General features: G+C 36.6%; 2 protein-coding genes across 2 annotated transcripts; both read left to right on the forward strand.

Annotated features, from left to right (window-relative positions):
• Nucleotides 1–36,063: 36,063 nt before the first annotated feature.
• On the forward strand, nucleotides 36,064–47,466 carry LOC149921083 (carbonic anhydrase 9-like). Its single transcript, XM_090163881.1, has 5 exons — nucleotides 36,064–36,151; nucleotides 36,563–36,616; nucleotides 38,920–39,090; nucleotides 47,251–47,403; nucleotides 47,456–47,466. Exons 1-5 carry the CDS (start codon nucleotides 36,082–36,084, stop codon nucleotides 47,464–47,466), a joined length of 459 nt encoding a protein of 152 aa, XP_090020007.1. The 5' UTR covers nucleotides 36,064–36,081.
• Nucleotides 47,467–48,205: 739 nt separating this feature from the next.
• On the forward strand, nucleotides 48,206–50,682 carry LOC149921084 (putative carbonic anhydrase). The gene is made up of 3 exons (XM_090162909.1): nucleotides 48,206–48,294; nucleotides 49,541–49,780; nucleotides 50,548–50,682. Exons 2-3 carry the CDS (start codon nucleotides 49,592–49,594, stop codon nucleotides 50,653–50,655), a joined length of 297 nt encoding a protein of 98 aa, XP_090019035.1. The 5' UTR covers nucleotides 48,206–48,294; nucleotides 49,541–49,591; the 3' UTR covers nucleotides 50,656–50,682.
• The last annotated feature ends 10,266 nt before the right edge of the window (nucleotides 50,683–60,948 follow it).

The following is a 60,948-nucleotide window of genomic DNA, read 5'->3' on the forward strand; positions in this document are numbered from 1 at the left end:
AGTTCTTTCCAGAGTCAGAATTCTCCTTTTTGGGGCTCTGTCTCTTGGTTTTGTTCCAGGGATTCCAGGGCGGAGTTGAAAATAAAAAAGCGATTGGTGACCTCCCATTTTATTTGGGTCATTGGTGCACTTAAGACTCGTGTCCTGTCATGGGATGTATGACGTTGTCCGACCCGCGAAAGGTCCCTTGGGCTTGGTTCCACGTGATTGCGGGGGTCTCAGTGTTTGTGGGGGAGAAGATGCCAGGAAATCACGAGGTTATATTTATTTTGTTGTCAAGCGAAAATGTCCAGGCACACTTTTGACCTATAACCTGGCCTTGGAAAATGTGCGCTTTTTGTTAGATTCGGGTTACCTGATAGTGGGCTAAACGCCCGCTAACATGACAAAGGTTCCATGGGATCGCTGTGAGTTGAGGGAATGTTACTGGTTTAGTTCGGCAAAGTTTCTGAGAAAAATGCGGGTGGGGTTGGTTCCGAGAGTATTGTAACACGGTAATAAACGAGGAAAAAGACACCAATTATCTCCTGATGCCAAGGGCTCTTAATTTTAACATTGCTGAAGGCAGGGATTTAGTTTATAATATATATTAAGTACCCTGTTTAATTAATTCTCTCAATTTTATATTTTATAGTGGGGGTTCATTGAGTTCTATCAGATTTATAAACTATATTTAATTTATATGTATGGTTCAAAAGTTATTTAAGTTTTTAATTTATCATTAATTTTAATTTATATTTAACACTGTGATTAGTTTTATTAAATAGAGCTCGGTATACTTAACAATTACTATAGATGGCCGAGAGTGGAGGGAATAATGTAATAGCAAAAGTAAATAAACAAAAAAAAATAAAAAAATAAGTATACGGGGGAAAATGAACCTGAAGGGTTACAAAAGATAAACACGAAGTACATTTTAACGCCAAAAGGTATTTTTTCACGTTTTGATAGATTAAATATGATATACTAAATATCAGTTGATAGTTTTTATTGAACTAAAAACCAAAATTAAAAATTACTGAAATATAAAGCGCAAAAGATTATGTAACAATATCAACCGCATTAGATTGCCATTTTGAAATTTTAAGATCACGTGGTACAAACGACCTTGCAAGACTCCCTCGGAGGCTCTCGGGCTGATTGATACGCGGGGAGAAATAAAATGCACTGTGGAAGGGTATCGAAAACCTGTCCTCTTAATTTACTGTCCATGCGCCAATAATCTCATTTAATTTTTAACGAACAAGGAGACTACCCGTGGTGGTTTTCACCGATTTTGTTGAAACTCGGGGGTTAGGGAGACCTAATGGAAGTATGAAAATAACCAAAGGAAAAAGTTGCAATTGGCTTAAGTTTTCCTATGGCAACCATCAAAAGTTTTAAAAAAATTTGAAAACTAATTTTTTTAACGCTTACCCAAAATGATAAATTTTGGGTAAAATTTAACAAAGATTTGGAAAAATAATTTTTTTTAACGCTTACCCAAAATTTAATTTTGGGTATATTTTAACAAAATTTGTCCAAATTGGGTAAACCTAATAAAATTTGTTAAAAATTAAGTAAATGTGATTAAATTTCTATAAATAATAATAATAATAATCAGCTAGGCTAATACCCAAGGCACCACCTTAGGCCTAAGTCATCAAGCGACTTTTGAAAAAATTAATTCAGGTGGCCGGGTTACAATGCGTAGGAGGGTGGTGGCAAGCCCTGCATGCCACGAGATCGAGCCAACAGCTCCCTACACTAACTAAAATTAGAAAAAAACGCAGAAAATTGGGTAAACACAAAAACATTCGTTAAAAATTGGGTAAACACAAAAACATTCGTTAAAAATTGGGTAAATGTGACTAAATTTCGATAAAATTGGATAAAGGTGATGAATTTCGTAAATAATTGGGTAAATGTGATAAAATTCGATGAAAAAAGGGTAATCGTTAATAAATTGAACGAATTTTAGTAACAGAGGCGAGTTGATAAGAACGGAGACTCGCGTATAATTATGTCATACTTATTTTAAGTTAGCTCCGCTGTATAAGTTTCTCAATTTGTTGGTTACGAAGACTAAAATGTGTATAATTTCAAATAAATAATTTACTTTCTATTCTAATCTTTAATCTGATTTGATAACTTGGTGTATCAACCCCGAGATGTAAAGTTAGTGCACGGAAAAAATTCAGACAATTTAATTTTCATTGTAAAACCCCTTGACACGATTTCATTTTGCAGGACCCTCGCTTACCCGATCTTAGGCGTTAAAGGAACTATATCTCCGAAAAAAAATATTGTACCGTCTTCTTTCTAAAACCATTGCTGTTTATTTAGGTTCGGTACTAGGGTCGACGTCTCAACGTTATAACATTTTATCGCACCGCTGCTTTTATATTGAACAAACTTCGTGAAGATCAAGATACCAGTGTTGAGATCCAAAGAAAAAAACCGTATACAGCAGTAGTAGAAATGATAATAAGTGACAATAAATGTTCTGAGGTAAATACCGGAGAAGAAACCTACCTACGCCTCATCACTTGAAATTGGAGATATCTTAGAAAACGCAAAATATTTTCCTGAGTGTTTCCAGATGTTTTTAAGATTTTTATTAACTAGTAAAGAAATTGAAATAAAAATTACATCTTTAGATCAAATGATTATGCAAGCTGTCAGACCTCGAATTTTAATTGCTTGGTATTTTAACTCAAAAACAAATTAGCTTTGAGATTGATTGTTGATGTATTGCACGTTATGGGATTCTCTCGCTCCTACGATAAAGTTCAACGGTTTGAAAAGTGTGCTGCTATAGAATCTCGAAGCAACATTGGTGAATTTACATCTGATTATTTTGTCCAGTATATGGTGGATATCGTTGACCATAATATGTGCGCAATAGATCCGAATGGGAATTCTATCTGCATTAACACCAGCGATAACCATCATAACGGAGGCCATGATAAAAAGTGTTGAGATCCTGACTACATTACAACGGCTAACAGGCAGCTATCAGGAAGTCCGGCAAATGAAAAAGTGGGAACGCCGAAAAAGATGCCGGAAGGAAGAAACTGAAGAAATAACTTGGGAAGTACGTAAAATCTTCCCACCACGAAGCCCGAGTGGAGATGGCCAGTCGTTTTTGATGACCTGGAAGGCTTCTCGCGATGTTGTGGTTTGAGCGTAGATAGCCCGGACGAAAGGAGATCTATGCCGTTATATACCTATCTAATATACATTTTCAATAATTACGATTGCGCAAAGGGTTTATAAGAAAATCTTTGGGGAAACCGTCTTGAGAAAAACGTTCACGCGCTGTTATTTCTACCTCCCATTTTATTAAATTATATAATTTAAAAATTTTGAGTAGATTGCAATCAATAAATAAATATTTATTTTTCTTGAAAAAAGTGTGCATTTTTTTACTTAGAAAATTTAGATAAGCAAGAATATTGGTTTCCTCATAAGTGGCATAATTACCCTAAGTGTGCCAATAAGAGCCTTTCTTATAGAAAATCTTCATAGGGATTGCGCTATTCAGACCAAAGAAACGTATGTCTCGCGAATTCCGTTACAGTACCCTATATGGTCTTTGTAATGTCTCCCGCCGCAGATGCCACTTCGCGAACACAGCCATGACGTAAATTTCATCACTGAAAAAAGTGCCGTCATTTCCGTTAAACAAGGTGCCATTGTAAAATTTATCATATTGACACTCTTAAGGTAATCATGCCACTTATGATAGGGTCAACTAATAATATAAAATCATTTTATTTTCCGGCCGACGTCAGTGACTGATGAAAAGTGTATTTTTTATATATGTATTTATACTTGTGTTTCCCAGTGTCATTTTCAAGCTAAGCCTAAGTTAGCGAGCGAATTCCTAATTCAGGGAAATATTTTGGTTACTCATGTCCCGCTGCGACGAGGAGTCCGGTCGGACAGGGGTACACACGCTTCAGTGTAGCGCGCGTGCGGCACCGCATATCTAAGGTCATCTGTCGACGCTTTGGTCAGTGAGCCAACGAGTATTAGAAACCCCAAATATAGACTGGCATTTTTTTTTTGTCAAGCGAGTCCGAGAGAATCGATTCGTTTCAGTGACGCGCTATTACTATTCCCAAACAAAAAATACTAACACATTCTGTTATGCATTATTATAGTCGCGTCTAGATTAGCTACAATGAGGGGGAAATGACCAAGTAATAGATTTAGATAGGGCATTTGGAAGGTTGAAGTGACCACTCACTTCAACCTCCGCCCGCCCACCAAATCCCCCCTAAAAGTTCATTCTGGCGTGATCGAGAAAAAAACGTTGCTTGTGAGAGGGTGGCGTAACAATTTTATTCTAAGTCAAAGGGCCGCTACACTGTTTAAGGGAATCATTGCAGTAGAAGAAGGGCAACGGTTAAGCTCAATTTTCTTAATACACACCACTAACGTCGTAAGTGCTGTCATTTAATCGACGACTATCAGGTGTTTAAAGTTTTGGCAGGCGTAAAAATGATGGAACCAGATTAATACGAATTGACTTATATTTATTTCGGCGATTACAAAATATATAATGTACATAAAAAAAGTGAATCAAGCGGAGAGGCTTTAGCTTGGGTGTCCCTCTTCGTGGACAACGAGAGAGATCTAGGGCTAGCTTTTCAGCCTAATACTTCCCAGATCGCTCGCTCTTGGTAGGCTTGCATTTTCAGCCTTAATAATTCCCAGCAAGCGCTCCGACGAGAAAACTGAATCCCTCGGACTAGCGTTCGGTCCTTTTATACCGGCGAGCGTCTGACGGAGTTTTTTATTTTCCGTTGATTCCCGATATTCAAAGGCGCGGGGCTTCGATGTCCCTTCTGCCTCTTTCTCGTCCTATGCTGCGGCGTTTCTATGTCTGTCCCTGGATGCGACAGCTCCCCTTCCGAAAAAGAGCCGTCTCGGCAATCCATTGTGTCTGATGAAAATAGTTCGTTTATGTAGTCGACCTGATCTGTGATGAAAGTGTCGTCGATCAAAGTGGTAGAAGATTCCAATGGCTTGGGGGAAGATAAAGCGAACAGTTGGCGTTCTTGACGGCGTTGATCCCGTCGGTGGCGTTTATTAACATGGCCTAGAACTCCGGTGTTGAGCGATGCGTTCGATATTAGTTGTTTGATATGGGCATTAATACGTTGCCGACGGCGCTGGACGGATGGTTTCATTGCGTTGGTGGACAATGGATTGGGTAGAGAAGTTGACCGTTGTCCGTCAAACGGGGCGTATACCGTGGATGTATGAAACAAAGTTATGTATTTGTACCCCGCCGTTCCGCTAGGCACTACGGCGGCCCACAACAACTATAAGGTTATGTATTTGTACCCCGCCGTTCCGCTGGGCACTACGGCGGCACACAAGACAAAGAGTCATGCCGGACAAAAATGCACTTTGCGAAACAAACGTTCGGCCAGTGAGACAGCCATAAAGACAGGCTCACATATGGCAAACAAACGCCCTCATCAAGGCCCAACAAAAGGCGACACCATGGGCTGCCCTAATTCCCACCCTCGCACAGCTGAGGACTAGAGTGACTTTCTCTTCCACCACAACTATCCTCCCCAGTAGGATATTGAATGCCGAGTATGGAACACCCCCGAGGTCCCAGTCACCCAGCGCCCCGAGCACGTGACACCCCAAGGACTCCAGTGACCCAGCAAACCGGGTGTGGACCGCCCCCAAGAGCCCCGCGACTCCGAACGCCGGGTGTGGAGCCCCTCAAGAGCTCCAGTGACCCCATCAAACCACTGGATAGGAACAGTGTACCTGTGCAAATAAGCCGCAGGTTATTAGCCATACGTTGCCCGGCTCTCGCCACGAGGAGGCTTTGCAGTCAGGATTTAAGAGAGCCAGGCCCACAACGACTGGTGAAATATGGAATGGAAAAAAACCTGTTATGGTAGACCGAGGAGTTGACCAACGAATTTCCCCCTGGAAAGGGAATAGTGTGGGGCCAGTGGAAGCGCTCTTGTGTCCCATTGCGAAGGTCGACTCTTATTGGAGTTCACGTACGATATAGGGGTTGAATACGGGGTGAACGGGTGGTGGAAATTTGAGAACCAATCGATGCAGAAACCTCGGTGAAGTATTCGGTAATTTACGGAGATACCTGGAAACGAACTCGGCGCTTGTCCTCCTCGAAGCTTTTCCGATTGACGTATGGTTTCAAACGTTCAACGGAAACTATATCGGTCTTTTTCGCCTTTAACGAACGTCCCTCGTAGTTATTTTCTGCTGTTTGACGAGTTACTTGGAATGACCCGGCGTATTGATTTGAGAGTTTTCCTGATGGGCCTGGAACCCGACGGGGGTTTTAAGGAACACCAGATAATCCTCCTGATAGGGGACTTCACGACGGTGGAGATCAGTTCGTTCCTTATCCTTACTCTGGACGAAAGCGTGGCGGTCGGCTGCCAGGGTGCGGGCACGATGAGCAAATACAATATTTTCAAAGCCGAATTGGGTCTGCAGTGATGACGAAGTTAGGTTCATTGAAGCGTCTAGTCGTAAATCGGCGTCGTAGCCATGCAATAAGAAAAATGGGGTGTATCCGGTAACAGCATGTAGGGAAGTATTACACGCAAATACGATGAAAGATGAAAATCGATCCCAAACCCTGTGGTTGCTCGATACGTACGCAGCCAACTTGACCGCTAGGATTATATTAAACCACTCAGTGAGCGCATTTGTCCGCGGATGATAAGCTGTGGGACGTTTATGCTTGGAGGAGGGAAGTATTCTGGAGTGGAAAATCCCATAGCGGTAATAAGAACGTCCTTTCCCGCCTATTGCTGTTAGAATTACCCAGACTACCCCGGTTTTTGGTCAGACGTCAGCTTTATCTGCCATCATTCTGGCTTGATGACGTCCGACCCAAAAGGGCATGATGGGAATTTTACAAAGCCGCAGGTGGCGCCCGACTTTTCCACTCCAGAATACTTCCCTCCTCCAAGGTTTATGGTGGACGGAAAAGAGTTTATTTACTTCTGCCATGAGGTGATTCAAGTTTTCCGATGCACGATCCATGATTAATTCTTTAAGTGCACCGTAATAAAGCATGACATTCTGCATGGAGAATTTGGCAAATTTTTCGACGGTCCCTCAAGGAATGGCTTTGGCGACGACCCTACGAGTGAAATAATCGTTACACACAACGATGTGGACATTACCATCATTTGAGGGAACTGGCTGAGTAGGTGGTATCGGCTGGAGTAGATCACCTGGCTTTCTTGGGTAGAGTTGGTGACACGGCACGCAGGATTGAACTTTATTAGTAACTTGAGCCAGCAGTTTGGGCCAGAAAAAACGGCTGCGGATGCGCTGCCAAGTCCGGTTGAGGCCGAGCTGACCGGCGGTAAGGTCGTCGTATAGGGTGAACAAAATGACATTCCGTTTCTCCTTGGGTGCTACTTAAAAAGACTAAATTCGGTCGTCGGTTCGGACACGGCGAAAGAGGAGACCGTTGATCAGTTCGAAACAGCGAGCTGATTTAATAAGTTGTCTCACGGCAGTCAGAGGTATATTTTCTATCCTTTCGCTGCAGAGCAGGAATGTCGAATTCGGACAGGTCAAGAGTATGTTTATCGGTAGTGGTGGTAAGCAAGAGTTCGTGAGAAGCTGAAGCTTGTTCGAACGGAGTTCCGCATCCAAATATTGGCGGCCGTTTTTATACTGGATCGTGAGATAATATTCTTGGAGCGCCAGAGACCAATAAGCCAAACGCCCATTATGGTTTTTCACCGGAATAGCCAACATAAGCCATGGTGGTCGGTAACAACGGTAAGTGGACGACCGTAAACATAGGGACGGAATTTACTAGCTCCTAAGATAATGGCGAGACATTCTCGCTCAGTGGAGCTGTAATTAATCTCGGCGGAATTTAAGAGGCGGCTGGAGTAGGCGATGACGCGTTCTTGGTTATTGATTTTTTGTTTTAATATAACAGCTACCCCTTAGGCTAAGGTGTCAGTATGCAATTCAAAGGGCTCGTCCCATTGAGGATGATGGACTATAGGTGTGCATGGACACGAGACAATCACGAAGGTGGTCAAATGCTTGTTCCGCGGATTTGTCCCATACGAAAGGGTTGCTCTTTTTGGTAAGATCCGTCCAGGGTTTAGCAATATCAGCAAAGTTTTTAATGAACTGCCGGTATTATCGGGCCAATCCCAAAAAAACGTTGTCCTTGCTTGACTGTCTTCGACGTTACCATTTTGGCCACTGCTTCTAGATTACGAGGATCAGGAGAAATAACCTGACCGTCGATGACGTGGCCTAGATAGCGGATGCAAGGTTTTGCAAATGAGCACTTGCTTGGCTTGATTTTCAAATTGGTCTTACCCAGGCATGCTAACACTAGGTCGAGGTGATATAAATACGAATCGAAGGAACGGTAAAATAAGACGATGTCATCGAGGTATGCCATTGGGATTTGCTACATCAGACTACACAGAGTTTTAGACATCAACCGCTGAAACGTTGGCGGGGCGTTACAAAGGCCCATCCCTCAAACTGGCCATCTGGCGTTACGAAGGCGGTTATTCTTTAGCGGATTCATCAAGCTCAACTATGAAGTAGCCAGAGGCCGAGTCCAAAGGTGGTGAAGAGTGTAGATCCCGCAAGACGGTCCAAGGTGTCGTCATTCTTGGTAGCGATTATGAGGTCTACGTTGGTTTGGTTGATGGTTTCGGGTAATGAGATTTGTTTGTTGGATGGACCAAGGAGGAGAGGGTAGGGAGTGTGGACGGTGTGGTGCCTCCTTCTACCACCATCGATCCCCATGTCCAGAGGTGTTACTTCTGTATCCATTAAGGTGCGGAGAAGAACTGTGGCCCCGCCGCCAGTTGGATGAATTAGGGTTTCGTTCAAATGGTGAAGCACTTCTGTTCCGTTTGTGGTACTCAGTGGCAGGCCGGAAAGATGTCCGTCCCTGGTATGGTAAAGATCCGCGGTTCCCTGAGTGGGAGCGGTCATTATGGGGCTGTAAAGTTTCCCGGCGGTAGGACGCGCAGTGATCCTTATTCCCAAATTTGTAACAGGATATGGTTGAGGGGCTAGGATCTCGTCGACGGGGCGATGATCGAAGACTATCCATGTCACGGCACATTTCCTTGATTTCCCGGCGGAGAGAATCAAGCACACCTCCGTCGTTGGATTGATATTAGTGCCGAAGCAACTGTCTGGGGTATAGGAACGCTGGATTTTTCGGCTAGTAGAGTAAGGAGTTCGATAATATTTTAATCGGTGCTGCTGGTGGTCGGTGGAGTTAATGTCGGTGCGGAGTTCAGCAGGTGTAATTTGCTTAGGAATTCCAGCGGCGTAGTTGGACATATAAAAACCAGCTTATCCCGAAGTTCGAGAAGAAGTCCTCCGTTGAGAAAATTAATATTATCGGAGTCAGCCATAATGGAATTTTCCAGAGAACACAAAGTCCTGGTGTCTCGATAATACTTGCGGCGAGTGGGCGGGTCGAAGCCATTGAATTCCGGTGCTAGGTTGAGTGTTCGGCAGGAGAGCCCAGGTGGAAGTTCGATTAATTCCGAGGTTTCAGAGAACGTCAACTACGTAGTAAATCTCGGTGTCAGCCGGAAAAGCAGGAGCGTGCGGTGCAGGGTGGAGGTTGTGGCTCGTAAGCGCGGTACGATCAATCCCGGCGCCTCCATAAGTGGTCAGGCGTAGAAATGACTAGTTGTTTAAATAAATAATTGGGAAACTAACATTTTTAAATCAAAAAACAGTATTGGGTTAAAAATTCATGAAATAAAAAAACCTAAAAAGATAATATATTGGGGGAGAGTTTAGTTAGAGTTGTGGAGAGAAAAACCCCCAGATAAACGAATCAGACCATGTTTTGTAATTTTTTTCAAAACCTGACTTTATTGAAAAACACAAGTAGGGTTGGGTCAGGTTGGGGTGCATAAACAAGGGATCCCAACTTTACAGATCGCTGTTCCGGTATGATCTCAAGTTTACACCGAGCTCCGAAGACAGTGGGTGCCAGTCTAGAGTTTGGGTTGCCAATTTGCTAGTGCATGGTGTTGAACCCTAATCTCATATCCGCTTAATTAACTGCAATAAAATCATTCCCAATCAACTCAATCATTAATAGTTAACTAAGAGGTGCAGCTATGCTCTTCTCAGCTCATTCCAAATTTTGCGGCTTAATTTGATTCTAAATGCTCCAACCCGTAAAAAATTTAGAGGAGCATCAAAATAAAAAAGTTATCACGCAAGGTGCTCATTGGGACCTCTGCTTATAAGTATCATGATTCAGATTTATAACAGTATTCTACTTGCTACTAAACATATTTAAAATCACGTTCCAAATTTTTTTATCTTTTGATTAGTTAAAATGCAATTTGAGAATAAATATTTCTGACCAGAAATACCACTTGTTATTGAGAAAGCCATTTTAATTTTAAATTAATTGTTTTCGTAAAAAATCTGTTGGGAGTTAATTTTACCTAGCATTAATTGAATTAAAATACACATTTCTGAACAAGTTTCCCCCCTAGTTGGCAGACAAAAATTACAAATGTGATTTGTCTGATCTATTGTATTTAAATACAGAAAGGAGGAGTGACTCAATTTTCAACCAATTGTTTTTAACACCGGTTGGGCCCTTTAAGTGAATAACAAACCCAGCAATTTTGTTCTTAAGTTTTTTGCTTGGAATTACTGCAATTTCTTCGTATATGCTTTTGTTGGTGTGAAAATTATACATTAATTGGCCTGCGGTGTAGTATTTTACAATGATAACAGTTTTTGTTCTAACACGACGCATGTTGAGTGTCTAAAACAGTGCCTTTTGTCAAACTTTTCATTTGAAAATTAATGTTAAGAAAGGATATTAATAAAAAATGATGATGTAATGTAAAAAAATATTGTAATCCATGTATTTGATTTAATGCATGTTAAAATTAACTCTACTTGGCAGTGGAATGAATCTTCACTAAAGCAAACAACTAAATGAATTAGAATAAATATTTCTGATCAGAAACTGCACTTCTTTATTGAGAAAACTAGTTCCATTATCATTTTAAATTAATTTATTTCTTAACACTCTGTTTCAGAAAATTGTAAGTGTAGACATTAAGACATTGCTTTTAAACAAATGACTTCAGCTAGAATTAAGTTAATTATAGAAATGAAACATTAATTAAAAGCATATTATACATGTGTAAAATTTCTCACCTTTCAAATCTTCAGTTTCATCACCCTTTTTGAAGTTCAGTGGAGTACTTGTATCTTCAATATTGAGATCCATTAAAATTTTCTTAGGAACATTATTGACAGAAAAAGGTTCATTTTCTTCAATTGATCTCTTTGAAGGAGACTGTCTTGGTTTACTTTTTTCATTATCATTACAAGCAGCATCAACTTGAGGAGTTGACTTATTTGTTACTAAGAGTAAAAAAAGTTCAGTTATTTTCGATAAAAACCTTTCTTATAAATAAGTTACCTAGCTTTTCATGTTTAGTTGGAGCACAAAGGCAGTAAAGGCATTTAAAATCATCACGTGTTGAAGGACTCATGTACTCCTCACACTCTCCTACACATTCTTTGCATTTTTCCCTGTTACACCCTCTGTTGTCTAACATTTTCTAATTTTCTTTACAAGGCTGAATCAAATGTATTTAACAAATGTTTCTTTTAAAAAAATTACTACGCAGTCAATTAGTTAATAGGGCAAATATAAATTTCAATTAAGCATTCAAGTGTTTGATTTTGGAAAGCTTATATTTCCCGTTCAAATCTTTAAATAACCCCCCACAGCCATACATACAGTGGACAATTTTTTTAAATAAATAGTCTACTTGTATATTGTCATTTTAAACTACTTATTGAATTAAAATTTGTTTTTAAAGGATAAATTAAAAGGATTTGATAATTTTTTCACTGTGTTTTACGGTTACCAAATATTTAAGTTTCCAACCCTGCTATGAGAGAAGTTTAAAGTGGGAAATCACTAGTGACCAATTTTAAGCAAAAATAAGCATGTAAGAAGAGCTTTCGCTGCGAATAACATTTAGTCCAAAATACGCTTTTTCGAGATATACTAAAGGTAGACAACAGTGTCTTGACAATGAAACACTTGCATCATATACTTGGGAGGACCCCTGGCTAGGTCATACAATTCGCAGCTAAAACGGTGGTTCTTCCATCCTCATTGTTAGCACTTCTAGGCAGCATACCAGAAGCCAAAATGTTCTAACTAAATTTAAATTGCACTGGTTCATAAGCTTGAATTAATAAAACCGGAATATTTGGGTGTAACATAATTTTTCTCATGAAATGTACTAATAGTTCTTTCTATAAATTTTTTATGCTTGCCCAACTTGTTAGACAAGGGTCCCGCCACGTCACGAAAACGTCATTTACTGGGGGAGTTAGGTATTTTTTTTAACCTAGGGCAATGTTCGGGTTAGAGAGCTTCACGTCGTATCTGATTACCAAATATTAATTAAAAGTAAGTCAGTCGATTATTTTACTTTTCTATTATTACATAATAATTAATAATATAATTTTTGTAGAAATCCCTCTCTTATAGCACGATGAAGATAAATTAATGCCCAGATTTTGACCTTGTTGGCTAAGCCTAGGTCAAAACAAATGCAGTTTATAATAGTATTAATCTAGTCTACATGAGTACCGGAGCTGTGTGCTAACAATTTTTTATTATCCTTGGTATTGTGATAATGAACTCGACAATTTCGAAGTAAGTTAACCCTTTTATAAATATATATACATATAAAACGTTTTCAATAACCATGATGTTGGTAATTTTAGCCGAAAGAAGTGCGATAAAGCTAAAGCTATAAACATTGCCAGTATAAATTTGGACCAAACAGCTAAAGATAGTGGCACAGATTTTCTAAAAAAAATCTATTACTAAACATCACGCTCCATTGTAAATTCAACTGCTACTACAAGCATATTCATTAAAAGCAAAGTTGAAGGTTCATTCCACTGCATTCTAAATACGACCTTGCTGTTAAATCAAGTACGCAAACTGTGTTAGTTGAATTAGTTTTGTGGGGCTGTAAACCCGGAGTAAGCGGTTATTGTAAGCACGTTGGAGCTGTACTCTGGTATATTTTAGATTGCAATGCCAAGATAAAGCCTTTGTACCTGATGACCAAGTGTGTACAGAAAAGACCCGAACATGGAGCGCAACCAAAACACAAGGAAGTCTATCTAAAAAATCGTTCGACACACTCCTGAAAAATCCTGCGATACTCTTAAAGAAAGAGCTATCTGTCGCTAAAATTACAGTAGTGATTTAGAAATAAAAACGTTAAATTCAATAAAAAATAAGTACTTTGATTAACATTTTTAATCTATTCATTTATCTTAGGATTACTAAGCCTTTGCTAAGTTTTGAATAAATTCATTTTTACACACCTTTATAGCACAAAAATTTATGAAGAACCTCATTTGTATATAAAGATATTGAATTTTGCCACTTAACACAATATTCAAAAAGATTTCACTTGGTTATTTACATAAAAATATCATACAACATATTTTTAGTCTGTTTTATGTAATTCATTACTTTGTATGCTATTTGATATTGTATAAAAATATTTATATTTTGATGCTCAAAATTAGCCCAAGTTGTGGCTTTTTGAGCAGTTTGTTTTGTTTTATTAATAAATAAAACTTCTCGACTATAACAGGCAAAAAATCAAAAAAACCGCTAAGCCGCTTAAAAAGTTTTTAAGAATTTCGTCAAATTTCGTCGAGCTTTAAAAATTTTCTTGCAAACGCGGCTGATGACGTCGTTCATGAAGCGTCGGGAACATGCTTTCTCTCACCCCATTTTCTTGCCCCCCGATTTTATAGAAAGAACTATTGGTACGGGCCAGGTATTGTCAAGCACATCAAAATCAACAGCAACTTTTAAATCTGCAAATTCTACTTCATAAGAATTTAAAAAAGGAACATAGGTCGAAACTTCAGCCTTGAGCACAACAAAAATTTTATTTCCAGAAAAATATAAAATACAATCAATTGTTGCAAAAATTGGCAACTCGCAGTGAACTTTAGCTAAATTAATACACGTTGACCCAGGTCTTTAAACATGGCCATGTAATGTTAATTCTTTAAGAAAGCATACAGTGTGAACATTTGCGATTATATTTTCATCAAAGAAAGGAGAACCAAGATTATTTAGATTATCATCTAAATCACAAATGCGAACTTCTTTTGAAATATTAGTTTCATCAAAACCATAGAGAAAATTTTCATTTGGTTTCCCAAAACAATTGTTTTGAAAAAAGCAACTAAGAAGCAAGTGATAACGGCAAATGCTTAAAGCAATGTTTTTAAAAGAACCCCATTTTCTTCCTTTAAAACAATAAATGTTGCTTCAAAACGCATGCGCCATTGGTGTCTTAAAGGCCCAAATAACAAAAGTTGTCGGGGAAAATGAATTAAGTAATGGAATTTTGGGATTAAATTTACCTTTGGGTATTCAATTAAAATTTTATCATGGTGAGTTTTAATAGCTTCGCCTAATTGGTTGGCACTTTTGTCTACGGCAAATGGGGATGTACAGTCCCGGACAAAAGTTCCGGGCCGTTTAATTTTTGTTGCCATTTTTGTGCAGTTCTAGCTAGAAATGTCAGTGATAGCTTTTTGGAAAGAACAACATCGTGAGCATACAAATCTTTAAATATATTTGCGGTCACGAATATTGCGCCAAAACGAAACCAGAAGTGGTCTTACCCCTCGAAGTCAACTTCTCATAACTCCACAGCTATTCGAACAACCAGGTAAATGTCGAAGCAAGTGTAAGAACTGTTAGACGGGTGTTAGTCGAACATGGTCTTCTTGGTCGTATATCGTGCTTGAAAGAAAGGCTATCTACAAGGGTGGCATTATACGCGCCTTGTTACACTGAATCCAAATATCTTTACAGATTTAAAATCGCTGAAGTATTTCGAAAGATATTAAACAAACAATTCAGCTTATAAACAAAATTTTAACCCTAAGTTAATACGGGTAAAACAATACTGTTCACTACCACAACATGTTTAACCTAACCTTTGTTTTTTTTATGTCGTACGTTATGAAATTTCGTTTTTGTTATTATCAAATCACAGAACTGTACGGTTTTAGTAAATACGAATTTAGATCATTGGTGACCGAGACTACAATTATTTTTCAACTCAAAGCCATAGTCCGTGGACAACACCTTGAGAATAATTTCCTATTTGGTTCTAAATTTGCAGAATGTTTCACTTAAAAATTCGGTAAAACTCTTTTCGTCGTCGTGTGTCCATTAAATGTCTTCTCTAATGTAGGCGTTCAATATTAAAAATGGGGGGAGGGGGTGAAAAACGCGTTAAGAAATATGTCGATAAATAGTGCTTTTATAGGTATGGAATTTCGTATTTTTCGTAAATGAATATACAGAATAGCGTCACAGTCGAACCTTGCCGCGCACAAATAATGCTGTCGTAACTACTTTATTGTAGAACTAAACTGGATTTTACCAGGGGTTTATAATGGTTGCAAGCATCCAACTCTCATTACCACTCATGCTTAACACGAGTAACGTTGTTTTTATGACCATACGGTGTTAAATGGGTTCACGTGATAGGCTGAACTAGAAAGGCTTAATTTGTTTTGTTCGTAATAAAGGTAGAACGCAAACTCGAACAAACCCTTAAAGGGTTTTTTTTTTAATTTTACTAACGACGTAAGTCATTTCGTTGAAAATAATTGATCAATAGTGAGACCAATATCCGCCCTTATCATAAACCTCTCTCATTCTACTTGGCATGGATTCGTGATAAGAGCGCCATAATACGTTATTCCGTTTCAACTCTTGCCAGGCATTGGCAACGGCTTGGAAAAGTTCGTCCGGGTTGGAAACATTCGCATGATCGACCATTCGTACCATCTCGGCCCAGACATTTTCGATGGGATTCATATCACACCCTTTCGAACACCATTCCATTGTCTTAAAATAATAATCCCAATGTTACACATTAAAAGATAAGTGAAGAATATAAATGGTGTATTTACGTCGAAACCATGAATCTGTCTAAGTCTTAGTAAAGCCCCAGTAGCAACTCTAGATGTGTGAATAGGTGATCTATCATGCATGAACGTAAAGTTTCCGAGAGGGAATCTGGCCATCACGCTCGGAATAAAATCATTCTCAAGAAGTTGAACGTAACGCTGACCGGTGTGTCTTCCTTCTATTCGAATAAGGCATCCGGAATTTTCAGCGGACATCCATCCCCACACGATGACGGTGTATCGTCCACTTCTTTGGACTTCGCTAATATACGGTTCGCCAAATCTGGTCCCTATCGGTCGTCTTACCCAGATCTAAAATGTAGTAAATGTAGTTAAACAAACTTCCCTAGATTGTAAATTTTGTAGAAAATACCTGTCCGTTATGGCCAATCACAAAACATTTTTCATCGGTGAAAACGACATTTCTCCATTGATCAGGAGTCCAATTAAGATGTTCTGTAGCGAATTGAAGCCGTGCACGACGGTTGGCTTCTGATAGCCTTTCTTTCAAGCACGATATACGACCAAGAAGACCATGTTCGACTAACACCCGTCTAACAGTTCTTACACTTGCTTCGACATTTACCTGGTTGTTCGAATAGCTGTGGAGTTATGAGAAGTTGACTTCGAGGGGTAAGACCACTTCCGGTTTCGTTTTGGCGCAATATTCGTGACCGCAAATATATTTAAAGATTTGTATGCTCACGATGTTGTTCTTTCCAAAAAGCTATCACTGACATTTCTAGCTAGAACTGCACAAAAATGGCCACAAAAACTAAACGGCCCGGAACTTTTGTCCGGGACTGTACTTAAAAACGTAATTTCAATATGAAGATTAAAAACTGACAACTTCACATGGTCTTCGGGAACTTTTTGAGCCAAAATAAAAGGGAAAATGCTCAAAATGTTTAAACATGAAGGAAACAAGTTGGGAATTTAACCATAGCATTGCAAAATACTTTTCAGCATGGATAAAATTGTGCAACATTGCTTTTAGTTCTACTAAAATGACTCTTTCTAACAACACATGCATAGGATCATGCACAGCTAAATCAAACGAAATATCTTCGATCAAGAATAAAGGGCTCAAATTAATAATGCCAAATTTTGAGCTCCATTCCTTTTTAGCTGATTTAGAAGTTTTTTCTTCCAAAATCTGACAATTTTCGAGATGATTATCTGTTGTACGCAAAATATAATCTGATTAACTAGAATTTTCAAAGATTTGAGGCCTCTCGCCATCGCAGGTGCTACACGGTTTCTTGCAAATGCTACCCCCTCTTTTGGGCTGAGGCTGGTGTATCAGCTGGTGTACCGATTAACAAACCCGTAAATATTCTACCATCATTTAGAAGATCAAATCCAATTTTTAAGCTATTTAGAGCTTCAATAAACTCGGTTAAAATTGGTTTCATAACATAAAGCTTTATATCGGCAGACTTCACAATGGATAAAAGTTGTTTTACATGTAAACGTGATCGAAACTGGGGTAGAATGTTTGCCAATTCATATGAGTAAACAGTTAATTTATGAATTTTCCTATTAACACCAATAGGATTCACTGTTTCGATGTCGTCAACATAAAGAACAGTTTGAAGGCATAATGGTGATGTGATTCGCTGTTCCTTATAAAACGCCCCACCACACCAATCTCTGACCACCAAATCTTCACTAACATGAGAATTTGACATCCAAAAATACAATTGGTGTCTTGATGAGCGCTTTTAAATGATCTAAAAATGAGTAGCAATAATGGGACTTTTGAAATAATTTACCTTTCACTGTTTTTAGTTTTTTACCCATGTAAATTGGATTGGCTTCCAAAAGATTGAAATTGTTTTTAAAAAACTTCACTCGCTTCTTGTCATTAAGGAAGTCATTAGTTAATGATGTAAGACTAAATAAAGAGTCATAACACTCATCGTTAATATTAATTTCAGATGAGCTATTAGCTTTAATTGCAGCGTTTATATCCTTTCTTATTAATTAACTGCCCAACCTCATTCAATAAATATTGAATTTCTAATTCAATGTTATTTATTAGATTTTTGCTTAAGCCATGTTTTGCTTCCAATTTTAACCATAACTGTCCTTAGGACCGTTTGAGAGAACCTTGGTTTTCTTCGCCTTCTTCATCCAAATTATTATCATTATTATCACATTGTGAAAAATTATAAAATTACCCTCACTAGAAACATCTGGAGATTCTTATAAGTTCGGAGCATCTTGTGGCTGAGCTATAGTTTCGGGATTTCTAACACTGCTTCCTAAAAGCATCAGAACTAGTGCTTTTATAGGGGAAAATGTTGCACTACACTGAAAATGCACCCTCATTTCTATGCATCGATTGAATGTGCTTATTAAAAAGTGCAATGTTAGGCACAATAAAACTGCACATTTCACAGCGAAATAGACCTTGGTCTTCCATTTAGATTTTACTAAACTAGGTTATTAATTTAACAGATATTTAAGTGGCAAACCACGACAACAAGGTTAATTAACTGTAGTGTACAAATTATAATTATAATGGTAAATTAAACTTATATAAATATAATTGTGAAATGCATAGGCTCACTAATGTCAGTATTAAAAAATCGCCTTAACCCTTGGTTGGTTTACTGTTCGTTAACAATTAAAACAAATCCGAAAATGACAACAAACTCTGAAAGAAACAATGGAAATAGAAACATTATCAATTTATTTCTGACAGTAGGTAAATGCAAAGTTATTAATAGTAACTTATTAAATTAAATTAAAGAGGCAATCCCGGTGGCACTCGGTCATTTGCGCGCGAAGCTACGATAGCAAACAGTGTTGCCACACGGTGTGACAGCTTTTTAATAATATTAATAAATGGGGGATAAAAAATTAATACGTAGTCTAGGGAATATTTAATTAGCATTATAGCTTAGTTTAATGAAAGCGTCGACATTAAGATATAATAAAAGGTTTATTTACACACTCATAATAAAACATATTCAAACATTAAAAATCCTATTTAAAACTCATTTAACCAAAGCAGTCAGCTAACTTACAAACTAAAAACTAAAATCCTGGTATTGGCTGGTTCCCCAAGTTACGTAAATGTTTATACGGTAGCGTATTTTAGTTCAGCGATCTGGCGAATCTGGATTCCAGCGAAATAATTCGGTCCTTGGCAGAAAGACACATCAGCGTCTCTTGGCTGTTAAATTTTTCAGCGTATCACTCGTAACACGTTTCTTCGTTTCACTCACGCATTACTTTTTAACGAGGACTTCGCTTCATTTTTAAGAGAGAACGTAGCTTGACTAAGTTAGTTGGTGACCAGCTCTGCACTGCCTGACCCCCTCTTCTTTCTCTGGGTCTTTTCTGTCTTTTTTTTCTCCCGACCTCCTGTGGTGCTCCGAGGATGACCATCCCCTCGCCAGGAACACATTTTCGGGGAAAATTCCATGACGTCGGTCGGGCGTTCGAATTCATTCTCGAGGTGGATGCGATGTGTATTTTTAGAACGTTTAAAGAGAACCAGCGTTTAGGGGAGAACCAGCCATTTTATGAATAAAAACCGTTACAACGGGTAGGTTGAATTCTGGTAAAAAAATATGGTTTTGTATAGAAACGCTGGGTCACGTTTTAATTTTATATTCAAAAGGATAATACGCAATTATTTAACCAAGACTAAAGTTCGTACTTCCCATAAACCTAATATAGTGAAACGGAAGAGCATAAACAAATGTAATCCAGTCGTTCCTTAAACGAACCGTGCATGCGACATAAATGTTCTGTGTTCAACAAACGTCTCGAGAACAATAAAAGTACACTTTGGAAAACAAAGAGTACACATAAGACATCAGTATGACATTTGATATTGTGTTAATAGCACCGAAGTCACTTATAGAGAACATCCGTACTACATCAGACGGATTATGTGTTCATCAGATGAAGTTAGATGTTAGTTAGGTGCCATGAAGGTTTGCTGTGATCAAATAACTTTTATATGATAATTCGAAGGACAAATCAAAGGATGCATTCATATTTTGAACATTTCCGCTGCGATTCCATAAGCAACTTTCAAATTAGTTGCCATTTCGAATTAAATTAATGTTTTTAATATATTTGCGATATAATAACACGAGCTCTGAGAAAACAACTACTGTTTTCGTCCCAATTTAAAAATTAGATATAATGCTTGGTCAAGCTAATGTTAAAATTTAATTGGGTTTTATTGTTTATGGTATCTTTTTTAAATACACATCTTGAGGCTTATGTACAATCCATTATAATTTAAGAATTTAATAAAGAAAATGATATATTTTAATCGAATTTAATATTGTGTTATTGCCACTTATTTTTGGTGTCCAATTGAAGGGTTTGGTGTTACGGGAATGTTGCGGCCCACTTTGGATAGCTGAAATAACAGTAATTTCAAAATAAACAACAGAAGTGGCTCAAATTTCTCCGATGCATTAAAACAATAATATTGAAATATCGTGCCAGAGGCTACCTAACATTTATTTTTCGTCTGTATAATGTAATTTGTTTCAATAACTGAGGGCGGTATTTTAAAGGCGAATGGAAATTATACTGTACAAAGCCTAGATCGAATCTATTTTCTTGTGTTTACGTAACACGACCAGATAAATTTGGTCCTCGAAGATTTGTTATAGAAGTTAAATTGGAATTTAATAATATACGCAATTTTTATTATGATAACCTACATTATTATTTTTAGGACAGTGCCTTAGTAATCAATGTGATCAATAAAAGCTTGACAATCAATGTAAAATTTTATCTGGCTTAAAGCTATTGTTTTACTTGTTTTGGGACAATGTTTAGTAAGCTTAATACAAAAACTATTTTGTTTATACTTAAATCGACGATTGAGTTTAACATAGCAGGTTTCATTTGAAGTACGTCAATATTGAACCATTATTTGTTCTTTTCAAAATATATTTATCGCCAGATTCTGCAACAATAAAACCAATTCTTTCACAGAATAAGGTTTCTTATTAACGTCTGTATAAATTCAGTCACGCAAATCGAAATAAACCGTAGACACTAGTCGTTCTTTAAAGGTCTAGGATTCAGCGAAGTCATGAGTGGCCGCGATGGCTTCATATTGGACGTCGTACAAAAATTCGGACTTTTCCCGACTCACACGGAAGTTGTATCCTACAAACTAGTTAGAAACTGGAGACACCTTTTACTTATGCTAGTTACTCACGCGCACACCGTCAACGCCGTGGTGTACACCTTCAATATCACGGCGAAAGGTGGTAAACTATCCGTTTTATTTTTCTATGTGGAGGCTCTGGTACGCTTATTGACCTCGTGTTACATACTGCACAGAATGTGGTACTGGCATCACAGCCTAGTGATGTACCACTCAAAAGTAAAACAAATGAAAGATAGCGTCAGGAGACAAAACATGAACGTTAATGAGAAGCACGTGGACGTTTTCCGTGTCATTTCTTACATTTTGGTGGCGGCTTCGTTCGTCGGCAATATTGCCTTACATATTTGGTGGGTCTTATTAGTGAACGAGAATGAGAAGAGAGAGTACGTGGAATCTTATTTCTACGGATCCAAATGGCTGCCGATAACGTTGTCTCAATTGTTAGTGGCCGATATTGCTTTCGATATAAAGGAAGTACTAATTCAGGTGATTGAATTGTTAAAGGATCGCGGGAAAGACTCTACGCTCAAGGCTCACACGCATCTAATGGAGATCGTTGACTATTTTAATCGCGTGTTTAGTCCGTTGTATTTGTTGTGGTTGCTGGTCTGGTTGGCCAGTATCTTATTTGATATACCGACCACCTTGAGTTACTTCAACAAGGAAAAATGTAAGTCTTTTAGACTTAGGGTAGAAAATTAATTTAAAATATTTATTAAGATAGGATCTATCTTATGTGAGGTTAATAAATTAAACAGGTATATATTTAATTTAAGGTGGAAGAACCTAGAAGCTGGCTGAACTCAAATCAAAATTAATAAGGGATTAATATTGCAGGGGCGTCTAGAGAAACTGTTTTCAACCTGATAGCCATTGTGATGAACATAACCATTTCGTTCTTGATCACATTCGTGATGGCCAACATCAAAAACCATCATGATGAACTTTTAAGGGAAACTCACTCTCAACTAGCCAAGACACGAGCGAACGCTGATTACTTGGAAGACAGTCAGAATTGGTACCGACTGACCAAAATATCGACTGGAAGAGTGGTGGTACAAGTGTTAGTGTTCGAGAATTTTCCAATAACGAAATCTCTCATTGTTAGTCTTTACTTTCTGTTAACGAGCTTCGTGATTTTCTTCGCGCAGGAGTTGACCAAAGAGTCATTCTAGAGAATTCCAATCATATAATAGTCGCTGTAAGACAAAGCACCTGACGACATCCCCGGCACTCTTTAAAGAAGTTGGTCATAGCGTAACACCTTATTGTGCAAAGACTCATCATACTGAGGGTAAACTTTTAATAGTAGCATCCGTTATTTATCAAGGCCAGTGTTCGATTCGCATTTCCCCCTCCGATTAAGAGCGCCACCTAACGGGAGAAACTGGAAACTTCAAACAGGGGGGGAAGAACTCGTATTCCTGTATTCTAGGTACAGCTATCACGGGCCTTGATAAATAACGGAGGCTACGTTTTAATTAAATTTTTATACCCATATGTAGCATTCAAAATTGCACATCAAAATAGTATTGAACTTTAAATGTCTTGGCTGGAAAACTTAATCGCTTTATCGTGCAAAGGCCAACGCTATGGAGCACATATTTGAATATTAGGTTGAAGTTATTTATTTAAGAAAATGTTTTATAAAATTCCAGTTAAATGACAAAAGTCATATTTCTTTCATTATCTAACGTCAGCAAAAAACACACACTAAAACGATGTTTACAGCTTCGTTGCCCCATATACGCCTATTAAAATAATTACTCATTTAAGGAAGATATCGAATATGGACTATACAAATCAATAGTGACTCCAGCCGTTGTTCTTTGCGTGGGGGCGCCACTTTTAATTGACCTCTTAAAAAACATTTTTTAAAAGCTTATTAAAATTCTAAGGATAAATTAGGGTGCTGGAATGGTTCGGAATATAGCACACAATTTGTTTATAAAATTGCGTAGTCAATCTGAATGTCACTGTTTGAACGCTAAAGTGTATTACTATTAACGCGAGTCTTAAAATTTTAAAAGTCTTAATAAGTGTGGCAACTTTGCTCGCTTTGTGTAAGGTATAGTTTGGTTTCATTTTTGTTTGTATTAAAAATAAATTGAATGAATAAATTCTAACATTGTAAAAGCGATAAATTCGTACGTTTTGCATTTACCAAAAACTCAATTGAGAATCTTTCTTGTTAAATTGAATATAATCATTTTTCCGAACGAAGCTGCACCAAAGAAGAAGACTAATTGCAATATTGCTTTGAAGACGCCTAACAAAGTGAAGTTTAGCAATTCTCTACTGAACAATCACAAAAGTGTGATTTTTACGTTTGACTTTAATTTGGGAAAATTTTCATAACACACTGCTAATAAAAAGTGCAAATTCGGCCGACTTTCAGGGACAAAGTACGTAAAAAATGGTTTTTGACAGTCACGGTGCACGTTTGTACTTTATGTATTTGCTCTATACGGCATATCTCCAATTGGGCATGTATGTTTTAATTTTTTGCACTGTTGAATATGTAGGTAAAGCTTTAATTGACAAAAATAACACACTTTTACTAAACGCTGGCGAAATTTTAAGTATCTTTAAACAAAACATTTCGTTTATCACACTTTCATTTCATTTTTTAAGTCTTGAGTCTTTATTTATACAAATATTATTTCACGTTGTGGAGGTCGGTAACCACCAACTAAGAAGAAATGAAAGACTTTATCGAAAGTTACTTCTATGATCTGTACCAAACTCTAAATTGCAAACGATAATTTTCTGCTTAAATATTTTAAAATTTTCTAATTATATGTTCTGGTTGAACGGTCAAATTTAAATGAATGTGCAAATTAATTAGCCTATGGTAGAAACTTTGCTAAAAGTATCGAAAAATCTGCGCGGTTTCAGAGTTATAATGTTCCATACGATTTTGCTGACGGTAATTTTTTTTCTAATAGTATACCATATATCCTCAATGCTTTACTTTCTGTTAACGATTTTTCTTAATGTTTTTTCGCAAGGAATTGTAAAATGAACTGTTAAATTTGGGGTTTCAATTAAAACAAACACAAAATGATGATAACCAAAAAAATTATATTTTTTGTTTTGTCTTTGGTAAATAGATTAAATGAATAATACAACATGTCCTTAGCATTAAAAAGGTTTGCGTGCCTGGCATTGGTACTTATAAATTAATTCCATTTTTACGATATTCACTATGTTCGTTATGATATCAATGGAAAGATAGTGTCTTTTATTTGCTTGAGTATTTTTAGTTCAAGAGAAAATGCATGAAAGACTTTATTAGCCAATGGCTTTTATCCCGGACTAAAGGTATTCTCAAGATATTTCATAAAAACAGTTGAGGAATATCTTTGGATCATTTTAAGTGCTTTCTTATAAATATTTCAAGATTTTTTTTACAAAAGGTAGCTAACTAAATTAACATTCTGAAGTTTGGTGCATTGACTAGTAACATTGAAAAAATATGAAAAGGCATACTATGACTTTATACAAACATAACATTATGAATGGATGTTGATTTGCTTTAAAAATGTTATCGATTGAATACAAATTGTAACAATACAAAAAAATTAAAAATAGTCATTTAACAAATTTCAAATACAATGTTGATAGGACTAAATCACGCTGTTTAAACAAGTTGTCCTAAAAACTCATTTTAGCATATGTAAAAATGCATGTGTTCACCGTTTAAATTTTGGTATTGTTCCTAGTTCAAAAATTGTGGAATTAATATAAGATAATTCATTATTATTTAAGTTCGATTTTGAAATGAGCGAACGGTTTGCGTAGGGCTCTGAAGTTGCTAAACTTTTATTCGTAAAAAAATCCATAAGTATTTAAAAAAAAGTGGTTTTTCATATTTTGCGATTAGTATTATCCGATGAAATTAACCTTTTTATATTTTGCTCTGTGTAGGGTTTTCTCGTTATTAAAAGTTACTACGTTCAATAGATTTTTTACAGTCCTTCTTTGAACCAAATTGAAATGATCATGTAATTTTGTTCCACAAAAATTAGTTGTTATTATTTTTCCACAAATTCTTTGTTAAAAAATATTGACATTTTTTAAAATACAAACGCTAGATCATATAAAAAATTTGAATATTAGCTAAACGGACTTTTGAGCTATTTTTTCTAGTACCATTTTTAAATACGAAACTCTTACTCTCAAACTTCATTTGTCAAACGCTTGATGTGATTAAGTTCGTTAATTTTCGGTTTTTAACTGCGAATTATAATGGCTGAAGATTTGTTGCAAGATGTAGGTGAAGCTGCTGATAGTGGAGGTCGATCATGCGAGGAAGAGAGCAAGAAGTTTCGGAGCCCTATACGGAATAACTTTGTCTTGGACATTGAATCGGCCATGTGTATACACTGTGGGATGTAAATAATATTTTTACCTTTTTTCGAGGACATTTACCAAACAGTCTCCGCCTTTTTGCTCAAATTATAAACTAATGATCTATTATTTTACAAAATATGCGTAGCATTTGCAAAAGAACCAAATGGTTAAAAAATACCTGGAAAATTGGGTTGATCACTTAGGCCTAACGTGGTTACAATTACATAAATACAAAGTACTTTTATTAAACACTAGACTAATTTTGGTAAATTGTGTCATGTATGCTCAAAATGTACCCAAGTTGGGCAATAAGACAAATCCGGCAAAATAACCCAAACACATAACCCTTTCACAATAACCCAGAAGTATTAGAACAACCCAAAATGGGTTAAAATTAACTCAAATTGGCTAAAAATAAATTTTACCGAAAATATTTAACCCAACCTTTTTTAGCGTGTATGCCATTTAGAGGGATGCCACTAGGTACGATTCTACTTAGGGCGATATCCCTTGCTACGATGCCACTTAATAAGATGTGATTAGGTACGATGCCAGTTAGGGCGTTTTCAATTGGTACTATCTTCTCTAATACCTGTCCCTTCTTAGCCGCAGTAAAATGCCCAGGGTTTACTACATATTCCGTTTTTCCTCAGCGTAGGTTCCTTCTTCAGAGCTGCAGAAAGTACTTTAACAAGTATTTTACTAAGAAGTAATATTTAATCTAAAATTTTAATAATACCATAAGTAACAACAATAAGTATGACAATTAACAAAAATCCTCACTGAACTGATTTTCAGAATTATTGCGTAATCCACGTTTAGTTCAGCTCAGGGACCCCTTGTGCCTAAAACATTCTTAAGTCAAAATATACTACTACCAAGGACGATAATATACTACTAAGAACAGTTGCATGTCCACCTCGAAGCTGCAGTGTCAAAAATAGGTTCCGTTAGAAGTTTAGAACACCCCAGAAAGTATCATACTTGTTATTATTTCACTTATGATAATACCCAATATTTAATTATATTTCATACATTAATAGAAATAAAAAATTTATCATATTAATAAACAGCTCTTAGTTACGACTACTGATTTTTACCGTTTGAATAAAAGATCAAACCAAATAGTTTTGATACCGATAAAGTTACAATATAAATATATTTAAAATTATTGAAAAAAAGGTATTTCTTTGTGAAGTTTCCTAGATATTGAAATGTATATTTATTACACTGAACTTTTGATCTCTCAGGAAATTAAACTTGAAAAACACCTGTACCAACCCAAAATGGTGTAAAACATTTAAGTTAAAATAAGGTACTTCGTTACAACAGATCAAATCAATAAAATCGCAATATTTATATTTAGTACTCCATTTATCAAAGGGTAAAGAACAAAAAAAAATATCTAGGTGCCTTAAAATTAATTTAACACTTAATAAAAAAATAAAATAAAAGTGGTGATATTTTCTATTCTAACATTACTAAAATAAATCTTTTTAGTTTTACAAAATTTATAAATCATTTTGGTTTTGAAAAAACCACAACTTTAATTAATTTCTATAACATAGTCACAGCCATAAAATACCTTTAATAATTCTGACTGTACAATATGACAAGCTAAAGTCCCATTTAAAAAAAGACAAAATAAAATGAACTTTCCTATTGCATTTACATAAAGAAACTTTCAGTTATCCTAATCGGTGTATTATTTATCCGCAATCACCACATTGGTTTCCAAGAAGCTGTTGAATTTCAACAAAACACCTTTTTGATAAAATAAATAAGTAAATATCAATTACACTAAAATACCTAAATCGCCAAAAAATATATGTACAGTGTATTTACCATTTCTTGATCTTCAAGACACATAACAACCAATTGTTCAATACATAAATTTTACAATAATCGAGGTTACAACTATCCACTTTTTAACCACGAACCAGTTCATGAAGTTCAACCTAATAGTTTGTTAAACGTTTTTCGTGTTTGGGATATTGAACCAAAAAAGGTTTCACTCTCATTTTTACAAAACCAACCCCATTCTTTAATTCAAGTACTTCAGAAAGCCCTTTGGTGTTTGGCTTATTTGGTACACGATAATAGAACCTCGCCCAATCAAGCATCTTCTCGACTCTCAGGGCGATTAGGAATATCTTTAAACTTCTTAAGCAGACGTTTTCTGTGCTTTTTGAAAGCAGTATTACTAAAAACAATGGAATCCGGCTTTCCATACAATTGATGCTTGGTCAGACGATCCGCTGCCTCATAACTGCCAACTTCTCGATGTGAGATAGCTTTTAAAGCAAATGACCAAAGACGACCACGAAGATCTTGGTTTTCTAGATCATTCCACAAATAATCTTTATCTGATTTATCTTTCTTAGTTATATACAAAGTGATATAACGTGCAATAGCCATCTTATCATCAGCAACAAACTGAACATGTTCCCTTTAAATGCTAAGTAAGTGAGTAAAGTTTTTTGGACGATTAACTAAATACATAATGTCTGATAGAGCTATCAACTTGGTTCAGTTTAGGAACGCTAGCATCTTCTCTAGGAAACTAAAGGGCCGTAACCAGGGGGGGGGGGGGTCGGGCCGTGTCCACCCTGAAACGTATGGTTGTATGTACAATTTTTTTTATTTGTTTCCATTGCGTGCCCCCCCCCCCCCCTGAAATCAAATCCTGGTTACGGTGCTAACTTGAAACGACATCGTGTTACATATTTATCACCATATTTTTACTTTCTTAAACAAATTGGCTTGTATTTATGCATTAGAAACCAGTTTCTCTACGGGTACCGCTATCTGCATCTATTATCTTGTTTTAATTTTCAATAAGAGGTAATATATTGTGAATACGTCCAAAAATATCCACTACCAACGGATCTCCATTAGAAACAATTTGCCCATGGTTGATTTGTAAATTCCCAAAAATAAGCTTCAATCATTTAATTATGACAACGTCCACCACCCATACTAACAACCAAATTATCTGCATTTACAACTGGGGGAAATTCCACAACAATATTTTTACACCAAGTTCTATATTATCTAGCTAATGCTCTAAACTTTTCGAATACCACCATTTTAAAATGTAAAGCTTTCCTAGCCAATATTTGTTTTTCCAATTGAAATGTTCAGTACGACTAACCTAAAAACTATTTAAAATATTACCTACGATTTCTATCCACGAAACTATTATATCTGCGACTAAAATTATTCGTTTTAAATCATGAAGCTTCCCGCGCCTATATTATACTAGGAACAAGGTGTATTCCCGCGGGAATTCGAACACCTATACTCAAAAACACTGTTACCTGATACAAGATAAGTGGTTGCAGTTTAGCAATAATAAACATACGTGTAACTTGATTTACTAAGCAGTAGATGACGTTAATCGTCATTTTTTGTTTTAGTGACGCTAGTAAATACTCGCCACCGCACAACAACAACTATCTCGCATCTCACTGACTTTGATAATTTACACAGAAAAATCATACTTGGGGTCGTAGAGCCAACTGTTATCATTTACGCCTAATATACCGCGTATATATCGGAAACCAAAAATTTCAGCTTAGGCGGAAGTCACGCATATTTAATAAACTGGGGGATCTGTGGTGATAAAAAAACGATTATGCTCTTAAATATTATTAACAATTTACAATACTAATAAAAATAATAACTTCTATTGTTCCTTATTTTAATAGTCCCATACAGGCCGGGATTCGACCCCGCACGCTGAACAGAGGTACGATTTCACCCTCTCAGCCATGACTGTCGACAACGTTGTTACTATATTTCATTTAAAAAACTAGAGCGATTAACTTTGGAAATAGTTCATATTTCTGGGATTGACCGAGGCTTAGGTTCATACCGTAAAGAAGGTATATGCAAAATTTTAAAAGATTCATGCAAACCATTTCAAAGTGTAGCCCGAAAAAACAAACCAACGTCTTCCCATAGCGTGAAGCCGATGTTAATTTCCATAGAAAGCCAAAATAGGCCAGTTTTCTAATGTTAAAAATTTCACTACCAATATATTCTACCTTAAATTCCTCCGATATAAATTACTGCAGCTCTACCGAGCGAGAATGTCTAGGCATTGCCTTTGGAGCTAGTAAATTCCATCCCTATGTTAACGGTCGTCCACTAACCGTTCTTACCGACCACAATGGATCGTGTTGGCTCATTTCAGGGAAAAACCATAATGGGCATTTGGCTTATTGGTCTTTGGCGCTCCAAGAATATTATCTCACGATCCAGTATAAAAACGGCCGCAAGTATTTGAATGCGGAGCTCCGTTCGAACAAGCTTCAGCTTCTCACGAATATACTCTTGACCTGTCCGAATTAGACATTCCGGCTCTGCAAGGAAAGGATAGAAAATAGACCTCTGACTGCACAAAGACCACTTATTAAATCAACTCGCAGTTCCGAACTAATCGATGGTCTCCTCTTTCACCGTGTCTGAACCAACGACCGAATTAAGTCTGTTTTAGTAAAACCCACACTGTTAAAAATAAAGGTTTATAAAATGACCAAAATTGGACTTTTAATTTATTTCAAACCATTTGGTTACTAAAAACGGTCTAATCAATTATTTTAGACCCATTTTACTCTTTCATGTTGAATACAATACCTTTTGGGGTATTGAAAGGGAACGGGCTCTAAGAATAAACCTTTTCCAGTCCTGGTGGTAAAGGTATAAAAAGTTATGTTCTAACATTTAGTCCTTTTGAATACCCTTTTAATTCCCTTAAACGAAGAAAAAAATGATATGGACCAATTTCGAGACTAGTATTTGAATACTACGTTATTTCTTTTTTTAATATTTTCTTTAAAATAACTTAATGCGAAGAAGTTCCAATCATCAGGAATATTTAACTAAGATTAAGTCTTTAAAAATTTTATAACAGATTTTAAATATAGGCGATATTGATTAAGGCGTCAAACTATGATAACCCAAATATCGGCACTAAAGAAGTTTTGCTATCTGTATATCAAAAACTGAAAGTATTAAATGATACTTTACGTGATCAACTCCCTTCGTTCAACGACTTCAGGGACGCTCATTTGGCTATTTCCCCCGAGCGAAAACCAGCCTAATATATATTGAATAATAATAAAAAATAATTAAATAAGGCCTATAAATTACTGAAAATAAAGTTAAAAGGGATTAACTTCTTACTGTTTATGAAGTAAAATGGATAAAAGAGTATAAAATAAGTACTTAAACACTCCACGAAAGGACTGAATTTGGGGAGCAGAAGGTTTAAATATGGTTTATGATAAAACCCTGAATGGTCTTAAATATTGGAAAAAGTTTTAACGACTTTAGAGGTCTAAATTAAAACCTTTATTTTTAACAGTCCACATTGTTGTGTGTAACGATTATTGCACTCGTATGGTCGTCACCAAAGCCATTCCTTGACTCACCCCCGAAAAAATTGCCAAATTCTTTACGCAGGACGTCATGCTTTGTTACTGTGCACCAAAAGAATTAATCACGGCAGAAGTAAATAAACTCTTCTCCATCCACCATAAACGTACCACAGCTTATCATCCGCGGATAAATGGGCTCACTGAGTGGCTTAATAAAACTCTACCGGACATGTTGGCTCAGTACGAATCGAGTAACGAGAGGAACTGGGATTGATTTTTACCTTTCCTCGTATTTGCTTATAATACTTAACTTACATGCTGTTGCACCCCATTCTTCTTATTGCATGGCTACGACGCCAATTTACGGCTGAAAGCGTCCCTGAACCTAACTTCGTCATCACTGCAGACCCAGTTTGTCTTTAAACATATTTTATATGTTCATCGTACCCCGCACCCTTGCAGCCTACCACCGCGCTATCGCCCAGAGTAAGAATAAGCAACGATCTGATATCCATTTCCGTGTAGTCACCTATCAGGAGGGTGATCTGTTATTCCTGAAAACACCCCACCAGGTTCCAGGCCTATCAGTAAAACTATCAAATCAATACGCCGGGTCATTCCAAGTAACTCGTCAAACAGCAGAAAATTACTACGACGTACGCTCGTCGAAGGGGAAAAAACGATAAAGTTTCCGTTGAGCGTCTGAAACCCTACGTCAATCGGAAAAGCCAAGCCTACCAAGAGCGAGCGATCTGGGAAGTTTTAGGCTGAAAAGCTTGCCCTAGATGATCCCTCGCGTTGCCCACGAAGGGGGACACCCAAGCTAACGCCTATCCGCGCGATTCACTATTTTTTATGTACAATATATATTTTGTACACTGTGAGAAAAAAAAGTAGTTTCAACAGTAATCAATAATGTAAAATATACAAATCCTTTTGTATTATATAGTTTACTCCACATTACTGTGGTTTTTACAAGTCCATCCCTTACTTCTTAAAACAAGCAGTTGTAGTTGGTTTTTAACTTTCACTAACTGTAAAAAAAAATTAGCATTCGTATTTTTTTCATGTAATTACTAGTAATTGTTACATGGGCATGGTTAGTAAGTTCACACAACCAAAGACTAAATCTTACAACTTTCATTTCGATTTTACAAAAGATCTGTAATACATTATTACAGATTATTACTGTTTTTTTCAACGACTAATTCTTGTTTTTGTAACTGGGCTAGCATTATTTAGATATTAAAGTATATTCACAATAAATATTACCTCATAGTTCGTATTTTATACTAACTGAATACTAGTAAAGTATATTAATTTTTAAAAAACAAATCAAAAATATTTTTAAACTCATTTAAAGCTCATTTTACATCAAGTCTGTAGACAGTGGTTTAACTAAGGACCCGCAGAGAACACGACTGCCCGGGGGCCCATGACAAATAGGAGGCCCTAACAAATAAAAGGGCCCTGCATGAATGAATGGATGGATATTTATGAACTCTTTGCAAGAAACAAATCCCTTTTGTGACAGGAGAATTCACATTACAATGACTCCGCATGTTTTAGACCAAAAATCATCAAAATAAACAGGAAGCAAATCATATGTTTAGAATGAAAATAGACATAATAATACACAGAATTAAATATTAGGGGGGGGGGCAAAATTTTTCGTTACGCCACGGTCTGTAGACCTTAAATTGTGTGTAGTATCATGGCATTACGTATTTTTTAATATTCATATTATTATTAAAATAGTGATAATAAGAATATATTATTAATTTAATAAAAGCACATTGGCTTGTTTATATTATTGCACAATATTATTTCTTAATTAAGATAAAATATACTTAAATATAACCATTTAAATTTAATTAGTTTATTTGCTTAAAATCGGTTTAAATAAATAATATTGTGTAAGAGCAAGAGTCAAGTAAGTTGAGATACGTAACTTTTGAAAACATTTAAAAAAAAAGAATCCTCGAGGGTTTTCAAATTAATCGTAAATTTTAAAAATAATAATTATTTTTAAATTAAGGTGACTTGGTACAAAATTTTCAATATATATTTTCAGTTTATTTTATTTAATTTTAATTATTATATTATGCTAGATTTCGAACTTAAAACTGGTGTTTCTCAAATAGGGGTTTCAGACTTGATTTAAAAAATACGTTTTGTACTTCCTTATAAAATTTTCAGAAAACCTTATGATATAAAATTTCAATGTAAATTTTACGCGAGGAAACGTAAAAATTATTTTCTTTCAACGTTATTTTTACTGATCCTCTTGTAAAAATTACTTAAAGATAATTTAAAATTTTAATAAATGGTATTTGATAAATTTTACCGCCAACCTGTATATTTTACATTATATAGATTGTTATATTAACAGGGTTTATATTTAAAAGTACAAGCAAGTTCTTGTTAAATTGACAAAATATACACTGAGGAAAAAAATTGTTCAAACAGTTATCAATAATGTCAAATTTAGGCTACATGTCCTTTGATATTATATATTTTACTCTACATTACTGTGGTTTTTACAAGTCCATCCCTTACTTTTTAAAACAAGCTGTTGTAATTGGTTTTTAACTTTTACTAACTGTAAATAAAAACTCGTAAAAATTCGTTTTTTTTTACAATTAAGTACTAGTAATGTTTACATCAGTATGGTTAGTAAGTTAACACCGCAAAAGACTAAATTTTACAACTTAAATTTTTATTATACATAAATTCTGTAATGCATATTATTACAGATTATTACTTTTTTTCAACGATTAATTCTTGTTTATGTAACTGGGCTAGCATTATATATAAAAGATACTACACTTTGGTCTTAGCCAAAAGACCGAGTTTCTTCATTCTGTGGCCATACACACGAAAAACGTTTAAATTATAGCAATGTTTTAAAAGCCTTCTTCTATAGACACTAAACCTTATAATTTTTATGTAAGTAACGTATAATTGGTTAAAATTGTCTTTAATCAGTTGGTTATGCGTAGAGAGAGTTATGCCAGCGTTCTATTATCGTGATAAACGTGCCGGGGTTTCATCACTAGCGCTTTTCTTCAGATTTTGCCTCCGAGTTTAGTGTGTTAAAGAATTTCACTTATTTTTAAAAGGCATTTTCTCGAGAAAAACACATATTACCCTTTGAAAACCTGCCCTTACGTGAAATCGGCGTTTTCCCCCGGGAAATACCGGTACCCCGGCTAGTTAAGCCCACATGTTATTAATATAATTTCTCAGTGTAAAGTTTAAGCGAGGAACGTAAAATTATTTTCTTTCAACTTTAGTTGAACCGATCCTCTCGTCAAAAGTACTTGAATATTGTTTTAAATTGTAATATATGTTATTTGATAAATTTTACCGCTTACCAGTATATTTTACATTATCTAGATTGTTATATTAACAGGATTTATAATTAAAAATACAAGCAAGGTGTTGTTAAATTGACAAATATATTGTCAGTAAAATTTACACCTTCGAATTTGGATTATCAGATAACATCATAACTTGTAAAATTTACGGAACCCTCTTCACCGGAGTCCAAGAGTTTCCTGTAAATTTAACAAGATTATTTTTCTCAGTGTATAGTATTCGTAATGAATATCATTCAGTTCGTATATATCTGATTATATTTAAAATTTTATGTGGTTGCAGTCAGTAAACAGCAATTGCAACTCAGCTAGCTGCTTATACCGTCAAACTTCATAAACGTTTTCCAGTCTATTGATAAATTGCAGTCTTCATGTTTAAGACTATATCTTGAGCGATATTCATTGCAGTTCGGTACAGACAACTTCAAAATAAGTTTGGACTAGCCCCCAAAAACATAACAACTGAAGCAAGGCGCTCTATAAAAGAACCTGAGCCCGAGCCTGAGCCTCAGTTTTGAATGAAGCTTTTCGGATTTTATAAGCACACATGCGAAATTTAGTGTCTTGCATTCATTTTGTTTATAGATTCACTTTTGATAACTTTGTGGGCGCCAGTACTTAATTCCATATCTTCCAGTACACATTAAGCCAAATAAACAAGTATACCAAGCGACACGGGTTAACGCAAAGAAAAGTGAAGCAGCATCTTCTTCCAACGAATCATCTTAGCCTTTAAGCTCGAAGGAACGGCCGCGGGAAAGTGTCCGAATTGTGCATCATGCGCTGGGATCCTATAGAATTAATCAATTAATTTCTTTGAACATCCATCGAAGTTTAATTATAAAGCCTTTCTTCGTGTTCCACTTTCAGGAGGCCCCTTTGTCCAGTAACGACAGAAAAATATTTGGTGAGGTACCAAAATCCCAAATACCTCTTTCCTCGTTTACCGAAATTTTCTATAATCTGGATTAATTTGGACAAATATTAAATGAAATGGTATTTCTAAGTTTTTTTAATTCAGCTTTTGAGAGTTAAAAATACATGCATTGCACCAAAAACTGAAATCAGGGGTCGGGGGTGCAAAATTGTGCCCCTTTCACCCCTATTCTGCCGCCACGGCCTGTGTTTCACCATACTCCTAAAACCCGTTCCTTCCAACGAGGGATAAAGGGTTGACATTTAAGCAGTGCTTTAATTGATATACCTTCATTTTCTCCAAAATTTTGGTTTAATTCCGTAACTTAATTTTTAGAAAACTAAATAAAACCCTAACAATATTTTTTAAATAAAATAGATTAAAATATATTCGTTGTTAAAAGATAAAAGTGTAGTAACATTTCGAATCGTATGTTAAATATATCACTTTCTCAATAAAAATGGTTTTTATCTGTATGATACACACTTGCTTGACTCGCCAATTTAAATAAATCCTAATTAAAATATAATTGTGCGTTAAACGTTTCCTTCAATCACAGCAAGTAAGTTAAGATTTGTAGAAGGTCGAAAACAAATGCTTCAAATGAAAGGGGGGTTGGGGTCACGATTTTAAACAGTTTATTTATTAAATCTCTTTTTATTCGCACCAATTTAAGGTATCTTAGAATGTTTGTTAGAAGACGCTTGCTTACGAAATAAATTTATGACGCATTACTGTAAATAATTTTTAATGCTTTTTATCTAGAACTGTTGAATTTTTTACACGACTACTGAAGTTGTAAAGCTTAATTATAACACAATTATATTCAAAGATAGAAAAACAATGGCCATGATTATTTTCTCTGGAATTTTAGCAGTTGTCGATTTTCTCGGTATTTTACAAAATAAACTAGGTGAGTATCACTTTGTACAATTAGAAGTTAATTATAATTATCTCGTATATCTCAATAAAATCGTTGAAGTTACTTTCTACCATTATAATCTTACAGCAATAGGACTTATTAATTACCCCCAACGTAGTCTAGTTTTGAAAATTAAAGTCTTTAAAAGGAGTAATAAAAATGATAAATTTTCACTTGTGATGAGGTGTACGCTTCCGCGATATACAAATTTGCGCCCACTGAAATCTGCCTCGAGCCGGCGAAAGTACGTTTTTCATTTTTTCGGATTATAAGTATACTTCTGCCATAAGATCTAGAAGATACTTCTGGTGTCATTAGCTCTCCATGTAGCTCTTCACTTAGGGTTCAGCTTTTTTGGGTTATAACAGTTCCCTGATTGAAATTTCCTTTTACTTTATTCAGTTTATGCTTCTGAGTGCAAGATCAATGTAACTGTTGGAGAGTGGTCGTACAGCAGTGAGTATCAAGTCTTTTATCTGAGCCTTAAAGCCTTTCTTCATGAAACAAGTTAATTGACAATAAAAGGACTTAAGTACTTAAGAGTGGGCTTTTAATTTTGTTATATATCACGTTTGGAAATTATTTTGATAGTTCCTGATATTAGATTATTTTGACGGTATTTTTTCTTAAACTATTGAAGAACTTCTTATATTTATTCTACAGACTCTAAAAAGTTCTTCAAAATTAACAGTTTATTAACTGAGACGTAATGTAGAATAGAATTAATTCAATAACGTCTTATATTTTACCATCTCCAATTACCATGAGCTCGATAAGTCATTCCTTCTTGTTAAGAAATTTAAGTACTTTCTTTATTGCAAAAACTTAAACATTTAGAACTAAAATATCGTAATGCACCGTTTCTAAGCCTCATTAAATTTCACCAAAATCAATTATTCATCAGGCGAATTTAATTTTCAGTGTATATATAGAATAGGTCTAGGTTTATTTTGTGTTAAAGGCGGTGGAACATGTGAGGGGTCTACCACCGCTACTTGAGACCATTTTGGTCTCAGAAACTGTGCTTCCGTCTAACGGCAAACGCCGTAAAAAAGCTCAGCATACTGAAACTAATAAAATAAAATAATAGTAAATATTTAAATATTGCCAAATAATATTGAGTTATATACAGGGTGTTTCCGTGAAGTCTGGCAGAAATTTTTAGGCGTTTTCTTTGGATAACAAGGAGTCGAAAAGGTGTAATTGGCCGTAAAAAATTGGCCTTTAAAATATCGGAAAACGCGAAAATGTGTCTTGGACCTAATTGTTTCTTTTTACTAAGCATTTGTTTTCTATCGAAAAAGATCACTTGTATGATAAGTTCGTTATTAAAAAAGTGTTTCATAGTGATCACGTCAATTGATAGAAAGATACTTACTGATTGTCGGTTTTTTTTTCGTCAAATGCCCCAAGTACAAATTTAACTGATTTACAAAAAATTCTTGAATCCGTTCGAAGATTCGAGGCATGTTACGAATTCTCGAACGAAAGCTATGGCTGCGCTCCCTAACGGCAGCATCTAGAATTTTGCTATCGTTATGATTTAAATAAATAATAATAAAAATAATAATTATCAGCTAGGCTTATACCCAATTAATGACAAGGTAATTTAAATTATCAAGAGACACAGTAAAAAATTCATTTCTTTGTTTTACGGTTTCTCAGAGGTTACAAGTACTGTTACCTAACAACATTACATTGATCATTGTATTTACAAAAGGTGTTCGAATTGGTCCCCATTGGCGTGTAGACAAGCTTGGACGCGTCTTCGGTAAGATTATCGAACACAATGAAAGATTGCGTTGACCTAGGTCTTCAATCTCTCGAACTTAGATCGAAATCACATGGGTTCAAATCAGGAGATCTGGATAGCATGCAACAGTTCCGCCTCGATTTATCCAATTCTGAGGAAACTCGGCTTCAAGATAAGCTCTAACCCGAAGCCATAAACCTTATTTGTTGTCTTACTGCTAGCGGTGTGTCTTCAAGTAGCTCTGGCAAAGTGTCATGTAGAAAGGTTTAGTACGACTTAGCAGTTAATCTTGGTGGTAGAAAATAGGGTTCAATTAGTTTGTCGCCAACAATTCCTCACCAAACGCGGAGACTAAACTGCACTTGATGTGACCTAATGGTAGTTGCGTGTGAATTTTCTTGCTGCCACTCATGACGATTATGTCCAACTTGCCACGTACTTGTCGTAGGATCATCCTCGAAGAAAGTAAGTACTCGGATACGGTTTAATTTAGGGAAACTTTCTTACGACCTTTTGCCCTCCTTGTTACCCAAAGAACACTCCTGTAAATTTGTGCCAGACTTCTCTGAAACACCGGTAAATCCAAGGTGCGCTATAATAGTTTTACTGATAAAGGCAGATTTCCGAGTAAGGCCATACTCCTACACAGTACCAAAGGGTGAAACCGATCTCCTGTGTCAATCTCTGGCTGAAATTTTGATTTCTGATATAATATTGATTAACCAATTTCAATATTAAGGATCGAAAACTTATTTTGTTAAGGGAAATGAATGTTGAAAAGCCCAAAACAGCCAATAGGCCAAAAACAATTTAATTAGTTGCGGAACTTAGCCTACACCTGCTTTAATTGCAGCCGCTGAACTTCGGCTATTCCCACTTGTTTCAAACATATTGGAATAGTGAAGTGTTTATGCGCTTAAGAGCTTTATTTTGGTGCAATTTTAGGCGAAATTTTGAAGTGAAGGAACAAAAATGTTAGTTAATTAACGATTAATCTTCCACATAGACCGTCATAATTGGCCCTCATTGTACCCTTCATTTTGTGACGGCTATTGGCAATCGCCGATCAACATCGACAGTCACTTCGTTTGTGACTGGTACTTCTCTGCACGACTCCATTTGAATGAATACCAGCAGTGTCAGCCAAGTGCCACCCTACTGAACGACGGAAACCAAGGTTTGCCTTATCTTTTTATGGGGAGATCAGAGTACCGGTGTTTTTTCCGCATACCTTGTTTGTCGGTTTTAGATGAAAATATTATTGCTCTGATGTTAAGCGCCATCTATAAACAAAAAATAATAGAAACCCAATTCTTTTTTCCTTTTAATTATTGGTTATAATATCCTGATGGGTAAAAACTATTTATACGGAAATGTCAAACCTCGATAAGTGATAAATATCATATTAATCCCTAAGATGGCTCGCGACACCGAAATATTTAATTTTTTCAAACTATGTCCTCTTTTTATATCCACCAGGAGCACATTACCCTCGCGACGAATGGGTTGCTCTTACTTAAATGGCGGAGGTAAAATGGGCCGTGAAGCGAGGCTCCGTAGCGTTCACTTTATCTTATGGGTTTTGCGTTCAAAGGTTTTTCAGTTTAGCCATGATCAATTATTGATTTTAAGTAAAAAACCGCGGTTTCCGCATTTCTATAGTGGTTCAGTAAGTAAGTGAGTGAGGGTGGGAGAAGATTGGGACTATCTGGGTTTTTGTTTGTCAATCATTGGCGCTTGAACCAATTTACCTATTTCCATAACTAGTATTCATCTATCATATGAAATATAATAATCTGGTATTTACCCATAGTACATTGCCAAATGAAAATATTTGCATTTCAATAGACAAATTAAAAAAAGGTATTTCATTACTTTTCAATTAATACATTTTCAAATAAGTTTAAAAATTTACATAATTTTGCTTCTTTATGTACATAAAATATCTATAACTTTAAGCCATCAAACATCCAAGTCCCGTTATTAGGGTGCAGCCAATTGATTTTTGAAGCTCCCTCCGTTGTAGAATTGATATAAAATATTCTAAACTTGAATGTACAGGGTATTACGAATAAGCATTATTAAACGTGTCATATTGAGTAAAAAATATCAAATTAACATGGGTCCCAAAATGCATTTCTTCTATCAAAAATCTGTATCCAAAACGTCGAAAAACGTGAAAATGTTCAGTTTTTATTAATCCTTGGACCCAATTGTTTCCTTTAACTCAACATTTGTTTTTTATCGGAAAAGATAGGAAAACGATCACTGGTATCAAAAGTGCGACAATAAATTAGAATTAGTAGGATAAGTGTGGAAATAACATAAAACTAATGTGTTTCAAAGTGTCACTTGTTTAAATGAAAGTTTATAACTGAAAGGCGATCTTTTTATTCTTCCAATTTTGGGCCCGCAGGGCCCACCGCGTGAGTGTGCCGCGAAAGCTAAGAGCCCGTGAATAATTTTAAAAAAAGGTTCCCACAATCAGAAAGACCCCTAAATGTTGTTTTAGTGCTTAATCAATAGCTTATTAAACAAACATTATTTAATTACCGTGAAACCAAGATTAACCTCCAATCACAGCCGAGGTTAAAAAATAATAGTAATTAATACTTTTATTTCCCTAAATATTTTACCATTTATATTTAACAATATGTACTTTATCTTTTTTTACGGAATAATAAGAACCCTTCAACATCGGAAGCGAAGGCTGCGCTTAACGAAGAGAAATGCGTTTTCATAGTGTCAGGCATCACATACATGGGGGAAATTATCTCATGGAAAGGAGCACAACGAGATCTCAGGAAGATAGAAGCGTTACTACGAATGCTCCCACCGACTTCAAAGGCAGTAGTGCAACGAGCGCTTGGAATCGCCAAATTCGTAGGCAAGTTTATTCTGAATCTTTACATCTATATTACAATGCACCTCTGATGTATCAAGAATATGGATGTGAACAATCAGCAAATCCTACCAGAGCACCGCAACGAATGGGAATACATGAAGAAGGTCTTCACTAAATTGCCAGAGCTACGCTATTTACGATCCGATGCAGGAAACTAAGATCTCCAGCTATGCCTCCAAATATGGACTGGGATCTATACTCATGCAGTGGCACGGAGAAGACTGGTATCCGGTGGCCTACGCTTCGAGAACTTTACCATCAGGTGCAATCAGGTATGCGCGAACTGAAAAAGAAAGTCTAGGTCTGGTGTTCGGTTGCCAGAAATTACACAACTATATGTCCGGGAAGAAGATACTGTTGAAAAATATTTCAATAAAACAAAGTGTTTATATGTAAAATTTATTATGGAAATTCATTTACTTCTGGAACGAAAAAATAAGACAAATTAAGTATTTTACGTTCGACATAGGGTTTCCCAGAAGCGAAAGGAAATGGAGGAGGCGGGCTGGCTACTACAATAAAGTTTAATTGACAGGTTGACTCGTTTCCCCTGTAGAATCTTGCAAACGCCCAAATCCGTTAAAAGGGTATTTCGCAATTTGTTGAAATGCACACCTGCAAAAACCGAACCGTTCGGGTAAGGTGGAAAGCTGAAGAAGGGCACTTGGACCTAGGACTCGGAAAAGAGAGTCCGACGAAATTACGTAACGGGTTTGACAAATTTCCAAAAATATTTTATTGTTATCTTCATTTTATTTTGTTTTGGAAAATACAAACCCTAAACCGATTTTTCAGTCTGTTTGTTCAGGACAAATTAGCTGTCCCAATTTGAGATATTAGCAACTTTAGTACCCGTTATTCTTCAGACACTACTCGAAACGGACCATCAGTAGTTACTTTTCATGACGAAAAGAGTCTCTGAAGAAGAGGCGGAACCTCTGCTAGACACTTTTTCATACTAAAGAAATATCAGTTTATGATGGTCTTCACTCCGGCCAGAAGTTTAGACACTTGCTGATGCACTATCCAGAGCGAGCCTACCGCTAAAGGTGGCCGACGACGAAGAAATTTCCAAGGAGAAGTTGACATCAATTCCGTGGTCAGATCACTCCCGGTACCGATGATGGATCGACTGAGATACGAGACCAAGAGTGACTCTGAACTACAAGGACTCCTGCAACAGTTACGTCCTTCAACTTCAAGCTACGCTGGTGTCAAAGACGAAATGACGGTAGCTAATGAGCTGATAGCCAGATACTGAAAGGCTGGAAAATTGTCGTTCCAGAAGCTCTAGCTGAGGAAACACATAATGGGAGTCATTCATGATTGTCACTTGAGAATAGAGAAATGTCGGCGAAGAGCGCAACAAGCCATATCCTGGAAGAACATGAACGCAGAAATTGAAGATAAATGAAAGAAATGTGAAAACTGTAACACGTTTCAATATACGGCGCAACAAGAACCGTATAACAGGGGGGAACCACCTAACAATGCCTGGGAACGACTGGCAAAGGATATATTCCACAACGTTGGAAAGACTTTTCTAGTCGTAATCAACTCGTTTTCCAATTATATCGAAGTGGAGGCACTGAAAAAACATCTGCTTAGGTGGTCATCGGTACTCTAAAGGACATCTTTGGCCGTCACGGAATACCACAACTAGAATCACCACATCAAGTCCGAAGTATCAGATCGCCAAAAGGCTATTGAAGAAAGCCTTCGACTTAAATGAAGACTTTCAACGGGCGTAACTCAGCTACAGGCATACATCATTGGGGACGATCTCTCCGTACACATTTACCCAAAGTCCTACGAGTAATAGGAAGCGTAAAGCCTGTTAAGAAAACACAAAGTGAAGAGGAAATAGTAAAAGAAACTCTAATATGGTGCTTTCGTCCGAAAACAGAACGAATAAGGGATTTGGGCAAAGGAAGCTCAAGTACTCAAAGAGGTAGCTCCAAGGTCGTATACAGTGAAACTAGAAGTAGCGGTTTGGAAACTAAACCGAAGGCATTTAAGAGTAGTCCAAGAACCATTTGCTAAAAATTCGAATCAGGAAACCCTTGAAACCAACTGGGAAATAGAAGATGATACCGGTTAAAAGCCACGATTATATCAACCTTGCGATAAATCAGTGTCGAACGTTGATCGCCGGGTCAGAAACAATCCAAGCGGACAATGACGCAGGTGCCTAATACAGAAACGCAGAATCCTCGTCAAAACTTGACGTGAACGGAAAGCAAAGCTAGTCAACTTCCTAACCAACAGCACCACAGCCAGCCAACTTTGAAGTGACGACAAGTACAGTAGTGGACCATAACGTCACCGGAGGAAACCAAATAAATTCGGGGTGATCACGTATAGTTCATATGTATAGTTCATTAGTTCAATTTTTTTTAACTGACAATAACTATATAAAGAAAAAAATATTTCGTGAACTCATTTTATTTTTAAGTTCAGGGAACCATTACAAAGTGTGTAGTGTTATGATAAAAATATGAGACATGTATAAAAAATAGACTTAAAATAGACCTTCGGTGATAAAATAAAAAGTAAAAAAATAACAGGAAATGTATATACAAAGATTTCTTTTTCGATGTAACCGTAAATATTGCCAGAGTCATTTGCGGAGTCAACTAATAAACTAAGTTTTATAAAATGCCTTTTGGTTATTATAAGTAAATCCAATTACAGCGTAGAGAAGAAACATTAGAGGTTTTAAAGGTTATTGCCGTTCTGGAGAGGCGAACTCAATCAACCAGTATTGAGGAAAATGACTGTGAAAGAGGAGTGCCGCACCATGAAGCCTTTTTACATCCGTTTCCGTAACGCGTTTGGGGAGTTTCCATCAAGAATGAAGGAGACAGATCAGGGGGGACTACATCGACTAATTTATGGGCTAGGGTGCTCGCTCACCTTTCACTTTTAGGGTGGGCGGGCCCTTAATAGATAACTGTGTGCAATAACTGGTGGCTTTACCGGGAAGTCTGTGTTCGGCGCATTAAGAGATCTAAGCTGTGATCAAATGGTTCTATCTCCACCTCTGACTTCGGTCAGGTAGGAGCTAAAAACTGAGCTTCGGCTCAGGCTAACGGAGAGCGTCCGGGCATACTGGCCGCCTCGACAGAATTGGTAGCCTGCTGTGAGGCGGCGGGTCTCCGTATGAAGCGTTGTGACTTTGTTTCCTGGCCAGCAAATTGTGCCATGTAACGCTGGGTCGCAGTGTGCCCGTCGTAACCCTTTAGGAGCCTTTTCTTAAGGGCTAGGCTCTCTACCTATATAGGTAGGGTGTCGGCTGGAGATGCAAGAGCATCCGCTCTTATTCCCTCAGCTGTGCGCGAAGTGGTGAACCCATTGTGGCTTTTGCTGGGTTGAGGGGCTTGCGTTGAAGGTGAGACCGTCAGTGATAGGGTTCTCTTTGCAGCCTTGGGTGTTTTTACATTATAGTTTCGAAGCTAAAATTTATATTTTAAATATAAATGAGAAAACATTTAGGTAAATAAAAATATTATTTACTATTATCTGTTAACCTCTGATGTGATTGGAGGTCGAGGTTTGGTATACGGTAATTAAATTAGTCTGGTTAAATATCATATCCTGGTCCTTTCTGATCATAGGATCATGGTTTTTGAAATCATTTTAGGCGCTTAAACTTTGGGCCCGCCCACGGCGTGGGCCCTGGGGATCCGATATTTCCGCCACTGTCAGTAAGAAAATAGACTGATGAAGTCCCTATCTATCAAGTACAGAAACAGCACTATACTAGTAAATGGATTAGAAGATATGTTTTACAATGTGCGAGTAGTCATATTTGGCCCAAGGCGAGTGGAAACGTTGAAAGCACCACTTGAACACTTGAGAACTTTTGGGGTTTAAAATAACACCATCATCCACTAGCTTTGTGCCAAAAATATATTCAAAGTGAGAATCTAGATTTATATTGAAATTATTTTATATTAAGTATTTGACGGAGGTAATTCAAAAATTAAGTGATCGCACCTTATAACTACATTTTTTCGTTTGATGGCTTGAAATTATGGACAGTTAATGTTAATTAAGAAGGAAAATATTAAAAATTTCAAACTTATATTTATTTTTAAATTTTCTATTTCTTAACCCATATGATGAAATAAAATCCACGCGTCTTTTTAATACTCGAACTACGGCCAATAAGCAAGTCCCTTACCAAAAGATACCATGGAAATTCTACAGAATTACATTCGGAATAGTTTATATAATTTCTATAGAAATTTGGGTCATTTTTCTATAGAGCTACAATAATTACTATACTGAAAAAACCGGTGATTTTTATAGAAAGTGAGCGGAAACACGAGTTTTTTTACAGAAAGTACAGGGATGGTTTTATAGAAAACCTAGGATATTTTTAAAGCAAAACTAGAATATTTTTATAGAAAACCTAGGATATTTTTATAGAAAACCTAGGATATTTTTATAGAAAACCTAGGATATTTTTCTAGAAAACCTAGGATATTTTGATAGAAAACCTAGGATATTTTTCAAATTTAAATATCTGTAGTACATCAAAGTTAGTCACTTAAATTAACCAAAAAATTTTTGAGTTTTCACTCCCTGGTGCCAATTTATACTTCTATTTGGCAAATCTTAGCCCTTCGGGTGAATTCAAACCCATATTGGGGTGTTTTTCACACTGAAATAACTATAGTACACCAAAGTGAACCACTTTTATCATTCCCCATTTAGAGTTTCCACTAACTCGTTGAAATTTATACATCAATTTTGCAAATATAAACCCTTTGGGTGAACTCAAACAACATATTTTATTTGGCGTGTTTTTCAAATTAACCATAATAATTTTGAGCTTTCACTTTGGTGACAATTTATACTTCTATTTGGCAAATTAATCTGGAGAATTCAAATAACCAATTATTTCTATAGAAATAACTGGTATATTTTGATATAATAAATGTAGAAAACACCATAGAAATCAATCCATATAATTTCTATAGAAATAACTGGTATATTTTGATATAACTATTGTAGAAAACACCATAGAAATCAATCCATATAATTTCTATAGAAATAACTGGTATAATTTGATATAATAAATGTAGAAAACACCATAGAAATCAATCCATATAATTTCTATAGAAATAACTGGTATAATTTGATATAATAAATGTAGAAAACACCATAGAAATCAATCCATATAATTTCTATAGAAATAACTGGTATATTTTGATATAACTATTGTAGAAAACACCATAGAAATCAATCCATATAATTTCTATAGAAATAACTGGTATAATTTGATATAATAAATGTAGAAAACACCATAGAAATCAATCCATATAATTTCTATAGAAATAACTGGTATATTTTGATATAACTATTGTAGAAAACACCATAGAAATCAATTAATATAATTTCTATAGAAATAACTGGTATATTTTGATATAATAATTGTAGAAAACACCATAGAAATCAATCCATATAATTTCTATAGAAATAGCGGGTATATTTTGATATAATTATTGTAGAAAACACCATAGAAATCAATCCATATAATTTCTATAGATAAAATTAGTGTATTTTCTATAGAAAAATTTATAGAGCACTCTATAGGACATATAAATCTATAGGCCCTCTAAACGTTTCTATACGATTTCATAGAAAACCTATAGAAATATTTGGTAAGGGACGTGTGCCAACGCATCGGCGGCGATCTGATCAAATTCCTGTTTTTTATCTCAAAACATTGATATACTTTCAACTTGAGCAAGAAAATGTACAGCTCTAAATATCTGGTTGTCGGTCGCTGGTGCTACACCAACGATCCTTATTCGCACGAATGTTTGCGATGTGAGGAGTGGTCATCAAATTGTTGCACCTCTCGGAGGGTTGTATGGAGGAATGTCTTGCTGCAGTTTTCTGTGAACGCTATCGCAGATCATTATGTTGAGGCTACCAGTATTGTAGAATGATCAGATAATTAAAGGGCACTACGAATATAAATTCTACTTTGAAATATAGTTCTAGATTCTGTTGTCGGAACAACGACACCACTTCCTCACTGAGGTAACTTAAATGAATAAACGTACACATTTTACGGACAATTTATGGCGGCGTAGTATAATTTCAACGTCGTTTTATAAGCGCGACGTCTTTTGCGGACTCAAGCCGAAAACCAATAACGTTGGGTCAAACTGTTTAGGTTTGTGTTGGGTAAACCATGACGCTTCGTTAGGTAATTTATATATCGTTTAATGAGTGAACAATGAGATATTTACACGGCAGGCATCCCTTAAGAAGTGCCTCTTGCTCTGCCCGATGGCTTACACAATGTTTATTGTCTGTCGCGACTTCGTGTGGGAAATATGTGAACTATCATGCAAATATCCTAGTCCCTAACAGTGAACAAGCCTGACATTGATTACTACTTGTTTGATTAAGTTTCCGTGACGGTCCCTGGAGACATTTTCGTGTCGGGTGGTCCAGCCAGCGACGAGATCTTCAAGCTTCTTAATTTACACATTCATTTCGGCTGGAGTCAACACGATGGAACCGAACATATATTCAAAGGATTAGGTTATGCGATGGAGGAAAGTATTTATTCGTTTCATTTACTTTTCAGAAAATGATTTAAACCTCGTTCAAGAATCTATATGAATTCATTACTCTATCTTCAAAGAAGTATCCGTTAATATACGGAATAAGGTGGAAACCTTGTATTTAACTCTTTCGTCCAAACTTTATCAAGCCGCGGTTGGTTTCTGACTACCTATGGTACTGATTTAGCGTTAATTGAACGGAATCCTTAAAGGGAGGGTTTTTTGTGGTAGATCAACGAATTTCCCATAAACCAAACAATTAATTAAAAATAAAGACCACTGTTGAAAAGTTAAATATTTAGAACTTTAATTAAATAATTTAAACAAAGTTATTATTTTGACCAACTTTGTCGCTGTTCGACCAATTTTACGTAACGCTTCGGCCTTAAGGACAGTTAGTTGGTCCAACAAGTTTGTCCAACTGATAGTTATTTGGTTTTTGTCTAAATACATTTGACCTAATTCAAAATTTCATACTGGAATTAGTATAGGAAAGAGCATACAAAACGATATTAAAAAAACCGAGGAACGATTTCAGGAAATTCCAAAACGATAGCCTTCGTAGGGGCAATTATTGTTCTATTATGCCACATTAAAAAAAGTTTTGATTTTGGTTTAAAGATGTGAATAGAATGGGGTGACCAATTAAAAGGTAAACATTAACCACTAATTAACAGCAATTAAATTGAATAGTCTGAACGGTACTTTAGACTATCATATTTACTTGATGAAGTGAAAACTGCATGAGTGTTGTCTCACTTTTGATAGGAAATATTTTGTTTATCTTACACAGATCCATTTTGTTCATAGGAATACGAAGTATTCGTCCTTCGACGAAGCTAAGACATATCCAGATGGGCTTCTGGTCATAGCTGTTTTGTTCGCGGTAAATAATACAGATAATAAAACCGTAGAACAAATCTTGAAGGAAAAACTTCCAGAGGACGTGCGTGTCGATTAGTTAATTATTAAATCCCTTATTTTACTCATTAGCTAGGACCTTATTAAGCTTATTTAAGGCAAGTCGTTGGAGCTACAATGTCTATCGAAATCTAGAGGCAAGGTTGCTGATTGAAATTATGATTTCGCCTTCTTACGAATCTGGACCAATAAAAAATTCTCCAAGATATTTAGCCTCTCTAAAACGCGTCTCCTTAACGTAGCTGTCAACTACTACTACTTGAATAATGTTGCGAAGGCAACTTCTCGTACAACTTACGTGAATACTTTAAAAGAAATTTTAAGACAGGCAAATACTGACAGAGAAACCAGTCGCATTTTGTATCAAATTCCGGTTAGGTTGAAAGGACTATTTCAGTACGATGAAAGGTCGGGACAGCTGTCCTGGATAAACTTTCATTTATCAACGCGGCCAGATGCTGAAAAATTTACCTAAATGGTAATGTAGATCAATTCTTAGATGCTGCTTAATATTTGTCATAGTAAACAGTTTATGCCATTAAGACATGAAAAATATTTTAGAGAAGGCCCTCCGTTTTAGAAAGGCACTTGTGGGTATCCATGGCGTCGGTAATTAAATGGAAGTGATTTTCCAAAGTCTGTTTTGCAGAATGTGTAATGACTTCCCTGATTAAAACTGTGAAATATAACAGTTAAATGAATTCCTGTTAAAACTATCCCAATAGTTGTAACAATCTGAAACGAGGTCCTAGCGGAGCCTAACCAACAATAGTCCTGGTCAATCCTACGCCGCAAAATGTCAACTAATTTTCTTCACATTTAGTCGGAAAAACGTTTGAAGATCAAATTGGTGTATTACAAACAAAATAATCTAAATCTGAGAACACTGCTATCTTTTGCCGGATGTGTATTATTTTGCCTGACAGCGCTGTTTCTCGACACCGAAAATGGCGGCCGAAATATTACACTAAGCGGCTTTTTCGACCATTATTTTGAAGACTTGACGTTAGTGGTCAAATTAAGGCCGAGTTAGAATCATTTTTTTTTATTTTTTTAAGAACCATTTTTATCAGAGCTTCCCTTTTTCGGTACGCCCCTCTGGTGGTTTTTCTCTGAAGTTCTATCTGACGGGCTTAATCTCTCTACTGCGGTTATCTCTACACAAATAATAGAGATCTAAAATAAGACCTCCCTTTGAAATCTGTTTTCAGGCCGACTGCCAGGCCCCAGACTTGCCCGGCTTGAATTTCCTTACGGAAAACATGCGTCGAATAACCCAGGCTGGCGCAAAACTCAGCGTCCAAGGCCCCTGGCATCTATCGCAACTCTTACCGGGAAAAGGAGGCCCCGAGTCCTATTACACTTACTTTGGCGGTCTGACGACCCCTCTTTGTCAAGAAGCGGTGACTTGGGTAGTTTTGTCCAGACTGATACTTATCAGCGAAAATCAGGTGGGTAAAAGAAATTGGAAAGAATAAATTAATTGCTGAAAAAAAGGCTTAGACTGGACATGGGGAAATGGCCCTTATATTTAAATCTTCCGAGTTAAAACTGATTTAAGATTTAGAAATTTTCAGTAAAGAAAGACGTCACAGATAAAAAGTAGAAATAAAATTGTCATTTTTTTTAATAAACGCTAAAATCAGCTAGGCTAGGCTAGGCTAATACCCAAGACACCACCTTAGGCCTAAGTCATCAAGCGACTCTTGAAGCCATTAATTCAGGTGGCCGGGTTACAATGCGTAGGAGGGTGGTGGCAAGCCCTGCATGCTACGCGTTCGGGCCAACAGCTCCCTACTCTAACTATTACCGTTAACCTCGACAAGTTTTTATGGAAGGGGAAACCGAAGATCTCAGGGGACCGATTTGCTCGGAACTATGAACACTGTCGATACGAGCTTTATATATTATGGTCCTTGCTGCTTTGGCTTTATGTGGTGTCAAATGTTAGGATTATTTAAAAAATACGAAAAACGTGGCGACGGCGAACCTCGACGTAATAAAATGAGGGCGCGTATCCCACCGGAATAAAATGTCTTCATTCCTTACTTTTCTGTTCGATTGTCTTTTTCGTATCGATCTACAAAGTAGGGGCAGATGTGGCGCCTCGGGTAGGGGTGCATAAATGTAAGATCGATAGTACGTAACGATATCGACCTTCAAAGCGGTACCCAATATCTTTTTTCAAAGTAATGTTCAAAGAGATTAATGCTTCTAGATGAGAGAATTTCGACGCCTTAAGAACCATTGTGGCGACCCAATGGCAGGAAATGTTCGACCGGTCCAACCTGTCAACGGCCGATGGATTCGACACGTCGCACTGTGATAGTTTGAATGATCTATCATACTTTGTTAAAAATGATTCGAGTTATCATGGTAGCCCCTTTTAACGTAAATTAAATATTGAATTTGCTTTAGTACAAACAATGTAAGTTAAATGCTTTTAAGATGTTATTCCAATAATATAAAATTCAATAAAATTGTTTTACTTGCAGATTTGGCTATCAGTAACAATTAAAAAAATTATTATCTTACACGTTTAAGTTCTAGATGTCAACGCAATAAAGTAGTTTAATGCGTAATTTTCCAATCATGGTCACAGTGACACGTAACACCAAAACATCGAGTCATCGTCGACATGCAAGAATGCTGCATACAAGCTATTTTCGTCACTGTTTGGAGGTTTGACCGGAAGCAGACCTCACTTTAGAGTTCGATCGATGCAACCTCATCGCCGCCAAAAGATGACCGGCGACGTTTGCGAAGCTGATGGGGCTCAGAAGTCCACATCGTTGATGGTCTGACGGCAACATTGTTGACTTGCAGGAAGTATAAAGCTTGCATGAAGCAGGTGCAGTTGAACGATTACAACAAGGAGACAATTGGCTTTGGATTTCTTCCAGGGAATGAAAATCGTGAAGTACGAAGTAAAAAGCATTAATATGTTTTGCACTTCGAAAAAGTTCGAAACAGCACTGAGCAAAACGCGTGTATTCGCCGAATTAGTTTACAATGTCTTCCTTAGGTCGTTCCACAGTTTCCAATTCTGCTTCTACAAAGTAGAAATGCTACTATGGGTTACATTCCTTACACTCATTCCACACTCATTTCCTAAATCATCTTCCATACGACCACGACTATCTACCCGACCACTTATAGGGGTACTTTTTGGTGAAGTACTTTAATGGTTAATTATAGATTATACCTTTAGATTTTATTAAATTTACGAAATGAAATCTTTAGTTTAGTTTGTGTATTTATGGTTATAGTTATAGTGGTCGTTTTTATTTAATTTTTGGAGGATTTAGTGAGTTTAAAGATTTGCTGATTTATAAGTTTGTTTAATATGAATTAGCTCTTATGCAGCAATGTAGGTGAGAAGTTTGCTAAAATAAGGGTTAGAGGGGATTTAAATTGAAATGAAATGTTAGGGATATTGGTAGTGTAAATATTTAGAATTAATGATAATTTAAGCTTTAAATCGATCATTTAGTGAGGATAGAAGTACTTCTAAATAGGCGCATTAGGAAAAATATTTATAAAATTTGAATTTACCCCTGTTTTTCGCCTCGAGAAAGAGACATCTAGTGTCTGTTTGGAAAACGATGCTTAGTTTGTTTTACGGTTCATTTGTTTATTTAGCCCCCGATTTTTTTTATTCCTTTGGTTTTCTGTTTCCCCCTTCCCTTTTGCATTGCCGTTATTGTTTAAGTTGGCTAATGCCAAGTCCTACGAAGTGGCCGGGCCGCATGTGGACGAGGAGTCGACCATGTTGATGAGCTCGGGCGAGGAGGATTTCCCCGTATTGGGCATTACGACGGTAGAGAGAGGAAGAAAAAGGCGCGCACGCGCGACCAGCATGCTGGAGCGACTAACCCCCCGCTTCAGACGAAGGCTTTCCCGTTCAAATTGCGCCCCGCTGTGGGATCAAAAAATTCCACGAACTTGGGATGAAGGCGCTGCATCGTTTGGTAGAGTCCAATTTCGGGAGGGGGGGTGGAAGTGAAAGCATTGAAAAACGGCGAATTACTGGTCTCCGCTGCCTCGGAGGTGCAACGACAAAGTCTCCTGCAGACTTCCGTTCTCGGTGATGTAACCACACGGTAGTGACGGGCGACTCCGCTACGTCAACGGTGTTCAAGAAGATTAGGGGCTGTTCACAAATTACGTAACGTGGTAGGGGGGAGGAGGGGTTTTGGCAAGCGTTACGAATTGTTACGGGGGGGGGGGAGGGAGGGTTTACTAAAATGTTACGTAACACATCTTATTTTTAATATCGTAGAATAAAATTTTCATCACTTTCAGAAACAGTCGCAATTATTAAAAACATATGCATCTTCATTGGTTTACTCACGTTTAAAATAATTTCATACCCATGGGTATAAAGTATTGCATAAAAATACAGTTGTAATTTAAAATGAAAATTACAAACAATAAAATTTAGTACCTGATCTTATTGTACTTTATTACCAGCATATTAGTTGTTACGTACTATAATAATTTAAGGGGGGTTCGATATTTGTTACGTAATTTAAGAAGAGCAGTCTTTCCATTTGTTACTCTTTGTTACGAGGGGGAGGGGGGAGTCCAAAAAGTGGTTTTTCTGCGTTACGTAATTTGTGAACAGCCCCTTATCGGATAACTCCGCGGCGGTCAACAACTTACGGCGCTTGGACCGTCTCCAAAATGCTGCGCTTCGTGTCATCTTCGGAGTTCCCAAGTCGACGAGTATTCAGTTAATGGAAGCTGAAGCGGCGATCATGCCGCTTTCCCACCGTAGAGATCTGCTGGGTATGCAGTTTGTCAACCTGGCCGCCACCGACGATGCTCCCGACTACTATAGGTGCTACATAACTGGCTCGGTGGCCACTCTCAGTCACTTTGGACACATCTGGACCTTACATAATGCTCCAACGATCCTTAAATACTGGCGTCAACTTGTTAATCTTAATCTTGACTGGCTTCATGATTTGGTTCCTTCTCCCAGCCTGATTTCCCCTCCTTCTTGGAGCCCTGTCCAGGCGGACGTCAACTGTCGCTGGCTATGCTTCCGGAACCTCTCACGGTTACCCCGGGCGTGTTCAACTATTGCGGTGTCCGGCTCCTGCCGGTATCCCAGGGAACGAGATGGCGGACCAATGTGCCAAAGTGGCGGATATTAATATAATGTAATATAATAAATCTAATTTCCAGCCAGTCCTTGGTACAATTGTTACGCATAAACGGCGAATAAGAGGAAGTTTCTTATTCAATTGATAAAGTTATCCCAAAGAAATTGAAAAAACGTTCTTTAGAATATTCAATAAAGATCTCGTAGATTGTCTTAAGAAAATGGCTTTTTAGTAATTAATGTTTTAAGAGTATCTTTGAAAAGCTTAAGATGTTTCTAGATTCCTAAAAAATCTCGAAAGTTTTCTTTAGGTCGTAAAGAACCGTTTTTATAAACATTTAGGGTCTTTCTTTAAAGTTATAGGTTTTTCGTAATTTCTAAAGTATAATTTTCCTAAGAATTTAATAGAATCTCATCAGAATTTGTCAATTATTTTATTTCAAATTTAAGATAATACTTTAAGTGAACTTCTTCCTACCATCTTTTCTACAGAACAATCTATATGCTGGGTGACCACTGAAAAACCCAAAAAAAATTATAAGAAGATGGGAAATTCAACAATTGATATATAGGAGAATATAGGAGTATTTTCTTTGATAACATAGGCACATATAGGAAAATTTGCATAAATAAAATTTAAATTTGTTTTAATAAAAAATAAACTTTTTTAAGCTGACGATATTCTTAATTCCGTTCAGTTCAGTTCTTAAGAGAAGCAGTTTACATTTTATCAAAGGGATTTATTACATTGAGCGCCATCTGTATTACGAAAAGCGAACTAGGTACGCGGGAAATTAAAAAAAGCCCGCATGAAATACAAAATAATATCTATTATAATTATAGGAAAATAAAGGAAAGCATTGAAAAATATGAAAAATTATAAAATACAGGAAGCATGGTCACCCTGTATATGTTGTAGAGCCCCTTTCACCCTTTATAGAACTTTAAACTTGTTTTTACGGGACACCAAACAAGAATTAATAATTTAAATATCAACAGTTAAATTAGGGAATAACTTATTAATTATAGGTGAAGTACTAACCAGGTACGAATAACGGGAACTAGTCTAACGAAGAGAAAATTTATCAGAGGTATTGCCTCATGTAAGTTTAATGGAGTCATCCGCTCTCGGACGGTCAGTCTACTGGTGTTCGGTTGGCAAACGACCTACGAAACAGCACCGCTAGTTAAAGGGAATATAACCTCGGGTATTTGGTGTGGAACACCAACGTTTGCAGCTCTGGCCACTTTTGCCTTTAAAAATGTTCGGCGCCACTGTACAGGCAAATTTTAAGAAATGAAGGGGTCTTCCATAAAGATTGCTTTGCAGCTTATATTCTCTTTAAGGAACAGTGAAGAAACCAATTGAGCTGTGCTAGGAAATCATGTGACAGTTTACGAAGATGATCACGGTATCAAAGTCAAGAAAACGCACGGCATATTTTTTCCAAGAAAAGAAAAAAGTTATTTCTTTAAAAAGACAATACCAATCTGATAATACTACTTTACCTCCCTTAGTTGTTTCATATAAGAAACTACAAACTCCAAAGTTTTTAGTGTCATCTCTTTCCGATGGAAACAGTTGCTTTAAATTAGAAACCGGACAAGTTGTGGTTGTTCGTGAAATTTACCAAAACCAAGACCAAGAAATATTTGTTCAATGCAATATTTGCAAGAAAGTAGACGATTTGTTCGATTATCCTATGAATTCATTTGAATTGGGTATATTTAACGGTAGAATCACTCAAGAAAGTTTCAATTTTCCATACACTAGTTTAAAACAAAAATATTTGAGGTTGCCAAATGACACTTCTGCACACTTGTATACTTTTATTCCTTTGCTACACGATTCCTAAACTGCTTCGTACTATAGTTAATTTTTCTACTTAATTTTGTATATATATCTCACATAATTCGGCTTAACTACGTAATTTTTTAGATGTTTCTGGTTGTAAACTTGATAATTCTGTCGAAGTAATACCTGTTTCGTGGTGCTTCAATACATTATTATGCTATTGGCCGAAACATTTACGAACCTCAGAAATATCTAAACTTGTTCAAAAACAAAAGAACCCGGATAAAAAGTGGAAACAAGAAAAGATTAAGATTTTAACCCGAAACCCAAGTATATAAATATATTTCGATAAATAAATCGTGCTTTTTTAAAAAATTATAAATTTCCTTGTTATAATTGAAGTTGAAAATATTGAGAAAGCCGACAAAAATGCAAAATGGCAGAAGAAACATCGGATTTAGCGACAGACGTGGATATGGGAAGAGGCAAAACAAAACGAAAGACTGCTAGGAAGTATAGCAGTGAAGAAAGTGATAAGGGCAGTGAAGACGAATTATCCGACAAATATTCGGAAAACAGCGATGACACTGAAGATGGTATTATTTGTTTCGTTTGTATTAAATACCAAACAGAATTAATTAATTAAGAGCCAAGTTTATGAAAATTATATATTATATAAAATTAACTAAATAATGGCAACTTGAATGATATATTGATAAAACGCTTACGCTTATCTTGCCAGGAAACAATTATAGTCAAGCAAACACGTGCAACCAAGCGCAGTTGATCGAAAAAGAGAAGTTACCAGACAAGGAAATTAGTGTTTTAGATAGACAAGAAAGCTCAATTTTGTCGGATCGAGGAAGCCTTACAATTCCTATAATTCAAATTAGACGTAATTAGTTTATTCGGTTTAAAAGACGGAAATATATATAAATATATACATCTTAAAAAAATGTGTCAGATTTCAACAAAAACGAGAAATGCTCTAAGGAAACGAAAATTGTTAATGAAGATTCGAATTTTGAACCAGAGGAACCATTTGACTAAGACGATCGAAATCTAATTAACGGCGATGGAGGTAAAGCTTTGTATAAATTAAACTTCTTAATCTATATTAATTTTTTTTGGTATAGAAATGAATTCCCAAGCATTGAATTTGATGAATTCTAGATCCGTTTCAAACCCGCTGAATTCGATTTCTGATAATACGCCGTCAAGCTGGAGCATAATGTCGAACCATTCCATTGGTATTTGAATTCATATCCAAATTAATATTTAATAACGCCTCTTGATAATTGCTATATTTTATAATTTTAGCTGCTCCAAGTCAAAGTTATATACTTGAAGACAATCTATCACAAAACGTGTCAGTTGATTTACAAAACATCAGAAGGGCTGTAGAAGCTTCATGTAATAGAAAATATATCTTAAATATAAAATATAAAATTAAATGTATCTAATAAAATTTTTGGAATAGAAACCAAGACGCATTCTGGTTCCCTATCAAACCCACTGCATTCTATTTCTGGTACTGCACAGTCGAGCTGGGGCATTATGTCGAATCATTCAATTGGTACTTTCAGTTTATATCCAAATATTTATTGTCTCTTAATAATTGCTATATTTATGATTTTTTAGGTTCTCAAAGTCAAAGTTTTATACGAAACGTGTCACCTGATTTACAGCGCAGGACTACAAAAGCTTCATGTACTAAAAAATATAAGTTAAATATAAAAATACATATTTCAATTAAATATAACAGCTTGCTGCGATAAAGATGAAATGTTTCGGAGAGCAGTGTTTTCAATGTTCGCAGATCTGAGTCGTAAACTAATTGATGTTCAGCGGTTGCTTTCCAACAACAATGCTGGTGGTTTTTTGGATATCAATGGTTTGCCTTCTTTACCAATAATATCACCAACGAAGCTGGAGGAGTATGAAAAGGTGTTAGAGCGTGAATCAGAAAGAGTAAAAATTGTACGTTTGAGTTGAAAATTTACAATAGCAGTAGTATTTATTTATTTTCTTCGTAGGTTTTGCATCTTGGATCTTTTGGTGGTCGCACGCTCGGTGATATAGTAAGAAGAATTTTAAGAAATTCATTTCACCATAATCTTGTGCTTCAAATGAATTGGAGTGGGAAACAAGATTTAATTGCCTTTTCCAAACTTAAGATGAAAGATGCGATTATTGGTAAATTGAAAAAATACTTTATAAATATATAGCTTGACTTTAAGAAATGTTCGATAATTTTCTTTCGCTACAGATGCTGTTCGTCAAAATAGCAAATTTGGAAAATCAACTACTTTTGATATCGAAGAGATAATCAAAATGTGGCTGAAGCATAAAGCGGATCGTAAAGGAGGTAGACAGCAACGAGCAGTGAAACAGAAAGCACTATCGAAAAAGAAACAAGCGGAGAAAGAAAACGAAGAGGAAGACACAGGAACCGATTCTGAATGAAGGAAATATGTTTTTAGCATCGTTATTAAGGATATAACGTGCTTGATAGTGCCTTAAGTGCTTTGAAAATTTTTATCTCTGTTTAAACAATTACCATTTTTAACCATCTAATAGATGTTAAATAAGTTTTTACCTTTTTTAAGTTTAAATGCAAGTGGTATTTAATTTCAAAAGCAAACGTTTCGATATTTTTATAAAAAATATGTTCAGTTTTCCATTTTTTGGCATCGAATAAGATGTTAAATATAAAAGTTCCTGAATATGTATGTTCCTATTTTTTTGTACTTTTAAATACAAGTGGTATTTTTGGAAGTAAACGTTTGTTATTTTAGAATAAATGTACTGTGCATTTACTTCAATAAAAATTTCTTGTTTGATATTATTGTGTGCTTTATCATGATCTGTCAGAATTGAGTCGGGAATAGTCATATTAGTACATCAGATTGTTGTATTTATATACCCCGTGCACCGCCAAAGCATTACAGGGGTTACTCATCATCTGTCCCGGCCGAGCCGTCGACCTGTATACAAAGATAGGAAATGCTTCCTAAATCACATACACACAACGGTATACACCCGTATACCTGCATCTCCTACTCACGACTCACTCGTGAGTTCGTCAAAATTCACAACGATATAACGCATTACGCGTTCAAGATCGTTGATCGTTTCGTTATCCAGATTGTGGAGACCATTCTCGCGGATTGGTCTCCTTAACAAATGGTTCGTTCTAGGACAATTACGAACATAATGCTCTGAGTCTGCTTCCAGAGCACCGCATATGCATTTGGGCGATGCAATATGACCCAAGTTGAACAGGTAGAGTGGGAACTTACCGTGTCCACTTAGGATTTGCGTCAAATAGTAATTCGTATTGAAGCTACCATTGACCTTAGGAAAGTACCTCTTAGTTACCTTTCCCTTCTCACTCTCATCCCACGACTCCTGCCACCTTTGAGTCGTCACCTCATTGAGCCACCTTTTAATCACCAACTTAGTTGGCTTCATCTCCTTCTCCTCGGGGAGATCGGTTGCTGACTTTGCAAGAAAGTCAGCCCTTTCATTCCTTGCACACCCAGTGTGCGACTTTATCCAAGTAAAGTTGACTTGAGTCTCCATCCGTTTTAACACCTTACGGATATCATGGCATAAACCATGATTGTTTTTATGATTGCTTAATGCGTTAATAGCAAAAAGACAATCTGTAAAAACCGTTGTACCATCACCAGGACGTTGACCATGCGTCCTTAACCAGCAAATACCCTCATATATTGCTAGCAGCTCAAGAGAAAACGCATCCACCTTACCATTAATGCGAGTGACCTCATTGTACACTTCCACACCATCTCTGTACACAGCAAATGCCACTCCGGCACCCCGACCGGACAACGAGCCGTCAGTAAACACCTCTATCCCATTGCCATTGGGTAGTTGCTCTGTGATGTTTATACTGCTACTGACCGCTGGGTGGTCCTCCCATGGGTCGCCTGGGTAGAGGTAGTTACCACCACGTAACTCCACCCCACAGTGCTTACTGTCTTCTCTAAAAGAAAAGGACCTGAACACAGCAGCTTCCTGCCTCACCACCAGGTCTAACGGTTGACTACGAGCAAGGATCCGCAGCGCATCGCTCGAGACAGTCCGGTAAGCACAAGTAATACGAAGGGCCGCAATTCTCTGAATTGAGCTCAACTTCCTCACCATCACACTATTTTGCGTGCTCTTCCACCAAGCACCGCAAGCGTAAGCCACTACTCTCACAATACACCCATTGTAGATAGTCCTTAACGCTTTATGGTCGAGGCCCCACTCAACCTTTGCAAAACAAGCAATGCTTTGCACCAGCTTCGTCACCCGGACACTTACTTCCTCGAGATGAGGAAGAAAGGAAAGCTTGCTGTCGATGGTGACACCAACAACTTTCAACTTGTCAACATTTGCAATGTTGACGGCTCCCATCTTATAGATTGGGAGCCTTTTCATTATGGATTTTGCGGCGAAGGTGATAGCCGCCGACTTTTTAATGGAAAAACTCAGCTTATAGACTTGGCTCCACTTAGTCAATTTATCCACGATCACCTTACCCGTGGTTTCGAGAGCACGCCTGGACGTGCCCCAAAATAATGACTGCAAGTCATCCGCGAAGGCTTGGATTAGAGAATCCTCTGGATACTCAATCCTCAGTGCGCTATCCATAACCACATTGAATAGCAGAGGTCCACTGCATGAACCCTGAGGGCAGCCGCGGGTCAGTACTCTCCGTACACAGGTACTACCTGCCCTCACCACTGCAACTCTATCCTTCAGATAGTTAACATATGTCTCATATATGTTCTTCGGACACTTAAAGTTCCTTAAACCGTGTAGGATTCCTGGAATCCACACATTGTCAAAAGCACCCTCGATATCTAGAGATATCAGACTGGTGTGACAATTATTTGCTTTGTTATCCCTGATTTGGTTCACCATATTGGTTAGACAGTGAGTCGTGGATCGACTATGTCTAAACCCAAATTGCTTATCGCTAAGCAATTTGTTGCTGTGGAGAAAGTAATACAACCTTCTTGACAACAGCTTATCAAGCACCTTCCCTACCACCGGAAGAAGCGAGATTGGCCTGTAGGCCTTAGCGTCCTGCCTGTCTCTGCCTTCTTTATAAAGAAAAACGAACTTAGCAACCTTCCAAAGTTTTGGGAAGTATCCCATACTGAGGCAAGTGTTGAAAAGCCTGACAAACAACGCTGGGCAAGCTAAGAAAAATATCTTGAAAAGCTCGATGGTGATACCATCCTCACCAGGAGCCTTGCCCTTCTTAAAAGAGTTGATAGTCTCCAAGACCTCATCACTCGTAAATGGCTCATCATTCTGACTCATGAAGTCTTCGTGCAATGACTCCCTTATTGTCGTATGAACCTCCTCATCATCATCCAAGGAGTCCTCTTTAAATAGAGTATCCATCAGAGTAGACCACGTCTCCTCAATACCTGAGGTCAAAGAACCATTCGGTTTCTTGATGCAATTTAATGCATTCTTACACTTGACCTTCTTTGTGGCCAACTTATAGGGTAGGGAGAAAGGATCCTACCTTGAAACCCTTGTGCAGAAATCCTGCCAGGACTTAAGCTTTGAGTCTGCTATAAGTGCTTTATAGCTTTTTGACTCACGACGGTACTCGACCTTTAGCGCCTCCCGGGCTGCATGGTCCCTGGTTCTTTGGAACCTCCTCCTGAGCGTTCGTAACTCCTTCC

This window comes from Leiobunum rupestre, chromosome 11 (genome assembly GCF_980474605.1).
Source record: "Leiobunum rupestre chromosome 11, qqLeiRupe1.1.hap1, whole genome shotgun sequence".
NCBI lineage: Eukaryota > Metazoa > Arthropoda > Arachnida > Opiliones > Sclerosomatidae > Leiobunum > Leiobunum rupestre.

Coding starts and splice junctions, on each gene's coding strand:
- LOC149921084 (XM_090162909.1), top strand. CDS start 49,592: ATGCGTCGAATAACCCAGGCTGGCGCAAAACTCAGCGTCCAAGGCCCC. Junction 49,781..50,547: donor TACTTATCAGCGAAAATCAG/GTGGGTAAAAGA, acceptor TAATGCTTCTAG/ATGAGAGAATTTCGACGCCT.
- LOC149921083 (XM_090163881.1), top strand. CDS start 36,082: ATGGCCATGATTATTTTCTCTGGAATTTTAGCAGTTGTCGATTTTCTC. Junction 36,152..36,562: donor TATTTTACAAAATAAACTAG/GTGAGTATCACT, acceptor TACTTTATTCAG/TTTATGCTTCTGAGTGCAAG. Junction 36,617..38,919: donor TGGAGAGTGGTCGTACAGCA/GTGAGTATCAAG, acceptor TCTTCCACATAG/ACCGTCATAATTGGCCCTCA.